This window comes from Delphinus delphis, chromosome 1, assembly GCF_949987515.2.
Source record: "Delphinus delphis chromosome 1, mDelDel1.2, whole genome shotgun sequence".
Classification (NCBI taxonomy): domain Eukaryota; kingdom Metazoa; phylum Chordata; class Mammalia; order Artiodactyla; family Delphinidae; genus Delphinus; species Delphinus delphis.
In genome coordinates, this window is record NC_082683.1 from 161,286,217 (window position 1) to 161,357,041 (window position 70,825).

General features: G+C 48.3%; 1 protein-coding gene across 1 annotated transcript; it reads left to right on the plus strand.

Annotated features, from left to right (window-relative positions):
• The first annotated feature begins 11,417 nt into the window (after positions 1-11,417).
• On the plus strand, positions 11,418-53,842 carry PARP1 (poly(ADP-ribose) polymerase 1). The gene is made up of 23 exons (XM_059997405.1): positions 11,418-11,714; positions 16,108-16,273; positions 24,024-24,139; positions 25,438-25,652; positions 27,240-27,339; positions 29,221-29,337; positions 29,963-30,139; positions 32,571-32,715; positions 34,355-34,495; positions 35,417-35,659; positions 35,963-36,031; positions 36,143-36,275; positions 38,118-38,313; positions 42,277-42,405; positions 45,439-45,522; positions 47,000-47,122; positions 47,673-47,801; positions 49,275-49,373; positions 49,881-50,033; positions 50,998-51,125; positions 51,909-51,970; positions 52,552-52,666; positions 52,960-53,842. The coding sequence occupies exons 1-23, from the start codon at positions 11,595-11,597 to the stop codon at positions 53,039-53,041; spliced, it is 3,042 nt and encodes a 1,013-aa protein (XP_059853388.1). The 5' UTR covers positions 11,418-11,594; the 3' UTR covers positions 53,042-53,842.
• Positions 53,843-70,825: the final 16,983 nt, after the last annotated feature.

Below are 70,825 nucleotides of genomic sequence, written 5' to 3' on the forward strand. Positions count from 1 at the left end.
CCTCCCTGGTAACATAAGTTTGTTTTCTACTTCTGTGACTCTATTTCTGTTTTGTAAATAAATTCATTTGTATCATTTTTAGATTCCACATATAAGCAATATCATATATTTGTCTTTCTCTGTCTGACTTACTTTACTTGGTGTGGTAATCTCTAGGTCCATCCATGTTGCTGCAAATGGCATTTTTCATTCTTTTTTATGGCTGAGTAATATTCCACTGTTATATATACCCCATCTTCTTTATCCATTCATCTGTTGATGGATATTTATTATCACTTCTTAAATATGGACATTAGCTCACTCGTTTTGAGGCTTTCTTCTTTTCTAATATAAGTATTTAAGACTATAAATTGCCCTTAGAAGGTCAATCTTGCTGGATTCCACAACTTTGAAACAAAATGTTTTCACTATCATTCAGTTCTGAGCATTTTAATTTTTTATTTAGTCTTTTTTTTTTTAAAGAATAACCATTTTTTAAAAAATCAAGGTAGGGACTTCCCTGGTGGTGCAGTGGTTAAGACTCTGGGCTCCCAATGCAGAGGGCCCAGGTTCAATCCCTGGTCCGGGAACTAGATCCCACATGCATGCCACAGCTAAGAGTTCCCATGCCACAACTAAGAAGCCATCTGCCACAACTAAGGCCCAATGAGACCAAATTAATTAATTAATTAATTTTGAAAATCAAGGTATAATTTACACACAATAAACTACACAGATCTTAAGTGTTCAGTTTGGTGAGTTTCAGCAGCTGTAAACCCCCAAGTTATTAAAACCCCAAACAAGATGCAAAACATTTCCATCACCCCAGAAAGATGTCACATGCCCCTTCCAGTCAATACCTGCCCACCCACTCCTGCTGCAATTACTGTTCTGATTTCTATCACCAGAATCATATAGTATTAATACTTTGTAGCTGGCTTCTTTTGCTCAATATGATGTTTTTAATATTTGTCTTTACTGTTATCAGTAGTTTATTCCTTTTTACTGCTGAGGCATAGTCCTTTGTAAGAATATAGTATAATTTGTTACCTATTAACCTATTAAAGGGTGTTGGGTGGTTTCTAGTGTTTGGCTGTAAATAAAGTTGATATGATTCTTTCAGTCTTTTTAAGGAGCATGTTTTCATTATTCTTGAGAATATAGGAATGGAATTCCTGGATCATGGCATAGATGTACATATATAATTTATAAGAAACTATCAAAGAGTTCTCCAAAGTAGTTGTTCCCTTTATAATCCCACCAGCAATGTAGAGGAGCTCCACTTCCTCTACATCCTCACCAACACTTGGAATTGTCAGCCTTTTTTTTTTTTTTTTTTTTTTTTTTGCTGTACGCGGGCCTCTCATTGTTGTGGCCTCTCCTGTTGTGGAGCACAGGCTCCGGACGCACAGGCTCGTTGGCCATGGCTCACGGGCCCAGCCGCCCCGCGGCATGTGGGATCTTCCCGGACCGGGGCACGAACCCGTGTCCCCTGCATCGGCAGGCGGACTCTCAACCACTGCGCCACTAGGGAAGCCCTGTCAGCCTTTTTAATAGTAGCTGTTCCGTTGGTATGAAATAGTATCTCATTATGATTTTAATTTGCACTTCCTGCTGACTCATGCTCCTGAGCTCCTCACATGTGCTTATAAGACATCCACACATTTTTTCTTTTTTTTAATTAATTAATTAAGTTTATTTATTTATTTATTTAGGCTGCATTGGGTCTTCGTTGCTGCATGCAGGCTTCCTCTAGTTACAGCGAGCGGGGGCTACTCTTTGTTACGGTGCGTGAGCTTCTCATTTCAGTGGCTTCTCTTGTTGCGCAGCACGGGCTCTAGGCGCGTGGCCTTCTATAGTTGTGGCTCACCGGCTCTAGAGCGCAGGCTCAGTAGTTGTGGCGCACGGGCTTATTTGCTCCGCAGCAGGTGGAGTTTTCCCGGACAAGGTCTCGAACCTGTGTCCCCTGCATTGGCAGTCAGATTCTTAACCACTGCACCACCAGGGAAGTCCCATCCATACATTTGCTTTCCTGAGATGTCTATTCAAGTCTTTTGCTCATCTGTATTAGGTTGCTTGCTTGTTTAATATTAACATATAGAAGCTTTTTATTGATATATAGTCTGGATTCAAATTCTTTGTCAGATACACCTGTTGCAAATATATTCTATAACTTGTTTCTTTGGCATCTTAATAGTATCATTTGAAAAGCACAAGTTTTAAATTTTGATGAAGTACAACTTATCAGTGTTTTCTTTTACGGAAGCTCTCTTGATCATATAGACTGATACTTTTAAAACATAACTCAAGTTCTTTCTCTATGTCCTCATACCTTTGTGTTCAGACCCTCCCCAAGCTCTACCTCAGATGTTTCTCCAAGTTGAAGCACTCTAAATCATGGGTGGCTCCTTCAAATTCGTGTTTTTTTCACTAGCATGTGGGTTTTTGAGTATAACAGTATTATCACAAGAGGGTTCCTCTGCCAGGCCCATCAGGATGTGCAGTTTCCACTTCCACTGACACCTCAACTCTGTGTTCTTGCCTTCTTTTTCTGTGTGATCAAAATGTGGAAAGCCCTCTGAGGCCTTGCCTGTTTTCTCCCTATTTTGTCTCTTTTTCCTCATAAGGTCTGACTAACGTCTACAGTTTATGGTGAATGTGTTAATTTGCTAGTTAATCTTGATGTCCGTATCTTCTCCTATGAAAGATATCCTTCCCTCTGAAGTCTCTCTCTGATCAATACTACACCATTTTGCTGTTGGAAAATCTGATGGCAAATTGATTCTTGTTTCTTTGTGTGATCTTCTCTTTCTTTACAAAGGTTTTTACAATTTTCTCTTTATTTTTGGTATTCTTACACTTCTGTATGAGTCTATGGGTGGGTTTTTCCTTTTCTTTTCTCTCTGGAATTCTGTGCATCTTAATGTCTTTCATGTTTGTTTCCTTTTTTTTTTTAATTTTGAGGAATTACCTTCATTATGTCTTTTTTCCTTTTTATAATTTTATTTTTTTATTGAAGTAGAGTTGATTTACAATGCTGTGCCAATCTCTGTTGTACAGCAGAGTGACTCAATTATACACATACAGACATTCTTTTTTTTAAAATATTCTTTTCTATTATGGTTTATCACAGGATATTGAATATAGTATAGTTCCCTGTGCTATACAGTAGGATCTTGTTGCATTATTTCTTGAAATATTTCCTTCTCTCCATTTCCATTCTTCTCTTTCTGGGATTCCTATTATTCAGATATTAGCATTTCTATTTCTGTCTTTAATTTGGTAGGTGGCAATGCCAATACCCAAAACAATGCATTCTGGAGAAGGATCAGGGTTGTGGAAAAACAGGAAGAGTTTACTGTCTTTATTTTAAAAGTCATGTATTACTTGTTTAATTTAAAGCAACTCTATTTGCAATTAAAGTATTTATGGAAAATAAGAGCATAAACTTTTTCAAAAACAAACAAAAGCACAATATACATACAAAATCTGAAAAATACAGCAAAAACATAACTCAGGATAAAGTATATAGCCTTAAATACACATTGGAAAAAAGATAAAAATAAGTGACAACTCAGGGAGGGAAGGAGGTTTGATGATGAAGCAGAACTTTCATCTTTTGTTCTGTACATGTTTGTATTCTCTAAATCAACCCTGCCCAAAAGAAATATAATGCAAGACACGTATGTAATTTTTAATTTTCTACTAGCCACGTTTTATTGTTTTATTGAAATATAGTTGATTTAAAATGTTGTGTTAATTTCTGCTGTACAGCAAAGTGATTCAGCTATACATACACTGTGTACATTTTTTAAAATTTCTTTTCCACTATGGTTTATCACAGAACACTGACTATAGTTCCCTGTGACTACTAGCCACACTTTAGAAAAAGAAACATAAAATTAATTTTAATAATATATTTTATTTAACCCAATATTCCAAAATAGTATCATTTCAACACGTAATCAATATAAACAATTACTAATGAGATATTTTACTTTATTTTTTTCATACTAAGTCTCCAAAATCCAATGTGCATTTACACGTACAACACATCTCAAGTCCAACGCACTGCATTTCAGGTGCTCGGTAGTCACGTGCGGCTAGTGGCTGCTGTACTGAACACAGGTCTAAATATTTTACAAAAAGGATGTGTTTGTATACCATGTGTGAAATATGAAAACTCCGTATAGATAAAATAAATATAAATAACATTGTCATCTCTCCAAACAGACCAACAAAAGTATGGTTCATCTATATTATAAATTTGCCTGCAGCCATTGAAAGAAATGATATCTCTGGGATATTAAAAAAATGTAGATTATAATATGTACATAATACGATCTCATGTGTGTGCGTGTGCGTGTGCGTGTGTGTGCGTGTGTATGTATACAGAAAGAATATGGCAGGATATAGGAGGAACTGTAAACAGTGATGACCTCCAAAGTGTGGGAACAGGAACAGGGAGGGATTGATTAAAAGCTTTTACTCTTTATTCTATTTATGCCTGTATTAGTTAATTTGCTGTTTGTTTTTGTTTAGTTTTATCAAAGGAAAGCCACAGTAAATCCCTTAAGCTCAGTCTCTCACACACACACCCTTCCCCCACAAGACAACAATATGCGGCCTCAGGGGCTCCTCAGGCATCTCTGGAGGTCCTGAGAGGTGGTGAGCAGGTGGGGACACATCTCCTTACTCCGACTCTGTTGCCCATCCCCCCACATACCAGGAACTGGGGTTCATTTGGAGCTGGCTAGACAACTAAGAGAAAATTGAGGGTGCTTGAAAAACAGGGATCTGATTAAATAAACATCTTCTGAGGGCTGCTAAATGTCAGGCATCAAGTTGGCATAGAGAAAAAAAGTTGGGCAAAACAGAGTCTCTGCTAAGGAAGAGCTGAAACCTAGCGAGGGGCCAGCTCTGGCCACAGCTGGCTGCAGTAGGAGGAAGGGCCTAAGACAACAGAGCTTTCAGCACAGAGACGAGGATGGAGGAGACAGCAGCTTACCCTGTAAGCTGAGAGGGAAAAGGCAGAGGTTCAGTTATCTTCCTGGCTTGAATACGAGGTGACCTTAAGCACATCCATTCATCTCTCTGTGTCCTCGTTTTCTTACCTGAAAATGAAAGCATGTAACTTAAAAAGCGAACCCAGAGCACTGAGCACAGGATTGAGTCTGCCCTGAGAGGGGAGGGCAGCTGCTATGCTGCGAGGGAGCCCAGGCCACGTGGAGGTGTTTGAGCTGAGAGCCCCAGCTGACAGCTCAGCCAGGAGCCAGCTGCAGCCACCGAAGGAAGCCTCTGAGCAGACTTCCGCCTCATCCCCCTCTGACTGCGACCACCTGAGACCCTGGGTGAGCCCCACCTGGCTGAACCCCAGAAACATGACAGGTAATGATCATAAATGACTTTTATTGTTTTTCACCTCTTAGTTTTGAGTGGTTGATTATGCAGCAATAGATAACTACAACAGGGAAGCAGCAAGAGGTCACAGGACAGCAACAATTGAATACCCCATTTAAATTTATTTATTTATTTTTTGCCCTACGCAGGCCTCTCACTGCTGGGGCCCCTCCCGTTCCGGAGCACAGGCTCCGGATGCGCAGGCTCAGCGGCCATGGCTCACGGGCCCAGCCGCTCCGCGGCATGTGGGATCTTCCCAGACCGGGGCACGAACCTGTGTCCCCTGCATCGGCAGGTGGACTCTCAACCACTGCGCCACCAGGGAAGCCCTGAATACCCCCATTTACATGAGCAACCTCCATTCAGCTCCAGCCAATTGTAGCCACGTGAGAATGTAAGGGCCCAGTGATCTCACATTTCAACATTTTCAAGGAATATGTTGAAATCCAGGCTTTTATGAGAAATATCCAGGTTTTGAAATGTTGACAGATAGTTCAAAACAATGTTAAGCCTATTCAAGACAATGTCGTACGCCAAATGTGGCCTTCGGGCCACCAGCTGTCTGGGTCTGGTTCGGCAAAGTGGAGTGACTATTGTCTGCCTAGCCCCTTCTTTCTCTGGGGACATCCCTCACCCCATCCAGATGGCTGTAGGGAAGCCCCCATCTTCTTACATGACTGTACCTCTGGGTCCCTGTTGATTGGTCCAGGGGTGGGCATCTGACCCACAATGGTTTCATCAGAATTCTCAACCGGAATATCTTATGCAAAACAGAGGAAAAAAGACCCTCCTCCTGGTGGTAGGAGCCATAAAAAAGAGAGGTCAAGAGACATCGGTGGCCTTGATCTCTGCCGTATGTGGCAGAAGCCGGTCTCCTATAAGAAAGATGCTCTGGAGAAGCAGAGACAAGAAGCAGACAGAGTCCCAGAGGCATCTCAGTCCCTAGATCCCACCATCTCTGCTGTCCATCTGCATTTAGTCCTTCCCATGGTCTGGTTAATTCTTCCTTCTGTTCTGTAGATACCCCAGTGCCCCCTCCCCCAATTCCCCTTTTGGCCTATCTTTTTTCAAGCCGGATTTCTGTCACGTATAATCAGAAAGTTTTAATACAGGGATTCAACAGAGAGGTTTGAGCAGGATAGACGTCATGACCAAACTTGTTTTTAAAAAAGCAATGGACATGTTGAAAGAGGGTGAGAAGGATAATGCTGCGGGGCGAGGTGGTGAAGACAATAGCAGAGGGAGGGAGAGAAAAGAACAGGAGAGGCAGCAGACAAGGCTTAAATGACCAAGGGATGAGCAAGCCTCCAGACCTGTTGGGTTCATGTTCTTACATGAAAACTGGTATTAAAAATACCTACAGACACTGCCGAGGCAAGTGAGAGCAAGGGGGCACTGAGCAACTCTGTGCCTCCCTGAGGAAAAATAACTAAACACGGGCAGAGGAGGTCCTACAAAGCCTGAGGCCAAATGGCATCAGAGGCACTCTGGGTAAACTTGCTGGAAGGAGCTCAGGAAAAACCATCCAGATGCTTCGGTCAACTTCTCAAGATGTTCTTTCAAATGCTCGGAAAAGTGGAAAGCCTTGTCTGCCAAAGAGAAAGGAAATTGGAGAAATGTCAAGAGTGGACAAGGACCCTTATAAAACAGAAATGAAAACTTTTATTCCTCCCAAAATGGAAATAAAAAGAAGTTCAGGGATTTCAACCACCCAAAAAGCCTCCTATGGCCTCTTTCTCATCTTCTGAGTACCACCCCCAAACCACAGGAGATCCTGGTCTGTCTATTGGCAATGAAGCAAAGAAACTGGGAGAGATGTGAGTGACAGTGCTGTGGATGGCAGGCAGCCTGAAAAGAAGTCTGTTCAGAGGAAGGAAAAGTACCGAAAGGATCTTGCTGCATCCTGAGGCAAAGGAAAGCTGATGTGGCAAAAAAAAAAAAGAGGCTGTCAAGGCTGATCCAGACAAGAAGAAAAAGGTAGAGGAGGGGCTTCCCTGGTGGCGCAGTGGTTGAGAGTCCGCCTGCCGATGCAGGGGACGCGGGTTCGTGCCCCGGTCCGGGAAGATCCCACATGCCACGGAGAGGCTGGGCCCGTGAGCCATGGCCGCTGAGCCTGCGTGTCCAGAGCCTGTGCTCTGCAGCGGGAGAGGCCACAACAGTGAGAGGCCCATGTACCGCAAAAAAAAAAAAAAAGGTAGAGGAGAAATAGAAAGAAGGAGAGAAAGATGAGGAAGAGGAAGATAAAGACAACAAAGTTGAAGATGATGATGACGAATGAAGTGGTTCTAGGGCAGCATTTTTTTTCTTGTCTATTAAGTATTTAACCTCCCTGGACACAATTCATTTTTTTTTCATTCCTTTTAAATTAAAAAAAAATTGAAATGTAAAGCTGGGTAAGATTTTCTTTTAAACTGCCCCTTTTTGGAATGGGGGGTTATTGTTAACAAGAATTCCCAAATAATTTTTTATACAACCCTGTCCTGGTGATATTTTCCAAGGCCACTAACCTTACCTGGTGTATACGGGTTGTGACCCAGCATGGGAATTCAAAGCAGGTTCTTGTAGATGCAAAAGACAAATTAATTATATAGGGGCACTGTCGTTTTTTCAGTTGTCTCTCATGCAGCTTATATGAAATAATTGTTCTGTTACTGAACTCTACTCTGTAATTAGGGGTCGGGGGAGTTGTAACAGTTTTGTGACAGCTTGAATGCTTCTAAGTAAATATAATAGTTTATTAGTTTTTTGAAAAAAGAAAATTATTTTATGGCATTATAATGAGAAGTAAACAAAATAATGTTTGGGAAGGCCCATTGTAAAACACAAAAATCTATATAAGTGTGAAGGAACCTTATTATTAAACAGGTGGGCTGTGCAGAGGAAGTGCCAAATGTGGATTCATTCATTCATTCAACAAAATATTCTGAGTGCTTGGCACTGTTCCAGGCACTGAGAATATTACTACAGGCAAAATTGATAAAAACCCCTGCCCTGGTGGAGCTTACATTTTGGTGAAAGAGACAGACAATAAACATATACATGTGTATGAAATATGCTTAGGAGTAATAAGTGCAAAGAAGAACACAGCAGGGCAAGAAGTTGAAGATGGCGTGCAGATGAAGCATCTTAGCTGGGGTCATCACAGTGATGTGTGAGCAGAAGCTGAACGAAGAGAGGGAGTGAGCCCTGCACCCACCGGTAAAGACTGTTCCGGGAAACGTAAATGCAAATCTCCAAATCTCCAAGGTGGGAGTGAATTTGTGGCGTTTGAGGAACAGGCAGGAAGCTGGTGTGGCTGGGGCAGCTGGAGCCCCCAGGAGACGGAGGCCATGAAGTCAGGGTAGCAGACAGGGCTCAGATTCAGCCACAGGAAGAATTCTGGCTTTTATTCCAAGTGTGATGAGAAGGCTTTGGAAGGTTTTGAATGTCGAAGTAACACAGGTTGAGATCTAAAGTGACCTCACATGCTTTCATGGGGAGAAAAGACTGCGGGAAGGCCAGCAGGGAAGGGGACTGTCTCGGAACCACAAAAGATGATGGCGGTCCAGACAGTGGTGCTGTGTTGATGGGAAGGTGGTGAGAAACTATTGAGGTCATGGAAGTCAGGGTTCAGTGACGGATTGGATGTGGAACAAAAGAGAAAAGGAGTCAAGTTGACTCCAAGGCGTTTGGCTTAAGCAACGTGGAGAACCATGGACCATTTCCTGAGGTGGAAAGTACTAGGGGAGGTTTTGGACATCACTGGATATATATATGACATCCAAACAGAAATATCGAGTAGGCAGTAGAATATACCTGGCTCTCCTCAGTGTTCTATGGCAGGAATTCTTTTCTTTCTTAATTGAAGTATAGTTGATTTACAATGTTGCGTTATTTCTGCTGTACAGCAAAGTGATTCAGTTATACATATTATATATATATATATTCTTCTTCATATTCTTTTCCATTACGGTCTATTACAGGAAATTGAATATAGTTCCCTGTGGCATATAATAGGACCTTGTTGTTTATCCATTCTATTTATAATAGTTTGCATCTGCTCGTCCCAAACTCCCAATCCAATCCTCCTCTTTGGCAACCACAAGTCTGTTCTCTATGTCTGTGAGTCTGTTTCTGTTTCGTAGACAAGGTCATCTGTGTCATAATTTAGATTCCACATACAAGTGATATCATATGGTATTTCTCTTTCTGACTTACTTCACTTAGTATGATAATCTCTGGGTCCATCTACGTGGCTGCAAATGGCATTGTTTCATTCATTTTTATGGCTGAGTAATATTCCATTGTGTGTGTGTGTGTGTGTGTGTGTGTGTGTGTATATATATATATATATAAAACACATTTTCTTTATCCATTCATCTGTTGATGGACATTTAGGTTGTTTCCATATCTTGACTATTGTAAATAGTGCTGCTACGAACATAGGGATGTATGTATCTTTTTGAATTATAGTTTTGTCTGGATATACGTAGGGCAGGAATTCTTAACCTTTGTGTGTGCACCCAGGACCCATTTGTCGATCCAATGAAGTCTGTGGACCTCAAATGCAATGGTAGCTTCTAGATACACTATCAGGCAAGTTATCTAAGTCACAAAACAGAAAGCCCCACAGACCGAATTAAGATGCTTGAATTGTGAGGCTTATTAAATCCATCTGAAACACCTGATTGAAACTTCCTGCAGCAGGGAACAACATGGGATGCATGCCATACCCAGGACAGGCTAGAGGTGAGGTGGACCACACCATCTAAACCTGGGGTCATGCAATGTTCATTTTCTGTCTCTCTTTCTCTCTGCTTCATCATCCAACCCCACTGATAGTGGGGTTATGAAGACCAGAGCTGAGGATGCTCGAGGCTACTCAACAGAGAGTATCTGGAGCCAACTCACAGTCACGTATCAGAAAGACACAGGGGCAACTATGCCTGGCCACAACCGTAGCTTGCCAATCAGCCGCTGAACAGACGTGGGTTTTATCTGCAATTCTTGGGCAGAGCGTAGGGGAGCCAGAATGGGACCATAGCGTTATCACCAGTGAGTGGCCATTAGGGAGGACATAGTTGTCAACCCAGACGTCGAATGATGATGCCTTTCGGTTTCTCTCCAAGCAAAATTCTTTTATTTGTTCCATCATATATTCCACTTAACTCTATTTATCTTCAACATATCTAACAGGTCACTACTTAAGCTTCTTGCCTATGTCCCACAACCTTCTTGCTTACTCAGCATCCATGTCTCAAAAGCTACTAGCTTTCTTCTCCTCTCTAACAAGTTTTGTTTCATTCATCCCATTTATTTTTCTTGTCCTCTATAGAACTGAAGAGTCTCAAAGACAGCACACTCTGTTACAGGGTTTTAAACGAATAAAATTAAATGCATAGAATTTTAAAAGAAACCAGTTATATAAAAACACAGTTCTACATTAAAAAACAAGATCTAGTAGCAGGTCTCTTAACTACCGCAATTTAAGTAGTGATGAGCTTAATACTGAGTTCTCTCCAGCAATCGCAAAGTGATAGGAAAGCACCTGTGCTAACTATTGCTGACAAAGTCACAGGTATTGCTAAGACTCCCAGAATCTGTATCCATGCATTACAATTCATAATGAAGGCGATGCTAGATTTCAGTTAGTATTGGGTCCCAACGGTCTGCGGACTGCAGTTAGAACGTCCGCCGAGGGCCAGCCCAGGTTGACCTCTCTTTGGCAGATCAACCACATTCCCGAGCCAGCCCAGCGCCTTCCAGACCTGTCCGCCCTCAGGGGAGAGAGTATACACGTATTAAAAAGAGAAGAGGCTGGAATTAGTTGTGAGAGCACGTAAGCCTTCCTGGGGACAAATGGTTAAAGGTGTGGCGGCGCTTCGTCCTTCAAAGAGCTACAGGCGCCGGGTAAGCCCGGCCTAGGCCCGCAGCCAGGGTCGAGCTCCCGCAGCCTCAGGCGCCGGGGAAACACCACCCCACTGCCGGCAGGGGGCGCGCGTGCCGGCGGCCCCGCCACGTGAGCGCGGACGCCGGAGCGTGCCCGCCGCCAGGCATCAGTAATCTATCCAGAGCGGCGGGTGGCCTACGCGGCTTGCTCGGAGGCGGCGGCGGCTGCGTCTCTAGACGCTCGTGCGCCAGCGGGGAGCGGACCGGCGGGCGAGGCGTTGGTAGCAGCAGCGGGTCTCCAGGTAGCGGCGTCGGGCTCCCGGAGCTGCAGCAGCTCGAAGAGGAGGATGGCGGAGTCATCGGACAAGCTCTACCGGGTCGAGTACGCCAAGAGCGGGCGCGCCTCTTGCAAGAAATGCAGTGAGAGCATCCCCAAGGACTCGCTCCGGATGGCCATCATGGTGCAGGTACGGGCGGAGAGGCCGCTTTGTGCGAGGCTGGGGCTTCCGCGCGTCCGGGGAGGGTGGGGGGAGGGCTGGTCGGGAGCTGCAGGCCGGGCCGGCCCTTTCGAGCCCGCGCGGGGCCTGCGGGCGCAGCTGCTTCCTCTCGTCCCCTGTATGGCCCGCCGGGTGGACCCTTCTGGAAGGTTTTGCTGATCTTGCAGCAAAAGCCCGGGAAATACGGTCAGGAGCTGGTGGTGCCTTTTACTTTGTAAAAATAAGCAGCCGCTTCTGTCCTTATTTCTGGGTTTGTTTTATAGCCATTCGCCTTGGGAAGAAAACGTACGCGTGGCCTTTTGAAGCTAGTCTGGGTTTGACCTAACCTTATTCTGGAAGATTTTTGTCCTACATTGATGGTGGCGACTGGCAAGTGAGGGTTGTTTTTTTTTTAATCTATTTTTGGCTATCATTTCAACACCCACTCTCATTTTTTTAAATTATGCAAAACTATGCAAGTTGGTGTCATTTCAGTGCAGTGCATTCACTTTTGGCTTAATTTATGGTTTAACATTTTCCTCAAACTTTACAAGTTCACAGACACGTCCTCCTGATGCCTTTGCAGCTCTCTGGTTTGAGTAAGAGTGGCTCCTGGGGTTTCTCACCTGGGCTTCTTGACAGATTTGGGATTTCCCTCCGGTGGTCCCTGAGGCTTGCCCGATGGCGGGAGGGGTGTTGGAGTGGGGTAGTGTGTCTGGAGGTTCCTGCCTCCTTCAGCTCCTGTCTGCCTGCCTAATCAGGGTTCCCACCTGCCCTGTCTTCCCCCACTCCCAACAGAAAGCCTTTATCCAAGCTTAGTGCTCATGGTCAAGGTACCTTGATTTTCCTTCCAGGCGGTGAGGCAGTATGTGTTTTATGAATGACGGGATGGTACTGATGGATTTGCAGTAGTTACTGGCTGGAGGGGAGTGGGTACCATAGTGTACTTAGACTGTCTCATTTCATACTATGGCAGGGACTGAGGTGGTCATCTTGGAATCAGCCTCAGGGCCACCTAGCTCAGTACCTGGCACACAGTACTTACTCGTTCAGTCAACACTCGCTGAGCAGCTGCTAGGTTCCGGGCACTGTGTTAGGTACTAGGGGCACAAGGAGAGACTCCACGCCTGGGAGCTTCCAGTTTGGTTAAAGGGGTGATGACTGGTAAACATTGCTCTACAGGGGTGGGTGCCACCTGATGGAGCTGTTCCCTAGGCATGATGTGTCCAAGATGGGAGCTCACCACAGAAGTGGCAGGAAGTTGAGGATGCAGAAGTGGGCAAGGCCTACCATTTGAGGTGCTGTATCTCCTGCAGAGCATCTTTTCACCCTAATGTTTGGGCCGCCGATCCTATGAAGTTGCTGTTAGTGCAGGGGCTCTTAACCTGGAGTCTGTGGGATGGCAGATAGAACTCAAGAGGTCCATGAGTTTCCGTGAGAAAAAACATGCATCTCTATTTTCACTAGACTTACATTGACACGTTTCCTACAATTATGAATGTAACCTGCAAAGCAAAGGCGCATTAGCAGTACCTGTGATTTTTGTCATCAGTAGTAGTTACTGTTATTTTCACATCGCTTTACAGTTGTTGGGGATTTCTTAAAATAACCATTTACACTCATCGCTACAAGATCACAGTAGTTATTAAAGTGGGTACTATGTTTCGTTATTTAATACTTTAAAGCTTGTAGATTACTGTATCCCAGTAAACATTTTAAATGTTTTGATAATTATTTCAATATAATTGATTTCGTTTGTGAGCGTATGTATTTTATCGTGCATTTTAAAATGTTAGTCTGAGAAAGGGACATCCGTAGCCTTCACCGGACAGCCAAAGATGACCCTGTTCTATTGGGAAAGACAGAAAACCTCAGTCCAGCCAGTGTGTGGAGACAAGGACACTGGTGAGGAATGAAGAGGTGGGTTGGCTCTCTCTATCGGAGTCCAGGCGGTAAGAAAGTCTAACATTCTGGATCCTTCTTGATAGTGAAGGAAATTATTATTAAAATTAAGTGTGGTTTTCTCTAACTGTAACTGGGGGTGGGGTTTTAACTCAGAATGTAACATTGGTCTTGTAGGCTGAGCTGGTGAAGGCCAGAAAGAAAGAAGCCATTCTTGCCCGCCCGCCCCCGCCCCACTTCCCTGGGATTTAAATACCTTCTTTTACATTTTGTATGGGAGGATTGTTCTCTGAGTATCAAATACCTGATACTTTAGCTGGCATGCTCTGGGGCAGCCTCGAGGGGATGAACTGGGCCTTCCAGCCTTTTGACTTGTTGGTGTTCTTGGAAGGACCTGCAGCAAACTGCGTGGTGACTTTCTTCGTGCTAGTGGTCATTCCACTCTCTGCAGGGTAGTGGGCCGTGGTATGGCCTCCTTTCATGGCCCGTTTCTCTGGAAACAGACTTGAGTGGCTGGGTAAGGACCCTGGTACGTGGTAGGCGCTCATGTTTGCTGAGTATAGAGCGAAGGATCCGGCTGCTTCCGGAGCCAGTAGTCTTGTGCCCTTGGTCCAGTTCCCTTCCGGCTGTATCATTCTCAGTCCTAAGTTCTAAAGTAAAGCCTTGCCTTGGTTAAGGGGTCTTTCGTCTTTTGGGGGAGGATGGGAGCCCTAACAGTCCCCCAAGCCTGTGCCGTGAATACACCCTTGTGCAGGCCTCCTCTCTGGTGTCTGGCAGTGCGCCAGTGGTTGGGGGCATGGCACCCAGACCGAAGTTTAAGGGGTAAGTGTCAGGCCCCAGCAGAGCCAGGAAGAAATGCCACGGCCATGAGTTCCAGCCGGGGGCAAAGCCCCTGAGCCACATGCCCCCCTTTGCTCTTAGAGCAGGCTTAGACGGGGGTCCCAGGGCAGGAAGACCCAGGTCGAGGCCACCACAGACGTTGTAACAAGACGTCCAGATGCTTAACGAGGTGTCGGCTGCCTTGGTGAAAGTTTGAGAGCCAGGGCACAAGTCTACTCTCTGAAATGCCGTTTGTCGTCTGGTTGGGGGTGGGGAGGGCTGTCTCAGGTTTGGAGGGAGCATCTTTTCCACGGCAGGAGTTCCCTCATCCCACTTTTCTTCCCCCTTCCTTCCAGACTTGGGGCATTCCGCAGACACTGTGTGCCCGCCGTGAGCTGGCGTTGCCAGTTGCTAGCAAGGCAGGCATCGTGCCTCTCTGGGAGCTTCTAACCCGACGCAGGACACAGATGTTGATCAAATAATAACCCAAATGGCTCTTGACTCTCGGGGGGGCATGGGAAGGGGTGTCGTGGGACCTGAGGAAGTGCTGTTCGCCGCAGGTAGGGCTGGGGCACGTTCTGGGCCCAGGGAACAGCCGATGCTGCTGTAAGCCCAAGCTGCTTGGTGCTGAAGAGTCCTTGTGCCCCAGCCTTATTAACCCTACACTTTATTTAATACCGTATATTAAATCCAGAGAGAGGCCGCTCACCTAGTAGGAGAGGGCCAGTTGGAGATCTTGTCACTGCTTTTTCAGAGTCCTTCCTCTGTCCGCACAACTCCATCCTGAAAGTTCTGCATGGTATTTATTTTTAATGCTGTTTTATGCCATCTGCTTGACATTTAGACTTATGTTCTATCAAAGCAGATGTTTGGGGCCCCTCTTGCTCCAGTCGGACCGTTTGCATATTTTTAAGTACCTCTTCCTGCCGAGCAGCGTAGTGGAAAGAACCGTGGTCACTGTTTCAAGTTGAGGCCGAGTCACTTGCTGCCTGTCTGACCCCCACCCCCATGCAACTGTGAAATAACGGTGCTGGTTCCCCAGAGACAACTGCAGGGTGTCCCCTGGTGGCTGGTGAGGGGCAGGAGGGACCTCCCAGCTGCTGGGGGTGAGGTGACACCCCCCCCCCATCCCTCTCCCTCTCCCTCGTAGAAGTCCTTCATCCCACGCACATCTGCGTGGCTCGCTGCCGGCGTGACGCTTCTCTGACACGTTTGCTTGGCCTGGCGCCTGAGCTTGGACTTGTTCCGCATTGTTCTAAGTGCACAGAGCCCTTTGGGCCTGGCGGTGGCGCCTCTCCACGTGTGGGCGTGCGGGACGCAGGACTTGCGTCTCCTGTGCCCTCACCGAGCTCTGGGCTGAGCCTGTGACTGAAGCACGGCGGCGACTTTGGTAACAGTACGCTGAACTCTTAGCCAGAAAGGCGGTCAGTCCCGAGGGATGTCCTGGTCCCTGTCCCCAGGGCGGGCTCGGCAGGCAGCTTTCATAGCTGAGGGGTGGGTGCTGATTGCCCATGTTGGCAGCTTTTCCTCTGCGGCGTCGGGGAGTGGAGAGGAGGCTGCCCTTGGTTTACAGGTAAGCGAACGGGGGGGCTAGGATGCCAGGTGCTGAGGGCCGGACCTGAGGCTCACTGCGCTTTCTCCTCCTCTGGTTGCACCCTTCTAGTCGCCCATGTTCGACGGAAAAGTCCCGCACTGGTACCACTTCTCCTGCTTCTGGAAGGTCGGCCACTCCATACGGCACCCTGACGTCGAGGTGGATGGGTTCTCCGAGCTCCGCTGGGATGACCAGCAGAAGGTCAAGAAGACGGCTGAGGCTGGAGGAGTGACGGGTGCGTGCACACCGGGGAGGTGCGGGGGTCGCCCCAACCCCTAAAGTTTCCTGGGTTCTGGGGGGAGGGGGAGCTTTTCTGTGGCAGCAAAGAAAAGGTCCTTCACTTACCCCTCTGTTATTTCAGCAGCGCCTCAGGGACCCAGTGTTCTGTTTGGTGCAGGATATTTCTCCAGATGCTTGAAATGTAGCCTTTACATTTGTTGCGGTTGTTATCTTCAATAGACCTTGTTTTTAGAGTAGTTTTAGGTTCACAGCAAAATTAAGCAGAAAGTACAGAGAGTTCCCGTGTACCCACAGAGGCATGACCTCCGCCACTATCAACATCCCCCAGCAGATGGTCCATTTGTTACAGTCACTGAACCTACACTGATACATCATCACCCAAAGTCCATAGTTTATATTAGTCATCACTCGTGGTGATGTACATCTTACATGGGTTTGGGCAAATGTATAATGACATATATCAATCATTATAACATGGTACAGAGTATTTCCACTCCCTTATAAAATTCCTCTGTGTTCCACCGGTTAATCCCTCCCTCTGCCAACCACTGACATTTTTCCTATCTCCATAGTTTCATCTTTTCTAGAATGTCACATAGTTAGAATCAAACAGTGTGCAACCTTTTCAGATTGGCTTATTTCATTTAGTAATAATGCATTTAAGGTTCCTGCATATCTTTTCACGGCTCAATAACTTACTTCTTTTGGGCACTGAATAATATTCCATTGTTGGGAGGTACCACAGTTTATCCGTTCACCTATTTAAGGACACCGTGGGTGCTTCCAAGTTTTAGCACTTACGAATAAAACTACTATAAACATCCATGTGCAGGGTTTTGGGTGGACCTAAGTTTTCAACTCACGTGGGTAAATACCAAGGCACACAATTGCTGGATTGTATGGTAAGAGTCTGTTTAGACTGCAAGCTGTCTTCTAAAGTGGCCAAACCATTTACATTACCACCAGCAATGAATGAGAGTTCCTGTTCCTCCACGTTCTTACCAGCATTTTTAACCAATGTTTTGGATTTTGGCAATCTAAAATGTTCGTAGTGGTATCTCATTTTAATTTGCGGTTCCTTAGTACCATATGATGTTGAGCATCTTCTCACATGTCTGTCTGCCATCTGTATATGTTCTTTGGTAAAGGGTCTGTTCAGATATTCTCCCGATTTTAATCAGGTTCGTTTTATTGAGTTCCTCATATAGTTTGTAGAACAGTCCTTGATCAGATGTGTCTTTTGCAAGTATTTTCTCCCAGTCTGTGGCTTGTCTTTTTTATTCTCTTGGCACTGTCTTTCACAAAGTAGACATTTTTGATTTTAATAAAGGCCAGCTTCTCAAATTATTTCTTTCATGTACTAGGTCTGGTATTGTATCTAAAAAGTCATCACCATACCCAAGGTCATCTAGATTTTCTCCTGTGTTATCTTCTAGGAGTTTTATCGTTTTGTGTTCTATCAATACATTTAAGTCTGTGATCCATTTTTTTTTTCTCCCAAAGACTGGGTGTGGGAGTACTATTTAGACAAATCAGTGATACACAGTATTATTCTGAAAACAATGTTTGTTTGTTTTTACATGAAAGCTTCTTTATTTGTGTTGGGTCTTCCTTTCTGTGCGAGGGCTTTCTCTAGTTGCAGCGAGCAGGGGCCACTCTTGATCGCGGTGCGTGGGCCTCTCACTGTCATGGCCTGTCGTTGCGGAGCACAAGCTCCAGACGCGCAGGCTCAGCAATTGTGGCTCACGGGCCTAAGTTGCTCCGCGGCATTTGGGATCTTCCCAGACCAGGGCTCGAACCCGCGTCCCCTGCATTGGCAGGCAGATTCTCAACCACTGCGCCACCAGGGAAGCCCCTGTGATCCATTTTGAGTTAATATTTGCGACAGGTTTAATCTGTCGTCTAGATTAAATTTTTTTGCATGCGGATGCCCAGTTGTCCCCGCACCACTTGATGAAAAGGCTGTTCTCCACTGTGTGGCCTTTGCTCCTCAAACATCAGTTGATTGTATCTGTGTGGGTGTACTCCTGGGCTGTATTCTGGCATGTTTATCAATTTGTGTATTTCACCAGTACCACACTGTCTTGATTATATAGCTTTATAGCAAGTCTGGAAGTCAGGCAGTGTCAGTCCCCTGACTTCGTTCCTCTTCAATATTGTATTGGCTGTTCTGGGTCCTCTGCCTCTCCATATAAGCCTTGGTCAGTTTGTCAGCATCCGCAGACTTGCTGAGATGCCTTTAAATTTTAAACAGTTTTTTTTTTGTCCCCTTTTGAAGATCTCCTGAGACTGAATTCTCATTTCTCTGCCTTGCTGTGAACTGACCCAGTTGAACCTGTTGTTGTGACTCCAGGCTGTTGATGAGAATAAAAAGTTAAATCGTCCCAGATCCTGTAATTCAGAAAGAACTACCATTAATGTTGCGGGTGTCTTATTAGAAAATTATTTTCTATTCAAATTTTTTTTCTTTTTTTTTTTTTTTTTTTTTTTTTTTTTTGCGGTACGCGGGCCTCTCACTGCTGTGGCCTCTCCCGCTGCGGAGCACAGGCTCCAGACGCGCAGGCTCAGCGGCCATGGCTCACGGGCCCAGCCGCTCCGCGGCATGTGGGATCTTCCCGGACCGGGGCACGAACCCGCGTCCCCTGCATCGGCAGGCGGACTCTCAACCACTGCGCCACCAGGGAAGCCCTCTATTCAAATATTGATGCGTGTGTGTTTTCATTCCTGCAGAAGTGGGATTCTACCTTAGGTATTAACTTTTTTTAATGTTCAGTCACCTTTTCTTCTGATAAAGTATACATAACACAATATTTACCATCTTAACCATTTTTAAGTGTACGTTTCAGTGGTGTTAAGTGCATTCACATTGTTATGCAGTCATCACCACCATTCATCTCCAAAACTTTGCCATCTTCCCAAACTAATACTCCATACCCATTAAGCACTAATTCCTCATTTACCTCCCCCCAGTCTCTGACAACCACTCTTATTTCTGTCTCTATGAATTTGACTACTTCTAAGTACCTCATATGGGTGGAATCATACAGTATTTGTCCTTTTGTGTTTGGCTTATACTATATTTGTCCATTTGTGCCTGACTTATTTCACTCCGCCTAATGTCTTCAGGATTCATTCATGTGGCGTGTGTCAGAATTTCCTTCCTTTTTAAGGCTGAATAATATTGTTACATGGCTATACTAGATTTTGTTTATCCATTCATTCATTGATGGACACGTGCGTTGTTTCTGCCGATTGGTGATTGGTGAACATTGGTATACAGATATCTGTTCCAGACCCTGCTTTCCGTCCTCTTATGTATGTACCCAGAAGTGGAATTGCTGGATCCTATAGTTATTCTATATGCAATTTTTTGTGTAAACTGCAGTACTGTTTGCCACAGCAGCTGCGGGATTATACATCCCCACCAGCAATACATGGGGTTCTGATTTCTCCACATCCGTATCAACACTTTTATTTTCTGGATTTTGGCGGGAGGGGAGGGGAGGTTGGTTTTTCAGGATTTTTTCTTTTTAGTAATACTCTTCCTAATGATTTGAAGTGGTATTTCATGGTGATCTTGATTTGTACTTCCCCATACCTACCTATTGCATTATACAGCTTAATATTTACTCTTCATGTTAAGTTACAGATTTCCGTCGTTATTGTTAAAGGTACGTAGTACTCACTTCTTGAGGTCTTGCTCAGTTTTGCGCATCATTCACGTATTTGACGTATATTAATTTCATTGAATCCTTGCCCCAGCCCTTTACCAGTTTTTCCAGTTGAGGGGCTGAGACACCTAGAGGTTAGGTAAGTGGCCCAAGGTCATGCTGGTGGTAAATGTTCGAGCTGAGATTCAAGTCTAGACTCTCTTGCTTTTGAAACTAGACTTTAAACCATTTGGCTCTATTACACATAGAGCTGCCGCAGATTTCTGGTATATCCTGGGCACCTGTCCAGTTTTTTCTTTAATTCCAAGGGGGGGAAATACTGCTGAAAGAGAAAGTATTTGAAGGCCTTCTGTGTGTGTGCCAGCTTGCCTTTCAGAAAGGTTGTATCAGTTCCACTTGTACCAACAGTATGAGATGTACCCATTTCTCCACTTCCACACCATCCCTAAGTATTTTCATTCCTTTTCATTTTGCTCCTAGTGACATGGAACATTTTGTCATGTGTTGATCAGTCATTTGTGTTACTTTAATAGTTGTGTGTGTCTTTTCCTCATTTTTCTCTTGGGGTATTTTTCTTTTCCTTAGTGAAGTACAAAAGATACTAATTCTTGGTCTCATGTTTTGCAAATATTTTTCCTGGTTTGACATTTTTCTTTTAGATAGGTTATTTTCTGTTTCATCATATTGAAGCTTCATCTTTGACTAAATGTTCTTGTCATATCTGTTTTCTCACTTGAAGTACCTGGTTTTTTTTTGTTTTTTTTGTTTTTTTTTGCGGTACGCGGGCCTCTCACTGTTGTGGCCTCTCTCGTTGCGGAGCACAGGCTCCGGACACGCAGGCTCAGCGGCCATGGCTCATGGGCCCAGCCGCTCCGCGGCATGTGGGATCTTCCTGGACCGGGGCACGAACCCGCGTCCCCTGCATTGGCAGGCGGACTCTCAACCACTGCGCCACCAGGGAAGCCCAGAAGTACCTGTTTTGAGTATTTTGAATAAAGTATCTGTTTTTGGTATTTTGAAATCTTTCATCCGGAATTTTAAAAATAACGTACATACAGTTACATGCACAAACTTGCGTGTACAGTTCAGTGAGTTTTGACAAATGCATACACACATCTAATATTCACCCCATCAAATTTCTGTACCCGCCACCCCCAGAAAGGTCCCTTATGCCCTTTCCGAGTCATCTTCCGCCTCAGCAAGGTAACCACTGTTCTGATTTCTATCCCTTTGGATTAATTTTGTGTGATTTAGAGTTTCAGGGAGAAAGGAATAGTATCTTTTTCTCTCGTAAGCTGCTTTCGCTCAGCATAATGTCTGTGAGACTTATCCAGGTTGTCTCATGTGTCGTCAGTTCTTTTCTTTATTACTGAGGAGTAGTCTCTTGAGTATATCACACTTGGTTTATCCATTCTCCAGTTGGTAACTTTTAAGTTGTTGACAGATTGGGACCATTACAAATACAGCTGCTACGAACACTTGTGTACAAGCTCTGTACGGACATGTGCTCTCGTTTCTCTTGGGTATATAGCTGGGAATGGAGTGGTAGATCATACATTAGATGTACGTTCAGCTTTCTAAAGAAGGTGCCAAACTGGTTTCCAAAGCGGTTGGGCCATTTTACATTGCCACCAGCACTGTTTGAGAGTTCCTCCACATCCTTGTCAGCACTTGGTATGGTCACTCTTTTTGATATCAGCCATTACAATAAGTGTGTAGTGATATCACGGTTTTAATTTGCATGTCTTTATTATTGAGTTGTAAGAGTTCTTAGAATATTCTAGGTGCGTGTCCTCTATTAGATATAAATAATGCAAATACCTTCTCCCATTCAGAGGTTTGTCTTTTCGTTTATTTACTGACTTTTTAAAAAATTTATTTATTTTATTTATTTATTTTTGGCTGCATTGGGTCTTTGTTGCTGCACGGGCTTTCTGTAGTTGCGGCCAGCGGGGGCTACTCTTCATTGCGGTGCGCAGGCTTCTCATTGCAGTGGCTTCTCTTGTTGCGTAGCCCGGGCTCTGGGTGCGCGGGCTTCAGTAGTTGAGGCTCTTGGGCTCTAGAGCGCAGGCTCAGTAGTTGTGGCGCATGGGCTTAGTTGCTCTGTGGCATGTGGGATCTTCGCAGACCGGGGCTCGAACCCGTGTCCCCTGCATTGGCAGGCGGATTCTTAACCACTACGCCACCAGGAAAGCCCTACTGACATTTTTTGAAGAGACTAGTTTTTCGTTTTGATGAAGTCCAATTTGTTGTTTTTTTGTGGGTTTTTTTCTCCTTTTTGGGGTAGTAATTTCTGTCTCCTAAGAAATCTTTGCTTACTGTTTAAGGTCATTGAAGGATATGCTCCAGAACTTCTGGGAGTTTTGTAGCTTTAGCTTATCTTAAATTATTTAATTTTATTTATCTTAAATTAACTTTTGTGTTAGGCGTGAGGCACACATTTTTTGTTTTTTTTTCCCCATGTGGCTATTATTTTGTTCCAGCACCATTTGTTGAAAAGACTTTGGCTTCCTTATCAAAATCAGCTGATGATAGGTCTGTATATGGTCTCGATATTTGGTTCCACTGATTTATGCTACTCCACTGTCTTAATGATTGTAACCTTAGAGTAAGTCATGAAGTCTTGTAGTGTAATTCCTCTAAATTTGTTCTTTTTCAATAGTATTTTGACCTTTCTAGGTCCTTTGTCATCTCCTTACAAATTTTGTGGTAAACTTGTCAATTTCTCCCTCGAAAAGCTTGCTAGGATTCTGACTGGCATTGCATCAGATCTGTAGATCAAACTGGGGATTATTGACATCATAGTAAATTGAGTCTTTCGGTCCATAAACATGATATTCATTTCTTCTTTAATTTCAGCAAAATCTTGTAGATTCAGTGTAGAGAGAGATCTTGTATGTCTTATTAAATTTATCTCTAAGTATTCTGTGTATTTTAATGCTATTTAAATAGTAGTGTGCTTTAATTTCTTTTTCCAGTATGTTTATTGCTAATATATAGAAATGTTTTATATTGACCTTGTGCTCTGCAACTTTGCTAAATTCACTTAATAGTACTAGTAGCTTTTTTGTAGATTCTTAAGACTAATCCCAGTTACAATCATGTCATCTACAAATAGAGATGGCTTTACTTGTTCTTTTCTACACTTACACATTTTGTTTCTTTTTCTTGCCTACTGCACATATTAGAGCCTCCAGTACAGTGTTGTCTGTGGTAGGAGAAGACAGCCTTGCTTTATTCCTGATCTTAGGAGAGAAACATTCAGTCTTGGAGTTTATTTTTATATAAGAAAAGAATCTAGTTTTTGTCCCAAATGGTTGGCCATTTTTCCCCAAGATTCTTTATTGAATGATTCAATCTTTCCCCGCTAATTAGGAATGCCACCGTACCACATATTTAATTTTCTTTTTCTCTTGATTATGGAGGTTTTTTTGTTTTTTTTGTTGTTGTTTGTCAGCTCTCTTGTTTTTGTTTTTTTATTGAAGTATAGTTGATGTACAATAGTATATAAATTACAGGGGTACAATAGAGTGACTCGTGTAATATATTACATTTATATTTATAAAATATTGGTTATATTCCCCGTGTTGTACAATATATCCTTGTAGCTCCACATGTTTAATTATTACATACACTTTTATCTGTTCCTATATCAAGATACTCCTTTTAACTCAACACTCAACTCTGATAAGTGAAGGTGTAATGGAAATTAGAAGGCAGTGTTGGAATTTAGTATGTTACAGGGTTTTCATAGTAAGCACTTACATTCTTTCCAAAGTGAAGAAGGGGGCTACAGAGGAAATGGAGAGAGGGGGACAGCGAGACCACCACCAGCTAACACTGCTGTTTCCAGGAGGCTGTCTGAGAAATTTTTTTATTTTATTGCCAGAAAAGAAGCTCTGTTAACCAACCACAATGGTAAGAAACAAGTGTAGATGAGATGGACCAGCTGTGGTCACCCAGAACACAAGGTGTCCTGGTAGAGGAATCCCAAGAGGTAGAGGAGGAAGACAGGGGCTCCTTGGAGCTGCGCGGAGGCTGCTAAAATGAGCGTGGCTGTGTTTCATGCTTCAGGCAAAGGCCAAGATGGAGTTGGCAGCAAGACGGAGAAGACACTGGGCGACTTTGCGGCAGAGTACGCCAAGTCCAACAGAAGCACATGCAAGGGCTGCATGGAGAAGATAGAAAAGGTGAGTGAGAGCTTTGGACTTCACCTGTCTGACTTTCTGGATTTCTTGCATTGGATGTCATCGGATATCTCAAAAGAAAAGAAAAAATAGGGGCTTTAGGTGCTGGGTCAACACCAGTGGTTAAAAATAAAGTGAAGATCTTAGTAGAGACAGGAGATGACAGTGACTTTTCTTCCAGGCAGGTCTGGCCCTGATTATTCATGGTCCAGCCCATGTACGTCGCTGCACCTGCTTTTAGGAGACCTGGCAGAGTTTGAAAAACATTTACACAAGGGCTCTCTCCTGGGCTGTGCAGTGGCTGGGGGAAAGCTGTATTTTATGGTAGGATTAAGTTTAAGGAGTGTGTTTCTTCCCTGGTATGAGCCTCCAGGTTTCTTCCTCTTAATCAGGAACTTCATTAACCACCCTTCCCCACCAGCTCTGGTCCCTGAAGAATGACAGCTTGTCTGGCAGAATGACGGCTACCTGAGTAGCAGGGACACAGGTGGAGGGGTCGGCCTGTGCCCTTTCGCCTTATCACCCAAGATGCTCTGATCTTAGGTAAACATGCTGGTTGATTAATTCAAGGCATCGATTAAAGGTTTCTACCTCCTTGGTATTATACAGGAAATTGAGGTGAGTCAGTGGGTGTTTAGAAAGGAAAACCATGAAATTGCTAGATCTTTTCCAGCTACCTTCAACCACAAGAATTTGAGGCAAAAGTTAAGGGAATGCCCGAGGCTGTGTGCTGCTGAGTGTTGCTTGGCCTGAAGTGGAGTAGTGTCCGGTGCTCCTTGTTACAAGGTTTCCAATCTGGGCTCAGGAATGTCAGGCCTGGGAATTGTAAACCTGGGGAGGATGGCAGGGCTAGATTCTAGCATAAGATAGTTTATTACTGCATCTTAGGGGGTCTTCATATGTGTAAAGAGACTGAAGAGTCTGGGTGGGGAGATTGCAGAAAGTCCCTGCTAGAATTGGGGCCTGCACTGGCTCCTTCTGAGCCTGCGATATAGCAGCCCAGGTGTTGTTCTTATGTCTGCACCAGGTCAGCAGAACATCCTCAGGGTAATGCTGTTACTTCCTCACTTGCCCAGGCAGCTAGGTAGGTGGGTAGCTGGTTGGTAGCTGGTTGGACTTAACCCCTTCTTAAATGGGGTGCTGAGGCTTGAGGGAAACACAATCCTTGGTGGCATAAAAGAGCCAAAACCTCCCAGCAGCCCGCCCATTGCCTTCGGTGTGGACCTGGTCGCCCCTGGCCCCCTGATGTTTGACCATCCTTCCTTGTCTGTCTTTGGTAACACATGTGGATTCTCCTACAGGGCCAGGTGCGCCTGTCCAAGAAGATGCTGGACCCCGAGAAGCCCCAGCTAGGCATGATCGACCGCTGGTACCACCCGAACTGCTTTGTTGAGAACAGAGAGGAGCTGGGCTTCCGGCCTGAGTACAGCGCGAGCCAGCTCAAGGGCTTCAGCCTCCTCGCCGCAGAGGACAAGGAAGCCCTGAAGAGGCAGCTCCCGGCCATCAAGAGTGAAGGGTGGGTGCCGGGGCCGGCAGGGTGGAGGCTTCACACAGGCCCAGAGTCCATATCACTCCTGTGTTCCCCTTGCTGCCCGTCAGAAAGCTGGGGGTGCAGGCGCTGTGAGGCAGCAGAGCTCCGCCCCTTCCCCAGCTGAGGCAGTGGGGGACAGAGCAGGGAAGGCCTGGGCAAGCTGCAGTGCGTGTTCCTGCCGCTGCTGGTGGTCTGTTCCCTGTCCCGCATCTGACCTCCGTGGACAGGCAGAGAGCAAATCCCACTTCCCCCTGCTCCGTCTGAGCGTTCCCCTGGCTGGAGTCCACCACCGCCACCTTTCCTCTGACCCCTGCGTGACCAACTTTCACGTCCCCCTGATGTCCTCGTGTGTGGATGTGTCCCTGTGTGTCTGGGTCTCTCTTGAGAACGGCGCTGGGAGAATCTTGACTCTTTTTAAGTAGCGGGGGTGGGCGGTCGATAAGTTATCTGGTTGAGTTCAGAATGGCTTTCATACGGTGCTAACATTTAGGTCTGTGTTGATCCTGTGGTACTTCTTTCCTGTGTTCCCTCTGCCAGTCCCTTGGCCCCAGTCTAGTTCTTGGTGACGAGCCCACCGAGGGGGGCGTGGCAGGGCGGTGGTGTACACTGTGCTCCTTGGACAGTGTAGGGTCGGGGTGACCCCACCTCCCCATCTTCAAGCGGCCTTCACGCAGTATTTCAGTTCAAAACGCACAAGTTTATTGCACCGCACACGTGGCTCTGGAATGGGAAAGAAAACTGGAAAGTCGGACCCACAGATTTAAAAAGCCTCAGAGTGCTTTGATGTGGGGTGTAGGTGTAGGAGTGAACAAGCTCACATTGATGCTGTAACAACCAGCATTGGTTGAGCACTTGTGGCGTGCCATGCTAAGCCTTTTACAGAGGATATTTCATTTAACCGTCACCACGATCCTACAGAGTAGACGGTATTCTTTCCCTTGTTTTTACGGATGAGGGAAAATGCAAGGGTTTGATCTCAGGCCTGTGTGATGGCTGAAAGTGAGTATTAACCTCCGTGGCTGACCTGCCCTGATTCTAGGGCCTACCGATGACCCTCCGTGCCCCCTCTTAGGTCAGGAGTGATGCCGCTGGACTTGGTCGGCAGCGTTTGCTGAGGCAGACTGGTGGGCAGCGCCTAGACCACCGCTTCTTGTTGGGCTGGAAGTGGCAGCACAGCCTCCCCGGTCTGAGAACAGCCTCTTGGCCTCAGGAGCAGCCCTGTGTCTTAGATTGAAAGGCTCAGCGCCTGGCACTGATGCAGTCCCGGCCCTCGGCTACGGTCTTACCTCTGGCGTAGTCCCTGCCAGAACCTTCCAGGCCATCTCTCTCATCTGTGCTGCGCCGGGTTGTTCCGAGGCCCTGGAGGGACCGCGGGCCCCTCCTGGCAGCTGTGCTTCCTGCAGTGGATGACGTCAGCCCCAGACACTGCCTGAACAGAGGGCGAGCTGCTCAGCGGGCAGGGCCCGGCTGAGCCGCATGAGAATGGCCTTAGGATGGTGTGTCGCCAGAGCTGTTGGCTTTCAGGGCTTTAATGGCTCTGGTTCTTTCCCTTACATCCTTTGTCTCTTTCAGAAAGCGAAAAGGCGATGAGGTGGATGGAATGGAGGAAGTGGCCAAGAAGAAATCTAGAAAAGAAAAAGACAAGGAGAGTAAGCTTGAAAAGGCCCTCAAGGTGAGTCCCGAGCTGGGCGTCTCCTCTCTCCATTCAGTCTCAACTCTGTTCCTCATTCTGGGAAGAAAGTTCAAGGAGGTGCGTGTGTCCTGCTTAATGAGAGCTGTAAAAATTCCCAACTTGATAGCTGTTGTTAAATAGCCTGGCTTTTCCCCCAGGTTTGCCTCCCTCCTCCCAAAGCAGTAGTTCTTTTAGAAGTTCTTTTAGTTCTAATAGAGCACCCACAGTGGGCTCCAGGCGCCAGAGCAGCAGGAGCTGGGCTCGGCAGGAGCTGAGCTGTTGCTTCCCGCTCGGCAGCCTCACGCTGGGACGGGCACGTCGTGCTTCAGCCACACTGTGCATCACTGTGCCTCCCGGACCTGTAGCATGTTGGAAACTGCGTATCAAATTCAAGGATGCCGCAGGTTCTTGGCACAGGCAATGGCTGGAAGAGATGAAGTTCCATGTTTTTTAATGAAAATCTCTTGTTAAAAAAAATAATAATAAAAGGCATGTATTAAGAGGAGCAAACTGCCCGTTAGGTCAGCGGTCACTGACCAGAGAAATTCATCGCCGTGTTGGTTACGTGTGTGTCGAAACGAAGTAAAAATTGTTAACCAGGAAAAGGTGAGTGTTGGGGAAACTAGGGGAGAGCAGTCAGTCGCTTCTTGGGGACGTGATTTCCATGAGCCCTCTGCTGCACTCTTCCGTGACTATTCCGGTTTTTGCTGGTGGTGTAAAAAATTAGAAGCAAGTTCTGGTGTGGTTCCAGCTGCTTGATAAGAATCACAGATTCGGTGTTGTTGTCCTTCAATGAAAACTGTGTCAGTTTGGTGCCAACCCCAGCTGCAGTGGAGCTGGGGTGCTCTTCTGCATTTGCCCTTCATGCCCATCTTCCCCGTCTCCAGTGTTGTCAGAGGTAAAACGAAAATCAGAAGCTGGGAACACTGCGCATGGTTCCCACCCTGGCACACCCATTTATGCTGGCCTCCCATCCTTGGTCACGCAGATGACAAAGTTCTGCTTCTCTGATCTAACCTTATACCCTTAGACTTTTGCCTCGTGCTCCCTCATCTCCGTCACCAGTGGCCCAGCACGTGGCGCTGCAGGCAAGGATGTTACCGAGGGAGGCCCTTACAGAGGCTGGGAAAGGGCGCGCGCGCGCGTGCGTGTGTGCGTGTGCGTGAGAAGCGAGTTAAACAACTCCTCACTCGGTGCAGAGAGGGCTGGCATTTTCCTGTTTTGCAGAGGTGGTGGGGTCTGAGGCTGAGACGTGAGTAACTCGCCCACCACCCTCAAACGGGAGGACGCTCTTCCCTGCCCCGCCTCTGATGTCGGGAGACTACTGCCTTGCTGGCCAAGGTGGTCGTGAGAGTGCGTGCGATGGCGTGAAAAGTGTCCCACGCAGAGTAGGCGCTGCATGAGTATTACCACCGAGGTTTAAAGTTCTATCTTCAGAAGAGCTTAAGTCTGTTCCTCCGTGCCACTGAGTATTGAGGAGGTGGGAGGTGTTTGGGGATCGCCCCTGCTGCTTGCTTTCAGGCTGTTGAGGAGCCACCCCTTCCTCCCTTAGGGGCCGGGTGTTGGGGCAGATGAAGCTGGTGCTTCGGGTGTGTTCCTGTGTGTCCTGGTACTTGTCCCTGAGGGGCTGGTTCCGGGGACCCCGGCGCCTGGGCCGCAGCCTCCCCACCTGCCTTGGCCCTCCCTGAGCACCCGCGCCCCAGGCGGACACCGCGGCCGCGAGCTGGGAGCACAGTCCTGGGGATGCGGCAGCCCCGGGGCAGCTCAGCTGAGCGCGGGGCTGTGACTAGAGGCAGAAGCAAGCCAGGGTGGAGTCTTCCTCCAGTTGGGTTTCTTTCTTTGAGAGGAGCTGGTCTCTCAGCTGCTGGCTCTCGTGCACAGGCCCAGAACAACCTGATCTGGAACATCAAGGACGAGCTAAAGAAAGCATGTTCGACGAATGACCTGAAAGAGCTGCTCATATTCAACAAGCAACAAGTGCCCTCCGGGGAGTCTGCGGTGAGCTGCCTTTGTGTTACGGGCGCCACGAGCCGAGCGGCCAGGCCATGCGGGGTGCACGGTGACTGCCCCGGTGGAGTGTGGGAGGCCCTCCGGGTGAACACCTGCTGGTATTAATTGGGAGTGAAATTCCATAGTCGTGTTGCATGATCATCGCCATCGAGGTCGCCGCTTGCGGGGGCAGGAAGGGGCAGGCGCTCAAGGACCGAGGTGGGCTGCACATCTGCCTCGTGTGTTCACACCACAAACTTTGGCCCGAGGAGCCCTCTCTGCTGCCTTCTTCTCACAGACTCCCCGAGGGCTGCGAGGGCTGTCTCCCCTGCAGGCCCTGCCCTGCCGTCCCTCTGGTGCAGAAACAGTGGATGTTCTGGGTTCTGCCTTTATTTCTAAGTCACTGAGAGAAAGGGGAGCTGCAGGAACCCCTCATGCGTGGAAGTAAGGTCTCATAAAGCACAAAAATGCAAGCTCCAACTGTAAACCACCTTCTCCGGGGAATGTTAGGAACCTCAGGGCAGTCCCTCCCTTCTTTTTTAGCGAGTGGAGTCCGTGCAGATTCTTGGTAAATGTCCTCTCCTGTAGCTGCTTCTTTCCTCCTTGACTTGCTTCTCTTCTTCACTGGCTTCAGATCTTGGACCGAGTGGCCGATGGCATGGTGTTCGGTGCCCTCCTTCCCTGCGAGGAATGCTCAGGCCAGCTGGTCTTCAAGAGCGATGCCTATTACTGTACCGGGGATGTCACTGCCTGGACCAAGTGTATGGTCAAGACACAGACGCCCAACCGGAAGGAGTGGGTGACCCCAAAGGTAAGTGGGGGTGTGGATCCTGGGATATATTTGCAGAAAAACCTGGTCCCATCTTCTGGGCTTGTCCACACTCCAGGTCACCACAACTGCAGAGCAGTTTCTCAGACCTCTTTACATCGGGGCCATCCTCATAATCAGATTAGAGAACTATGCCCTTGGTTCTGTACGTTTGCACACTACACAGATGTAGTACCAAAGCACTTCCAGCTGGAGCACAGGTTTGTCCAACTGGTGTAAAATCTTCCTGCTTGCAAAGACTGTGAGTGTTATTTCTGTTTATCAACTGCCTACCCTCTGCCAGGCACTGTCCTGGGCACAAGGGACATGGTGGTGAACAAATGGTAATTCCTGCCTATGTGATGGGAGAGTGTTTCTCAGAGCAAGACATTTCCTTGCCTTGGTGCTAGACGGGGAGTTGTGTCCAGAGTTCAAGTCTCCTGTTGATCTCTCTCTCTCTCCCTTGAATTCTCAGAATGTAAAAAACCTCAGTTGGGGGACCTTGTTCGGAGCCGCGCTGTTGGGGGAGCCAGCAGTGTCTTGGGGGGCTGGCTGCTGGGTGGACTCCCCCGTGCCCTCGGACTCGGTGCGAGCTGGCGCCCCACCACCTGGGGCTGTCGTGGGCTCCCCGGGCTTGGGATTTGATGTCCGTCAAGTTCCCTCACCGCCCGTGCCTCCTCCCCAGTGGCACATAGTAAGCGCTCCAGGAGTGTTGCCTGTGGGCCCTGGGGGCTCCAGCACCTCGGCATCCAGAGCTGAATTCCCCTTCCCCGCTTGCCTCTTCCGCTCGTTCTTTTCCTGCCTTCTCTGTTCACTGCCATCATTACTGTATACGTGTCTCTGTACTTGGCGCTTCCTCGGTTGCTCTACAAGTCTGACCTTGTCCTTTCCCCACCCTTAAAACCTTACAGTGATTCCCCATTTCTTCTAGAAATATTTTCCCAGTGTTGCTGAGAATGCCACTGTTACAGGCCCGTTTGTGGTGTTTGTATCCCTTTTAATATCTTAGGTTAGGAAAAAAGATCGTGATGTGAACTATTTAGGATTTTATATGTCAGTTGCACTGCATCTGTGTATATTTTTAAAGGGTTATTTTAAAACGGTACCTACAGGTGCAAGACATTTTGTCTGGTGGACACTGCTTGCTGCTCATGCATGTTCATGGATTTACAGACCGTGGGTAGGGAGCGTGCTGCCCCCAGGGGCTTGGATCACAGAATCACAGTCATCTCCTTAGCCTGAACTCCCCTCCCCCAAAGCCCTCCATGATCTGGCTCCAGCTACCTTCTGCAGCCCCTCTTTCTGCCACCTTTGTTCTCCTCACATTACACTCACACCACCCCTACACGCACACACACTCTCTCTCTCTCTCCCCCTCCCTCCCTCCCTCTCTCCCTTTCTCCCTCTCTCCCTCTCTCCCTCCCTCCCTCCCTCCCTCCCTCCCTCCCCCTCTCCCCCCCCCCTCCCCCTCTCCCCCTCTCCCCCTCTCCCCCTCTCCCCCTCTCCCTGCCCCTGACTTGGCAGGTCACTGCCTCCAGGGAGCCCTCCCAGCATTCCCAGTATTGCATCACTTCAGCACGCCTCTGGTTTAGAAGCTAGCTCCTATGTAGAAGTTGCCTTTGTATATCTGACTGTCGGTCAAGGCTGAGCTTCTTTCTCAAAGGCAGAAACTCATTCTAAACTCACTGTGTTGTGTGGCACTGTGTTAGATGCCCAGCATACATTTTATCCACCAGGCAGTCGTTGACCATGGATCTAGCAGGGATCTAGCTGTTTCTTGATGGGAAGAAGGCTTAGGAGGGTAGGAACCTGATCCCTGAGCCTGGTGTATGTGATGTTTATTGAGTGACCACTTAGAGCACAGCCCATTGTGAATCGCCCGGAATGCCGGTGGACCGTGCTGGTGGCAGAGTTAATACTGAACACTGACTGTTGATGGGCTCCCTGTATTCACGGTCCCTTCTTCTGGGAAGGGAAGGGAATTGCCCTGATTTCCTTTCGGGTAATAATCTCTCTCCCATGCTCTGGGGAGTCGGGGGGGGCTTTTGGTTGTGGAATGGACTTACGACCCCAGGAAGAGGCCTCTTCATTCTTGAGGGGAACAACTCCAGAATGAGGCCTGGGGGTTGTAATCAGGTTCCAGCAGTGGTTCCCTGACCAGATTATCAACTGGGTTTTTTTGTTGGTTTGGTTTTTGTTTTTTTAAGGAAAATAGTTTTTCTCTTCAAGCGTCACAGTACCAGCTGTATTATAAATGTAGAAGTACTGCAGATAAGCACCATAGCAGCAGTAATACTGTATTTCATACTAAAAGCCTCAAATTTTCCTATTTTGTGTTATTCTTTATCGTAAGAAGAAAAAGATTCTTAAGTTCTTTATCAGGTGGTTATTTCAAGGGAGAACTGGTTTCTTAACTAAAACTTACACTCTTTAGGAATTCCGAGAAATCTCTTACCTCAAGAAATTGAAGATCCGAAAGCAGGACCGTATATTCCCCCCAGAGACCAGCGCCCCGCTGGCGGCAGCACCCCTGCCCTCTGCAGCCTCAGCGCCCGCCACTGTGAACTCCGCTCCCCCAGGTGCAGCTCCGGACCAGCCTTGGGGGAGGGTGGGGGGACTGGGGCCCTGAGCTTAGGGTGGAGAGGGTGTCCGTCTGGGTTCTTCGCTGGCTGATCCTGGGGAGAAGCTCTGCCCTTGTTCTCCCCATCCCACCCCCAGCAGGAGGAGGTAGGTTGGGGAGGGGGGCTTCTGAGAAAGGCCAGGGAGACAGTTACCTGCAAGGGGCATTCAGGCTCTCCTGCCTGACTGCACTGCGCCACAGAGCAGCATTCCCGGGCTCAGCCTTGTGCTTCCGGGCAGCCCTGCCCCCACCATTCATCCTGAGCCTGATGTGCTGCTAGGTCTCTTGTCACCTGCAGAGACTTGCCGTACTTGTTGTGATCAGTGTCAGCGAGAAGTACTCCACACCAACAAAGGCAGTGAGATGAGTTTGTGTTTTTGTGGCAGAAGGTACTGCTGTCTGTTTACTCAGGGACACGTGTGGCGTAGTCTAATGGTCATGGCCACTGTGTGCTGGGTGGAGGATGAGGATTCTTCTGTGAACGCGAGCCCAGCAGTGACCTCCCTCCATCCTCTGGGGAGGGGGCGTGTGGGTGGTCATCCTGAGTTCAACCTGCTGCTTGCAGCCTGGGTCCAAGAGCAGGTGTGGTGGGCCAGGCGGGGTCGACGTCCGGGCCCTGCCCTGAGGGTCCCTTCTGCTTTCCCCTTACTTGCAGTTCACAGCTAAGTGATTCCGTTCCCTGCAGAGACCTCGGCCAACTTTCAGTTAAACCCTACGGGTATCCCTAGTTGTTCTCCCTCACAGGGACAGCTTAAAGGACTCCTCCCCACAGCATCTCTTGTGGAAATGTGTAACCAGCTCTGTATGTTCCCGTTTGCAACAAACAGAAGGCACACCCCTGACCCAGGTCTTTCTGGCGGGATCAGCGCCAAATACCTAAAATGCCAGCGTTCTTGGTGCCTGAGTCAGTTCTCTCCGCTCAGTGTGGCCATGCTGACCAAAGCTCTCAGTGACTGCCGTGGACAAGGCTACTTTTCTAATTTTTTTTGGCCACGCCGCACGGCATGCAGAGTCTTAGCTCTCCAACCAGGGATCGAACCCATGCTCCCTGCAGTGGAAGCGTGGAGCCCTAACCACTGGACTGCCAGGGAATTCCCCAAGGCTTGTTTTTTTAATGGGGTTGATTAATAAGCATCCTGTGAGAACTGTAGTTTGCTTTTAGGCATGGGGTGGGAACAGAATAACAGAAGGAAATCGGGAGTTCACGTGACCCCGGCGTCCCACCCTCTGGCCGGCCTCCTGGTCTTCCTCGTCTGTCTGTGGAGCAGACCCAGGGCGCCCCCGGCCACCTCTGCTCGAGGCCTGCTGTGGAGCAGTGTCAGTGCACGGCTTCTCCCTGGCCGGTCCTTTCTGTGCTGAGGACTGCGTACAGGTTGCTATCCTGTCCTCTGCTTTCCTGCTACTCTTACTCTTTTCTTCTGTTTATGTAGACTTCTCCTCAAGGAGATCCCTTTCTCCCTGATCAGAGAGGGTGCTGAGGCCGTTCGGGGGCCTTGCAGCCGGTCTGGCTTTCCCCTGGGAGCTGCTGCCTGATCTCCTGCTCCCACCCTCCACCCCGGGCAGCAGCCCTGCCTAGTGATCCTTTTCTCCCATCCCAGACAAGCCGTTATCCAACATGAAGATCCTGACTCTTGGGAAACTCTCCCGGAACAAGGATGAAGTGAAGGCCACAATCGAGAAACTCGGGGGGAAGTTGACAGGGACCGTCAACAAGGCCTCCCTGTGCATCAGTAGCAAAAGTGAGTTCAGTCTGCCTGTGAACCAGAGGGATCTCTGTCTCTCATGGTGGTGTTGAGAATTAAACGAGGTGAAGTGCCGAGCGCAGGGTCCGACACACAGAGGGACCCCAAAACTGTGTCTCTTATCATCGCTGGCATTGTTCAGGTCCTCTGGAAAGGGGTGTGGGCACTTGTACTTGGCACTGCTGCTCCATGCTGTGGTCTATATTCACGCACCGAAAACTCCCAAGTAAAGACTGTAACAGCCCACTCTTCTCACCGTGTTCACAAGATGTTGGTAGGTTTGCCTCCAGGCAAAAAGTTCACAGCTTAAGCAAGTTTGGAAAATGCAGAGTTAAACGAAGGTGAACAGGCTTCTTTGCAGGCTTAATATGCCGACGACCATTGTGAGTTTCCAAGACCAGAAAACAGTGCACCGCTCTTCCCATAGGAATCTGACCTCCTTTCTGTATGTAATACCTATTAACATCTCGTTCTGTAGAAGGGTTTGGAGAAAGCAGCTCTCACTCATCGCACCTTAGAAAAAGGGGGATGTTGCTGGTGAGAGACGATTGTTGAAATGAACCAAGGCCCCAAGCACTAGATTTTTTTTTTTTTTTTTTTTTTTTTTTGAGGTACGCGGGCCTCTCACTGCTGTGGCCTCTCGCGTTGCGGAGCACAGGCTCCGGACGCACAGGCTCAGCGGCCGTGGCTCACGGGCCCAGCCGCTCCGCGGCATGTGGGATCTTCCCGGACGGGGCACGAACCCGTGTCCCCTGCATCGGCAGGCGGACTCCCAACCACTGTGCCACCAGGGAAGCCCCAAGCACTAGATTTTGAAGGAGAGGAGAGCTGTGGGTGACGAGGGTTGGGAAGTACCCAGCAAGTAATAACTGTGTAGTGATTTGAGATTTCAAAGTTCTTTCCCTCCGATTTGAACAGAGGAGGTCGACAAGATGAATAAAAAGATGGAGGAAGTAAAAGAAGCTAACGTCCGCGTCGTGTCTGAGGATTTCCTCCAGGACATCTCCACCTCGACCAAGAGCCTTCAGGAGTTGCTCTCAACCCACCTCTTGTCCCCCTGGGGGGCTGAGGTGAAGGCAGAGCCTGTTGAAGCTGTGGCCCCAAAGGGGAAGTCGGGGGCTGTGCTCTCCAAGAAGAGCAAGGGCCCCGTCAAGGAGGAAGGTGAGGCCCCGAGCTGCCCCGCCCTGCCGTGGCCCCATCCTGCCGGGGGCTGTGGCCTCTGCCAGGCTGGCCAGGTCCGCCTGTGCACAGCCTCTCCCTTTGCGCCCAAATGGTCTTTTGAACGCTGCCCACACCAGTTTTCTCATTCGTTTTCCCTGGGCGCAGGATGGTGCGAGGCAGCACACAGATGCCATGTTGACATCTGACACAGGTGAAGGTGACCCACTCGCCCTGCCTGCTACCTTCCCCTTCCTTTTTATTTATTTTTAATTTAATGTTTGCACTTCTCTATCCCCTTCCAAGGTACCAACAAATCTGAAAAGAGAATGAAATTAACTCTTAAAGGAGGAGCAGCTGTCGACCCTGATTCTGGTAAGGGAACGGGAGTGAGCAGAGTGAGCTGTGGGCACCCCGTTGATGAGGGAAACCATGTGGGACAGGGCTGCGCCTCGCCCTCTGGCCTCAAGGCTCTGTCCGTGACAGGTCTGGAACACAGCGCACACGTCCTGGAGAAAGGCGGGAAGGTCTTCAGCGCCACCCTCGGCCTGGTGGACATCGTTAAGGGAACCAACTCCTATTACAAGCTGCAGCTCCTGGAGGATGACAAAGAGAGCAGGTGTGCCGAGGGCGGGAGTGTCCAGCAGAGCTGTGCTCCTGAGAGGCTCTCAGTGCTCCTGGGAAGCCAGCTGCCTCATGAAGAGCATGGGTGTGTCGTGAGGCCTGCAGTGAGGGAGGGAAGAGGCCCTCGCCCCCAGACAGCCTTTCTGTCCTCACTCATCAGTGTTACCTCGGGCTCCCCAGTTACTAAAGGCGTTTGGGTTTGCATCTGTTTTATTTTGAGCATAGTGGAGGCAGGTAAGAGCCAGTTCTGGGGTGCTGAGGGACTGGGCTGGCTTGGCCACGCACACTTCACTAGTACGGGCAGTTCTCTGCCAAGTCAATGGGCCCTCATTGCAGCCAGCACAGAACAGGAGCTGCATGTAAGTGGGGAAGGTGGGGGGAGCACTTTCGTATATTAAACTGACCTTTCCTTTTTAGCAAATGAAAACAGTTTACACATTGGAACTCCAGGAGATCCAAAAAGCTTTCCTTGTTGAAAGGCAAAACCCCTGTGAGAGTGGCAGCCCCCAGGAGATACAGTCAGCGCCCGGTGCATCTTGGCCAGCCGCAGGTTGTAGGCACTGGCAGGCTCAGGCTCTTCACATCTCACCAAACCTTTCATTGAAAATGTGGATGTCAGAAGTGACCCTTAAAAGAGCACACAATATCTGTGTGGCTACTTAAAATTTCTGAAGAAATAAAAGCCTGCGTCATTTACTTTACTACCTACTCTTGCTGGAGATTAGAAGGTCGAAGTAGGGTATCTTGCTTGTAAAACATACCTTCCAAAAGCTAGATGTGTACTGGAGTGCAGGAGAAGGGATAGGGTTTTTGTGGAAATGTGCTGAGTGCCAGAGTGTGTTAAACAACAAGCAAATGAGAACAGAATTGTCCACCTCCAGCAAGCAAATTCTAATGGTGATTTTGGACATGGGCGTTATTCTGGTGGCCTAGATTTATTGGTTTTTAGAGGGAAAGGACAGTGTGGGCTGTTAGAAGGTTTTTTTCAGGATAGGTCAGCGTGGTGTCTTCCAAACATTTCCAGAGGGAAATAACCCAGCAGAGAATGAATTTGTATTTCTCTGGGCAGTAGCCCAGAAAGCCAGCAGGAAGCCCCAAATCTTCTTTGAAATCTCTGGTTTTATTTTTAAAATGCATCCACATCTTTCTGGATTTCCAATATATCTGTGTTTATTGTGATGTAAAATTTAACTTATGCATGATTTCCACTAAAAAAAATGAACTCGCCCAAAGCTAGGCGGCACAGCCCACAGGGTACCCAAGACTTGGCCCTAGATTGAGATAGAAACTGAAGACGCTAGCCTGGGTCTGTAGGTGGCTGACCCTGCAGGCCAGTGGCCCGCCCCCTCCCATTTCATCACATCTCAGCCTCTGATCTGAGCCAAAGGTTCTTCATTATTTTTAACACACGTCGTTGATGGTTGCATCACCTTGGACGCATGACTTCCAAGTGTTGCTTGCTGTGTTTCTTTGGGGAGAAGAATTGGATACTCTTATGTAAAGTTCTGTAGGCCTCAGGATTTACTCCTCAAGTTTGGCTGCCAGATACAAGGTTAACACCTGTTCTTTGGTACTTTTTATAGCCCATTTGCCAATATGATTTGGAAGGGCATTTTTAAATTACTCTAAACTTACAACACTCAGTTTAATCAAAGTAAAATTAAGGTCCTTCATTGTAATACCAGTTGCTTTTGTTCCTCTTTGTCAGTCACCATCATTTTGGGGTGTTTGCAGTTGTTTCTCCCTCAAGGGGAATGGCAGGGAAGGGAAACTCATCCTGAAGTACAACAGGCTGACCCTTGAATTTGTATCTGGTGTTCCTCCTCTCCTCCCACAGGTATTGGATATTCAGGTCCTGGGGCCGCGTGGGCACGGTAATTGGTAGTAACAAACTGGAGCAGATGCCATCCAAGGAGGAGGCCATTGAGCATTTTACGAAATTATATGAAGAGAAAACCGGGAATGCCTGGCACTCCAAAAACTTCACAAAACACCCCAAAAAGTTCTACCCTCTGGAGATTGACTATGGCCAGGTAATCACTTAATGCTCTTACACCTTCTAGTTCTGATAAAAGGAAGGGACACTATTCTTTTAAAAACATGCCATGGAACAGATGGCATCATTGGTGAATCTTATCAAATGGTTAAAGAATTAATACTGGTCCTTCATAAACTTTTCCAAGAGAGAGAAGAGGAGGAAACACTCTTCAACTCATTATGTGAGACCAGTATTATCCTGATACCAAAGACGAACAAAGACATCCCGAGAAAACTCCAGTCCAATATCCTTATAAATATAGATGCAAAATCCTCAACAAAATACTAACAAACCGAGTCTAGCAGCACTTGAGGATTTATGCACCATGACTGAGTGGGATTTATCCCAGGAATGCAAGGTTGGTTCAAGATGGAAGTCAAGTCCATGTAATGTAACGTGAATAGAATAAAGGACAGAAGCCACATAGTCATCCTGATAAACATAGAAAAAGCATTTCATAAAATCCAGCACCCTTTCATGAATAGAATCTACCCCGTGAAATAGGAGATGGCGCTTAGATGAGAACAAGCAGTGTAAGCATTTTTAAGACTGTCAAGGAGGAACGGTCTTTGAAGTTGCTCCCTAAACACGACAGGGAGTAATTCACAGATTCCAGGTGAGGTTTCTTATCTGAAGCTATGTTGAATCATAGATCACGCGACTTGCTTTACCATCAAGATAGAATTATAGTGACTTGACATGCTCCAGTAGGTCCCAGTTTTTAGTCCCAAATTATTTCCTAATAATTTCCCATTATTTATATTTGTTGCTACTTTGGTGGCCATTGGTTTTCACAAAATGCTTACCTTGTTTTTATTTTATTTTATTTTTATTTTTGGCTGTGTTGGGTCTACGTTGCTGCATGTGGGCTTTCTCTAGCTGCAGCGAGCAGGGGCTACTCTTTGTTGTGGTGGGCGGGCTTCAGTAGTTGCAGCACGTGGGCTTCGGTAGTTGTGGCTCGCGGGCTCTAGAGCGCAGGCTCCATGGTTGTGGTCCACGGGCTTAGTTGGTCCACAGCCCGTGGGATCTTCCCGGACCAGGGATCAAACCCGTGTCCCCTGCATTGGCAGACAGATTCTTAACCACTGTGCCACCAGGGAAGTCCCACCTTGTTTTTATATGAAAACTTACTGCTTTTATAATGGGGAGTGGTGCACGCTTATATTGTAGAAAGAAAGAGATTTGTAGATGGTACAGATTTAATTCCAAATTTTTGAGGCCTAACATGTCTTAAAGGGAGAATTCTCTAGTTTATAGAGAGTGTTATGAGCTCTACCATTAAAAATAGAAATTAGCTCTTGTATAATGTTGAGGTGGAGAACTTGGGAGTTTAGAGTTGCACAGACTTGGTCTAACTCAGCAGTGCCCCCTAGTGAGTTTATTTTTCCCATTTCAAAAATATATACAGTTGAGCAACACAGGTTTGAACTGCATGGGTCCACTTACATGTGGAATTTTTTTCATTAGTAAATACTACAGTTCCACACAATCTGTGGTTGGTTGAATCCACGGATGCAGCACTGAGGATAGGGAGAAACCAGGAATATGGAGGACCAACTCTGTTATTCTTGGATTTTCGACTGCACAGAAGGTTAATGCCCTTAGTTCCTGAGTTGCTCAAGGGTCAACTGTATTTGTTTTAGAAAATTTTGAGAACGACAGAGGCACAAAGAATTAAAATCATGGTGTATGTCTTTATATACTTCTTTTACTTCACAGCTACTTTTCCCCAATGTAACACTGGAGTCTTTCCCTACGTACTGTATTTTCACCACCAGCTTTTGGCCTTACTGTTCTAGGAGCATTTCCCCATGTCTTCTAGAGCAATGCTGTCCAACAGAGAGAGATAGGCAGCCACTTAGGCAATTTTAAATATTCTAGTAGCTACATTTTAAAAAGCAAATTGAAACAGTGAAATTAATACTAGTTATGTGTTTAACCCAGAATATCCAAAATATTATCATTTTGATATGTTAATATCATTGAGATATTTTTACCTTTTTTTTTAACTGAATATTTGAGAGCTGGTGTATTTTTAGCTCTTACAACACCGCTCAATTCAGAGTGGCCACATGTCAAAACCAGTGACTACTGTATTAAACTGCACTGAACTAGAGCATCATTCTTAAGTCTGTATAGAATTCCATCCTGTGGGTGGCCATTATTTGTGATTTACCAAACAACGCCCTCCCATGCCCCAATTAGATACTTAGATTATTCCCAGGTATTTGCTATAATGATGCTGATATACTTACCTCTGTGCTTGTTATCATTAGAGATCGAGTTACCGGGTCACAGAGTATACGTGTTTAGATAAGGCTTTTTAACATACTAATAGTTTGCCTTCAGTGAAGTTACAGCTACAGCAGGGGTCCCCAATCCCTGGGCCATGGACCAGTACCTACTAGGAACCAGGCCGCACAGCAGGATGTGAGGGGCAGGGGAGCGAGCCAAGCTTCATCTGTATTTACAGCCGCTCCCTATGGCTTGTGTTACCTCCTGAGCTCCGCCCCTGTCAGATCAGCAGCCGCGTTAGATTCTCATAGGAGTGCGAACCCTACTGTGAACTGCGTGCGCAAGGGATCCAGGTTGCGTGCTCCTTATGAGAATCTAATGCCCGATGATCCGAGGTGGAGCTGAGGCGGTGATGCCAGCGCTGGGGAGTGGCTGCAAATACAGATCATCATTAGCAGACAGGTTTGACTGCACAGAGACCATAATAAATCAGTTGCTTGCAGACTCGTATCAAAACCCTATCAGTGAGTGGCAAGTGAAATCAAGCTCGGGGCTCCCACTGATTCTGCATTATGGTGAGTTGTATAATTATTTCATTATATATTACAGTGTACTAATAATAGAAATAAAGTGCACAATAAACGTAATGCACCTGAATCATCCCGAAACCATTCCCCCACCCCCAGTCCGTGGAAAAAGTGTCTTCCACAAAACCGGTCCCTGGTGCCAAAAAGACTGGGGACCGCTGAGCTAGAGGATAAGAATGCATCTAAGACTTGTGTTTCCGCATCAAGAGTAGATGTATTGTGCCCCTGACAGCAGCAGCCCTGAACACTAGCACACAGGTTCCTCTGCAGCTTTGTTAAGCCAGGCAGAGTCCAGGCTCAAGGCCCAATGCCAGTTACCTTCATTCAAAACAAATACCAAACACCGTTAGTTGTTAGGGGACACCGTGATGGTCATAGTCCCTGCCCTTGTGGGTTCAAACGTGAGAAGGGTTAAGGCGTTTTCAGCATAGCCGGGTCTTGGCTCAGCCTGGATTCCCCGGATGGCAGGGGTGAAGTCCTGTGCTAGTAGAATATTGGGAAGAGCAGTCCCAGGGAACTGGGGTGAGGGGTGCAGACTTGGGAGGGTTGATGCTGGGATGCGCTTTAGCTGCCTGGCGGGAAGTCGGACTGTTAGCGTGGTCCTCTGGCACTATAGAGAATGCTGTGTGGATTCAGTCTTTGGGGAGGCAGGGCAAGAGAAGAAAGGAGACAAGATTTGTCCATCGGTCCAGTGTCCCCTGGGTCCAAGGATCACCCTCATAGCTGCCCAGCACTTCCAGGTTGGGCAGGAATGGGCCCCGGGCAGGTTCCCAGGCACAGGGCACCAGCACCCCCGGCATGGGAGGCAGTGAGGGAGGAGGTGAGGACGTGAGGACGTGAGGGGAGTGTGGGTGCCTGCGGGTCTGCCTGTACAGAGCTGGATGCTTCAGTGGCGTCTGGAGTGAGAATCTGGAGCAGCCAGGAGGACCTGGAGGGGTGCACAGCAAGTATCTGGTCCTGTACACACGCATACATGCTTCTCCTGGCAACTAACGCCAAGCCTTTTTGATTAACACTCAGCTTTTTTTTTTTTGGCTGGTGACGCTCCATCCTGTGTCCTTTCTCTGCCAAACACCACCACCACTTTGCTTAGGTTGTTTAATTGTGTCCCTTCCTGATTTTCTTTTTCCCTAAAGGATGAAGAGGCAGTAAAGAAGCTGACGGTAAACCCTGGCACCAAGTCCAAGCTCCCCAAGCCAGTGCAGGACCTCATTAAGATGATCTTTGATGTGGAAAGTATGAAGAAAGCCATGGTGGAGTATGAGGTTACTGCACTTTCTGTTTTATTTGTGAGCGTTTGCTGGGGTTGATGATTTGAGTGCCGAGTTGGCAACGAGTTTGGTGGCTGGTCTTCAGCCTGAGACATGCAGGAGCTCTGAGGCCTGGGGTGCGTGCTCTTTTGCAGGGGATCGTTGGCCTGCTGTGAAATAGATGGTGTGTTGTCCCCTGGGTCCCTAGACCCACTTGCGCTTTTCCCCTCGTTGCCATGATGGAGTGTGGGCATGGTCTTTCGTGACCCAACCAAACGGGCCACCTGGGGCTGTCATGGGAAGTCCAAGACATAGCCCACTTACGGTAAAAGAACTCCTGTAACCAGCATTGACAGAAATGCAGAGCGCTTCTGACACTTGCTTCATCAGATAAAATTCATACCAGCTGTTTTTAAGGAGAAATTGGGCTGGGTGGGATGGGGGTGATGGCATTTGTTTTTGTCCAGGGAAAGTGGCGGGGTGCTGGCCAAGGCCAGGCGCGTTTTCAGTTTGTTTCCCTGGGAAATGAGTGCAGAAGGGCCCCTTCTTCTTGCTGCCTCTGGCATCAGAGGTCTTGAGTGCTCACCCAAGGGGCATTCCCACAGAGGTCGTCCAGGCGCTGCTGGTATCTGGCTGGCAAACAGACTCTCCCCTCTTCTCCAGCCACCGAGCCCAGAAGCTTCAGGCTGCTCTGAAAAACAAGCAGGGACCAGCCGAGAGAGCAAGAATTGCAGATCGGCCTTGGCCATTACGCCCCTTCGCCGGCTGGCTCCCTCCCTGCCTCTTCCCAGGGCCTTCCTAGAGGCTCCCGGCAGCCTTGGAGGGGGGCGGAAAGAATCTGAGTGGTATAAACCACTGGCAGCCTCTCTTCCTCAGCCCCGCATCTCCGTGTCTGGAGCTCAGCCTGGCAGGACTGCTCAGGCTCCACTGTTGTTAGAAAACTGAGTGTTGGGTCACCTCCTAGGAAACCCCTAATGGGTTTGAAGATAGCCAGGGCTTGTGCGGATGTCTTGTTCAAACAGATAAACAACCCGACTTCTGTCTGGGAGGTCTGACTAGTTTGAACAGCTTGTGGGTGGGCTCCCCAGGAATGCTGGCAGCGAGATGTGCGGAGGCGGGGAGGAGGGCAGGAGGCAACTTCATTTCATTAACGTTTCAAAAGAAATGTCCCACGTATCATTTCCGGCTTCCTGTGCTCTGGCTTATCTGTGATTCATAGAATTTCTCAACTGTGATCAGACCCAGTCTCTTTCTGTGAAAATGACTTTTTTTTTTTTTTTTTTTTAGCTTGTTTTACACTCAAGGCAGGGAACTAGTTGATAAGAGGAGGCAGAGGGCCAGGGGCCTGCTGCTGGAAGGCAGCCTGTGTTGAGAATGTGGAGAGGGGGGCGCCCGCTCCCAGCCTGATGGGCTCCACGTGGGACTGGGTGGCCAGGTAGATGAGTAAACATGGTGCCCAGGGGAACTGAGCGCTCCCTGTAAGGCGGGTGCGTCCTGAGCCCAGAGCAGAGTCCCAGCTGAGGTCGGGAGGGTGTGTGCTGTATCCAGAGTCCTGTCTACAGCTCTCGAAGCCTCCCTCTGGCTGCAGCTGTGGCTCTCAGTGCCCTGACCCCAAGGCATCTCCCCCACTTTTCACTTTCTCCCTAAACGCAGCTGCTGTGGAGCCCCTGCCCCCAGCCCACAGTCGGGAGGGGAGGCAGCTTGTGTTGGTTGAGCCCTGTTCCTGTTCTTGTGGCCTTTGTGTGTGTGTGTGTGTTGAGGGTGTCGGTTAGAGACACCAGGTCTTTTTTTAAATAAACACCGAAATGAGACAGCTCAGGGAAGCCGCTCCCCTCAGAGCATGTGCTCTCACTCTGGTCACACCGCCCTTGGTCAGAGCATCTTCCGGAGTTCCTTCTTTAGAATTGCTTTAGAGCCAACTCAGTCCATGCTAAGGTCACTCTGTTCTTTTATTTTACTGTGGTCTTGGCTCAGAATACATTACCCACCTCCTTCCCCGGACTGAGCACCAACTATTTAACTCTTCCCAGAAACCGGCTCTCCCCTGGGGATGGACAGTACTGAGGGTACAGAGACGCTGACGTGCCATAGCTTGTCATCATTAGACGCTGTCACCACTGGCCCCTGATCGGTTCCTCATGGGCTGTGAGCACTTTCACATCCTGTTTCAGTTAATCGGTGTGGTGGTCTCATCTCTCAAGTGCTTATCCAGCCCAGTCTTTGTTCCAGGCCCTGCAGGTGCTGGAGATGTCAAGACGGGCAAGGTGCAGTGCTGGGGCCGGGAGCTCAGAGGGTCCACTGGGAACAGCCCTGGAGACAGTGGCTCCGGTTTCAGGGTGAGGGGCCCCGTGCGGCACTGAGGCGGGAGAGGGGCCGAGGCAGCTTTCGGGCAGGTCGCTCCCACGGGGAGCGGGTGCCTCGCCCACTAGCTGGCGACCAGGCCTCGGCCCCCAGAGTTCACGCTTCTGCCGCTGCAGCCAGCTTGCCACCTCCCTGGATGCTGGTTCCCAAGGTATTGTGAGCAGCACTGTCGTAGGGACGGATGTTTAACCTTTGGGGTGACTGATTTGAAGGGCACACTGTTGATTTGGTGTAAGCATGTATGTTCAGGGGTGTGTCCTCTGAAAAATAATTTTCACCGCTTTATGGTTCTTATTTTCCGGGTGGGAATGGCCTTGGCTCTGAGACCCCAGGGAGGGTGCACCTTCGTCCTCACTTTGGAATTAGATGGGAGTCCTGCTGTGTCACCTTCTTCCAGAAGCGTGGGGCTGTTTCAGACTGAGTGCAGGGGTGGGCGAGCCCTGCTTGGCTTTTCCCTGCCGCAAATGGCAGTGAGCCAGAATCTTCCCTCCCAGACTCCTGTCCCCTGCAGTGGGGGCGAGGCTGCAAAGCCCATGGAGCTGGGTCACCGGGTGTCCCCGGGAGGACCAGAAAGACTTGTGACTGCTTCTGTAAGGGCCCAGGAGGCCTGGGGTGCCGCTTGGTCCAGCTCTCCCATCATCTCCCTGCACAGTGCTTTCAAAGGGAAAAATACCCCTGTCTCCTCAGATTGACCTTCAGAAGATGCCCTTGGGGAAGCTGAGCAAAAGGCAGATCCAGGCTGCGTACTCCATCCTTAGTGAGGTCCAGCAGGTAAGCGAGGGACCGACCTCTCCTCCAGCTGCCCAGGGGGTCTCCTGGCTGCCCTGTCACGGCAGGGGGGCAGTGGAGAGCACACAGCAGTACATTTACTCAAGGTTACATGAAACAGGCATACTGATTCATGATGATTTAGATGTTTTCAGTTCAACAAGTATGACAAGTGCCTGCCACTTGCGAAAAGATGGTCCCAGTACTGATGATTTAGCGGTGTTTTCAGTTATCAGCTATGCAGTAAACTCCCTATACGCCTAATGAGGAATTTCGTTTTCCTGCCTCATAGAAATGTTCTGATTTTTATTTTGTGTGTCCTTAAGAGAAGCTGAGTTTATTTTGCAGTTACTAGGAAATCATCAAATAGAAAGTTAAATATTGTCTTTCTCTCATTTATGTTCATTCAACATCAATTTGCTGAGCATCTCCAACGTCCCCCAGTCCCCGGAGCCTGATTTAAGCCTCTGCCCTGAAGGGGCTGGAGGGCTCCACTTGTATTTGGGAGTGGCGTGTGAAAGAAGAAAAGCAAACAGGAAACTCAAGTGGGACCAGGGAGGTGGACTCCGGCTGGTGCTGGAGAGGAGGCCCTGAAATGTAGCCATTAAATCTGGTTACAGCCAGTCCTGAGCAGTGACCCCTTTCCTTGTTACCCACTGCCTGAGACCTGGAAGGCTTTCCTCAGCCCAGGCTCTTTCCTGTTCCAGAATGTTCAGGCGGAGGGGCTGGGGTGGTGTCCTTTGCCCATAGCACAGAGCAAACTGCAGCACAGGCAGAGGTTTAGGGTGTGGACAAGACCGTGTCACGGTGAGAAGCAGACTTGGAGCTTCGTGCCTGCAGGGTGCCGAGTCATTGCCCCCCTGCCATCCTGTAGGCCCCGAGGGTGTCTGCCAAGTTTGCAGTGACTAGTCCAGCTCCTCCATTTCTTTGTGCGTTTACTGAGCACCTTCTGCATAGAGCGCTAATTGGCATTGTAGCATAGGGAGGGGCTCGCCTTTCTGTGCCTGGCCCTGGCCCTCTGGGGGCACCAAGGACAAATTCCCCACCTTAAAGATGAAGGTCAGTGGCCAAAGGGGCCTGACTGAATTTGGTAGCAGTGGGGGTTTTTCTCCCTTTCAACATTTTATTATGAAATGTTTACAAACATACAAAAAGTTGAAAGCTACGAGCCCACCACCTAGATGCCGCAGGTGACGTTTTGCGGAGTGGTGGAGGTTTATGTGTCTGTGACTACACAGCTCTCTGTACAAGTGAAGTTGTGTACGAGAAGCCCCGTGTGTGCCAAGCCACACAGTTTGAGGATGAGATCCTGCCACCGCCCAGCTGAGTGGCACCCCAGGAAGGAGGTTTCCTGGCCCGCGTGCACCGCAGGCTGCCTCAGGACTCGGCTGCGGCACCCAGCGTCCAGAGGAGAAAGCCCGGCCAGGTGCTGGGGACTCAGTGCTGCTTCAGTCTGTTCCCTCTGTCCCCTCTCCTAAAGGTACTGTCCCAGGGCAGCAGCGACTCCCAGATCCTGGACCTCTCAAATCGCTTCTACACCCTGATCCCCCACGACTTCGGGATGAAGAAGCCTCCGCTCCTGAGCAACTCAGACAGCGTGCAGGTAGCACCGAGGTCCAGCAGGGAGCCCCGGGTCCCGGGCTTTGCAGGGCTGGGTGTCGCTCCCGTGCCACTGCCCCTCCATGTCACGATCCCTGGGGGCAGCGGCCAGTGCTGGAGGCCCACGACTGGGCCCTCGTTTTGAAGTGGGGTTTCTACCCCTATTAGGAGCCTGCCCAAGGGTAGAACGGTTGGTTTTTCCTGCCCTTCCTGGACCACATCAGTCTGGGGAAAAGGAGCCTTAAGAGAGAGGGAGCGTCTTCCTCCCTGCTTTCCCTCCCTGCTTCATAAGGGAGCCAGTGATCAGTCCCCACCTGTCAACCAGTGCGTGCAAGAGGAAAGACCGTTCTTACCATCACCGTGTGGCTTCTGCCTCTTCTCCCAGCCTCCTTAGCATTCCAGAAATCCTTAGGAGTGTTCATCTGCGAACAGATGGAGGGCTGTCCCTGAGCAGCTAGGAGGCACCTCGTCACTCTCTGTGTTGGACGTTACCTGGGTGAGTCTTTCTCCCTCACCTTGGTCCTTAGCTCAGGGTTTTTCTTGTGTTCCTCCAGGCCAAGGTGGAAATGCTCGACAACCTGCTGGACATCGAGGTGGCCTACAGTCTGCTCAGGGGTGGTTCTGATGACAGCAGCAAGGACCCCATCGATGTCAACTATGAGAAGCTCAGAACTGACATTATGGTAACAGGGCCTGCCCTTTCTGAAGCATCCAAACCCTTCATCCCAAGAGCAGTGGTCCCCAAACCTGAATGTGCGTCAGCATCTCCTGGAGAGCTTGTTAGGACAGATTGCTGGGGTCCGAAGATTGACCGTCCTAACAGGTTCCCAGGTGTTGCTGCTTGTGATACTCTGAGAACCTCAGAGCGTTTCACCGGTAAAGAAGCACCTTGTTTGTGAGGCAGACTTCCAGTTCGCGGCCTCAACTGAGTGTAAAGACCTGTTTTTGTGGGGCCTTAAAGTTTTGTTTTTCCCCTTCATCTAGAGAGGGTCTCTGTTTTTGGAGGTTGTTGAGGTGTGAACTCTGCAGGATCTGTTACTGGTATCCTACTTGAGACGTAGAGGTGCCTGACGGCAGCTGTAATAAAACTGTGGTGCCTGGGTTCATGTCCTCTGGAGTCGAAGTGGCTCTTCGACTGGTGCACATAGTCGTTGAACTTGGGTGTGCTGGAGGCTTGGGCAGCAATCACCCTGCCTAAGCCACCCGGAGGAGAAGTTTTTGCCTCAGCTCCGAGCTTGCCCTGGCCTTGAGCCCAGTCTCACATCTCTCTTCCTCAGCCCCCGTGTCCTTCCCTGCAGTGTTAGGAGGTTCAAGTGCACCAGGATCTGTTGAGCCTGGTGTCGTGTGTTTACGTCACTGAAAGAGTCTTTGCTCCGTGCTTAGGACAAAGTACAGGTCTGTGGGTGTATGCAGGGTAGGACACCAAACGGCCTGGTTCTTCGTGAAGGGGTTGTTATTCTCTCCATCTATGATTCTGAAGCCCTTTAATTAAGAGGCAACGAGGAAGACCAGAATTCCTGAATTCTCTTAACTTTGGATAAGAGTATGAAAATGTAAGAGAACACACGTCGTATTTCCCATAACACACCCATTTATTTAGGCAGAGATTCCGTTACTTGATGGTTATTTGGTGGGTGTTTGCTCTGAGCCGTGATGTGCACGGCCCTGAGGATCCAGAGATGGAGCATTCATCCCCATTGTCAAAACCCCTGTAGTCCGTGGGCTCCCTGCTGCTTTTCATTGCAAGTCTTGGCTGCAGGGTGTCTCCTGGCCCCGGTGTTTTAACTCTTGGTGAGCTGGAGTGTTACCTGAGAGCCAGCTCCTTGTTCTAGAGGCTCCCTCTTCCCAGACAGTGAGCCCCGTGTTTCTAGCTTTCCTGATATCCCAAAGCACAGGGTTTTAGGGCAGAAGGCACACTGGGCTCATCCAGATAGGTGATGAAGAAGCCGATGCCTGGGGAGGTGGGGGCACTGGCCTGGCACCTGCCCCGGAGCGAGCGTGATAGGGCTCGGAACACAGGCTGGCTCTGTCCCGCCCGGGCTCCACGTGGGCCGTTTATTACCTGTGCATCAGCTGAGCCTGTGATTGTTCTTCCTGCCTCTGTGCGGCTCTCTTGGGGTCTCCCTTGCTCTAATTTCCAGGCGCCTTCCTTCTAGGTGGTGGACAAAGATTCTGAAGAGGCTGAGATCATTAGGAAGTATGTTAAGAACACTCACGCGACCACACACAACGCATATGACTTGGAAGTCGTGGATGTAAGGCTCTCTCCTCCCTCTGCCCCCTTTGTGTCCTGCCAGCTCTTCCCTGCTCATTCCTCCGACCTGGGCCTGGGTAGAAAGGAGCAGCTAACTTTGCTTTAAATCACCAGAGGAAGTGACTCGGTTGTTTGTGGAACACACAAGTTCATAGTCCTATGGTTTGGGGTTGGCTTTTTATTCTGTTTTTTTAAAAGACATTTCCTACCCCGAAACCTAGTTTTGCAATCAGAACTGTTATCAGAGATCCAAAATAAAGTGCCTCAAGTGTGCACCTACACGTAGCATTAATTTTAATAGCTAGTCTCTGCTAAATGGGACCTTGAGTAGCAGCGTTGCTCCGTCCCAGCCTGATTGAAACACCTTGCATACTGCAGAAGGCCTTAAAGTGTTCCAGCTCTGGGGACAGACAGCTGGTCGGTTCTCCTGTGTCTAGTCAGATCTCCAGTTAACCAGAGTGACAAGTGGTTCCTCCTGCCTCTCTCCTTTATTCAATGCTCCGACCAGATCTTTAAGATAGAGCGTGAAGGAGAGAGCCAGCGTTACAAGCCGTTCAAGCAGCTGCATAACCGAAGGTTGCTGTGGCACGGGTCCAGGACCACCAACTTCGCCGGGATCCTGTCCCAGGGCCTCCGGATAGCCCCACCTGAAGCACCTGTGGTACGTGCCTGGCCCGGGAACTGTGGGGGGGGGGGGGCAGTGCCTGTTTCTGCTGCTGTCTCCACCAGAGCTTTGTGGGTACTTGCGTGAGAAGTGCACATGCCCCGGTGAATAAGGGGCCTTGTTTAAAGATGTAGGTGTAGCCATGGTTGATAAGGTGAATGTTGCCAGATGTCCCTCTCCTGACCCTCACTATTGAGAGCGTAGCTGCACACATATCAAGCAGAGTTTCTGGAACAAAGGAAGTGAGTGTCCAGGCCCTGCTTTGAATGCTAATTGGGTGTGTTGACTGACAGAGAGCAGACTTTGGCCGCAGGCCAGGCTGAGTTCAGACCTGCCTCTCCCACCTCCCAGCGGGGGACCTCCTTGAGCTTCAGCACATGCCTCGGTGGAATGTGCCGATAAATGAGTAGAGCCTGACCCAGACCTGAGCGATTGCTGTGTCACCTGCTGGGTTATAGACGTGACCCACCAGGCAGGGACTTAGGAATAGTCTTCCAAGCCCCTCGTCTTCCAAGCCCCTCGTTTTGTACTTGTAAAAAGAGGGGAGCAAAGAGGCTTAATGACCAGACTCATGAGTGCTGCGTGGTAGCAAACACCCTAATCTCTCTGAACCTCGTTTTCACTTACCAAAAGGAATAAATATAATAGCCATGTTTACTGGGTGTTCACACATGCCAGGCCCTGGTCTAAGAAGCTGTTATTAACTCATTTAATTTTCACAGCAGCCCCCTGGGGTGCTTTCCCCCAGTTCGGAGAAGGAAGTGGGGTCCAGAGAGATTAGGTAACTTCTCCCAGCCCCTGGGTACCCGGCAGAGCTGGGATCTGAACAGCCTGCTCCGGAGCATGGGCCTCTACCGCCTGCCGGGGGCGCTGTGGGAAGTGGGGACACGCAGTCAGTAGTAGGTGGTGCTGCTAACTTGCCGTGAGAAGGTCTTCAGCTGTCCCTTTTCCATCCCTCCAGACGGGCTACATGTTTGGTAAGGGGATCTATTTCGCCGACATGGTCTCTAAGAGTGCCAACTACTGCCACACATCCCAGGGAGACCCAATAGGCTTAATCCTGTTGGGAGAAGTTGCCCTTGGAAACATGTGAGTAACCCTGGCTTTGGGGCTGGTGGCAGTTGATGGGGGTGGGTGGGGTGAGCTGTAGGAAGGAGAGCTTCCCTTGGCTGGGGGTTGATCCTGAGAATTCCCCACCGTGATTAAGAGGACCCACCAGTTAGGCAGTGGGTATCAGACGCCAGCGCATGTTAAGCAAACAAGATACAGGAACGCCTTACGAGACCAAGGACAGGAATACAGCCAGGCCTCGGGAACTGGCAGTGTCCATTCTTTCTGTGGGCTGCGAAACAGAGAGGTTGACTTGCACAAAGGATGGTCACCTCATGGCCCCTGTCCCCCTGCTGATGTGTACATTTTCTGTCTGAGACCAACTCAGATTGAACTGGAATCTCAATCCCAGTTCCAGATTCCCTGCAGAGGAAGTCTGATTGGCCCAGCTTGGATTGATTGTCCACCTTGGTCCTATCAACCGTAACCCAAAGAGAGCAGGGTTATGTAACAGACCAGGAGGGGTCCCAGGTTCGTGAGCTGGACAGAAACCTCCAGAATGCCCAGCCACCCCACAGCTCTAAACGGGCCCTTTCCTGAAAGCGGCCCCGTGGCAGTGATCATGGGCATAAACTGTTCGAAAGGGGCTGCGCCGTCAGTTTCTAGAACCAGAGAAGGAGGGAGTTCCTAGCATGGAAGGTGGACTGGGTTCTCTGAGTGTTTATCTCAGCAGCTCCCGTGGCCTTGCTCTGCTAGTCATACTGTTGGTTTGAGAGCCCAGTGACCTTGGAGGCCCTTCTGAACCTGTCTTCTCTTAAATAGGTATGAACTGAAGCATGCTTCGCATATCAGCAAGTTACCCAAGGGCAAGCACAGTGTCAAAGGTAATGTGTTTCAGAAACTTGCTGCTGCAGCCCCAGGCACCCTGGATGGCGCAGGGAGGGGGCTTTCTTTCCCCCAAAGCCGCAGTTCCTATGGCTAGCTATTACAGGTTCATTTTAAAAAAAAAAAAAAAAAAAAAAAAGATTCTCTATGCCTGCCACTAGTATCGCAAATGCCATAGGAGAGTCCTGATTGGAGCTCCAGTAACCAGGCGCACCGGCTCTGGGTCTTAACCTGACTCTTAGCTTCAGCATTGAGGGACCTCTGGTGGCACCTGGAGCTTCTTGAATTGATGCAGTTTGTAGCCCGTGATGATTAGGACCTCCTACTGACTAGTTGAAGCGAGGGCTTTGGAATTCTGCTCAACAGAAAGAGGGCCAGGGCCACTACTATGCTTATGAAAATCATTTAAGGCTGATACCCTGGAACTTGATAATATACCTACAGCTTTATGTCTGGAAGAAGGATGCAGTATGGGATGGGATTTGTGTGTCTTTTAAATGAACACATAGATCTCATCTCTCTGGAGCATTTTCAACACCTGTTGCCACAAATCATATCACTTCTGCCTTCTGTTTTGCAGGTTTAGGCAAAACTACCCCTGACCCTTCAGCTAGTATTACTATGGATGGTGTAGAGGTTCCTCTTGGGACCGGGATTTCATCTGGTGTTAACGACACCTGTCTACTGTATAACGAGTATCCTTTTACGAGTGTGCTGTGTGAGCCCAAAGGAATGTTCTGGGGCTGTGGAGTCACTGATACGCAGCCAGTTAACCTGGGGTGGGCTGGCTAGAGACTATCCTGTTGTGTGTCGTTCCCCGCAGTGGTCTCCCTGGTCGGGGTGAGAGACCTGAACGCCCCCCGCCCTTCCCCCACCCCCCCCCACCCCCCGCAGTGAGGGTTTGCAGGGTGTGGCCAGCAGGCTGGCTTAGCCGCAGCAAGTGCACTCCGCGTGGAACCGTTTGTACCTTGACATGCTTCCCCTCCAGGTACATTGTCTATGATATTGCTCAGGTCAGTCTGAAGTATCTGCTGAAGCTGAAGTTCAACTTCAAGACCTCCCTGTGGTGAGCTGTGAGGCGTGGCAGCCCAGTGACTGCGGTGTGAATTCGCCCGCCTGACGTGCTTTGTACCGACTGACCAGGCAGAAACTTCAGCTGAGTTGCCGAGGGATAGCACCTTCACTAAACCTCCTTAGAAGGGATTTTATATGAACGCTAGGTCACATGTTAAATGATTCTCCCAACTTTTCAAATCCCTTGTTTGTGTTGCTGGGGCGGGGCGGGGGTGGGGCCGGGGGTTGCTTTGGGTTTTTCTCCTTCCAGCCATAACCCTGGTAGGTACACCTAACAATAGAGGAAAAGTTGGGGAGGGTATTTCTGTGTGTCTAGACTAGTCCAATGAAAGAACCTTGCAAGCCACGTTAGAACGTCTGCCTCACTGGTTTCCCCAGGGAAGGAAAAAATTATCTTCCGCCCTTATTTCTAAGTGTTCATCTTTAGTTTTGGAAAAATGTTAAGCATTTATTTTGAGGTTAAAATAAAAACTAATTTCATACTATTTAAATTTCCTTTTTTATTTTGCATTTGTTGTCATCCTTTTAGCTTTTTGTTGGTGGTGTTTGGTGAGGAGTGTGGGGAGACCAAAGGGAGGAACATGAACAATTTCTCATACTTAGAAACGAAAAGTGCTTTCCTTTTCTAGAGACACTGGAATGTGGCAGCTCGCAGAATATGTAGTGTAGTAATTTTAAGTTGCATTGGAAATTCTCAACTTTCCTCTCAACAATTTTGTCTTCTAACTTAGAACTATATCACCAGAATACCAAAGGGCTAATAGTGATTCTGAATTAAAATTGAAATGGCTTCTGTACTTGTGTGTTGTGTGTCTGGTCTCATTCTGAGTGCAGATCTTTTCATCTTCACAGTGCAAGGTCCACAAAGACTGTAGGGGGATTGTTTGTACCCGTATCCATGAAACCACAGAATGTGCCAGGCAACAAACGGCAGTGCCCAGTAGGAGTGCCGTGTCTGAGTGACAGAAAACCAAACACAGGAGGGCATTCTTCTTTTTCTTCCGTCTGTCAGATACTTAGTGGTGGTGAGACACGTGTCAGCATGTCGTTCTAGTCTATGGAGTACCATTTTACATATACTATATCGCCTCATACTACCACTGTATATTTGAGTGCGGTGCTTATCAAATATTTACATTTAAGTTCCCTGAGAGCCAGGATGATATCTGATGACACTTTTGACCTTTTACAGAGGAGGACAGGAAGTGTGGGCTAGAAGGTAGAGTCACAGGCAAGAGAAGGCAGCAGAGTGAGCTGTTGTCTCAGACCCAAAGTTGCACCGGAATCTTTGGTCAGGGAAACAAAGGACAGACATCATTCCAGACAGAAAAGAAGAAAAACATCTTCTCTGGGCTGAGCTACATTTTAGTGATTACGGTGGTAGGTGCAGTTTATGAGCTGTGGCTGTGTCCCGTCATAGGCACGTTCATGACTTTCTGCAGTCAGCAAACTTTGAGGGCCACACAAACCCAAGTTAGGGTGTCGGATTTCAGATACGGGCAAATCAACTTGATAACAGAGTCTTTGTGTTTTTTTCAGTGTCTTTAAATTTTGATGAAAATCCTTAGCACCATTGACCTGAGGGCCCCTGATCAGCCAGCCATTCAGTAATTCTCTCGGGCTCCACAGATCCTGAATATTCTGTATTCTTTGCCTTTTTTATCAGCACAGAGAAAGGCAATCACCCCCACCTGATTAGACAGTATTTTTAGATTGGAGTGATTGCTTAATAGGTTCTCTGTAATCAAAACTGATCTCTTTCTTAAAGAGAGATTCACATCTCTGATTCCGCATTTTTCTTGTAAAAGAGGGAACCTGCCATGTTAGGATTCAGTATTCATATTTTGGTTTTCTTTCTTCACTTTATAAAAATTCCAGGTAGCAGCGAAAATGTGCGCACTTAGTTTAAAATTTAAATCCTACAGAAGCACAGGGTGCTCGGGGAGACGTGGTACTGCCCTCGGCCTCTCCTGGGAGCTGCCAGCCCTCCTGCCTTTGCCTGGAAATGCCCTTGCGTGACAGCCGCGTCTGCCCGAGGCAGCACTTGGCTCCCGTTTCAGTCCACACCGTTCCACGCAGTGTAGTCCACGCCCGAGGTTGAAACTTTCTGAGCAGAAGCACCCCCCCATTGATCTGATGTGTTAACCAATGGGTTTGGCGTTGGCTCTTCTCTCTTGCCGCTGTCTCGTGGAGAACAGCTCCTCCGACAGCCCAGAGGACTCCTGTGAAGCTGCTGTACTGACTGACATGACTGGAACTTCACGCTGGGGTGGACCCCGAAGCACTGTGCTTTTAGGGAGTCCCCTGAGTGAAGCCCGTGGCGTGTGCAGAGTGTGTGCTCCGTGTGTGTAGTGTTCACGCTGAAAGCTCTTCCACCTCGTGTGAGGTGCTGCAGACACCGTGTCTTCTCTCCACGGAGATCTGAATATCAGGAGCGGTTATCTCCAACCTGTGCGGCTCCTTGTCACCCGGCTACTTCAAGGAGTTCACATTTCCAAAGGGACCTCACTTCCTTCCCCTTCAATTCTGTGTTTCAACTCCCCAAAGATCGGGAGCTTTTTTGTTTTTTGCGGTACACAGGCCTGTCACTGTTGTGGCCTCTCCGGTTGCGGAGCACAGGCTCCGGACGCACAGGCTCAGCGGCCATGGCTCACGGGCCCAGCTGCTCCGTGGCATGTGGGATCTTCCCGGACCGGGGCACGAACCCGCGTCCCCTGCATTGGCAGGCGGACTCTCAACCACTGCGCCACCAGGGGAGCCCGGGAGTTGTTTTTTTAAGGAATAGTGTTTCTACCACTTCAAACAAGGCCTTTTATATTGTGACTTACTGGGGGTTAATAGCCAGTTTTGAACCTCTGCCTGGAAGATGGGACAGCAGCCTCAGTTTGCCCATTTCTCTGGCTTAAGAGAGCAGAGCCAAGCCAGGATCTAGGTTATAAGCAGGTAGATTTGGGGAGACTTGTTTTGAAAAGTAAAAAGCAAATAGGGCCTGCAAACTTTTTCCTCAGGTAAGAGGTTGCCGACTGGTGGACGGTGCTGATGATGGGGACACCCGGACGTTAGCCCCGCTCCACCCCCGTGCTGTCTGCGCAGCCTTGCTTCTGGGCGAGGGGCTCATCTCAGCACAGGTGGCGTGTGCAGCGGTGGGCTCGTGCCCGTGAGTCCACGGGTTTTGCCACAGTCGCCATCCCTCGGAAGTGGCCTGACTGAAGGCGGAATGGCTTCTGACGGTTCAGCTGTGAGGCAGCACCCTGAGGGGATGGGGCTCGAGCTTCTAGGCCCCAGAATAGGCTTTTTTTCTTCTTTATAACTTTTATTGGGGTAGAGTTGATCTACAAAGCTCTATTAGTTTCACGTGTACAGCTCAGTGACTCTGTTATACATATATCCACTCTTTTTAGATTCTTTTCCCATATAGGCCATTACAGAATATTGAGTAGAGTTCCCTGCGCTATACAGTAGGTCCTTAGTTACCTATTTTCTATATAGTAGTGTGTATGTGTCAATCCCAATCCCAGTATATGCTTAAGATCAGAGACCAGTCTATGGTCTGGGAAGCAAGGGGTAGAGTGGGAGTAGCTCCTGGTTCTTGGCACATAAGACTTCCCCTGGAGCTCTGCTGGTTTGGAAGTCCAAGGTGCTGAGGGAGACATGCTTCCCTAGGGGCCACAACAGTGGTTCCAATGAATTGGAAGATAAGGCTGCTACCTGGCTGTTTGGGGCTCCTGAAAGGCCACCGTCCCCACAAGCAGAGAAAGGGGTTCCTCTACTGGCTGGAGTGACTGATTATCAAGTGGGAAATTGGGGTGCTGGACCGCAGAGTCAGGAGGACGGTGTCTGCAGCCCAGTCGCTTCTCAGCATCACCGTGTCCACAGGGGGCGGTCAGTGGAAGTCAGCAGCTCATGACAGTGGCGGGACTTTTGAGGACTCAGACCCGCAGGAACGAAGGTTTGGGCACTTCACCAGGTCAAAAACTGATCAGCTACAGTTCTGGCTGAGGGCAGAAGAAATAGGCAATGGACAGTTGAAGAAGGAAGCTACAGGTAACAACTGTGGCTTTATGGCCAAGTATAGAAATGGTTGAAGCAACCAGATAGGGGGCTGGAGACAACTGGCCTAACTGACCTGAGTCTAGGATTTGAGATGTTGGGTTAGAATGGCTATAAATATAAAACTGAACTCTTGTTTATGAAGTAGCTATAAATGTCAGTATAGGTTACATTTGTACCCCCAAGCTCCCCACCCCGTACGTAGTTCAGTGGATCCTGAACTCTGAGGGTTACTGTTGCCCCCTCTAGAGAACCGATGATGGCCTCAGCTTGGGGGAAGAGCCCAAAGGAGAGAGCCCCTGTATTCCCAGGGTCTTCTCAGCCCTTTCAGCCAGGGCTCTTTCTCTTCACCGCAGAAAGATGAATCAAGCCATTCTGAATCCCTGAAATCTTTTGGTACCTACCTCTGAGTTGCTCTAAGAATGTGTGCTAATTCCTGTAAAGTACTTAGCGTGGTTCCTGCCCTTGATATGCCCTCAGTAAATCTTGGCCATTATTGCTGAAATTCTAGAGAATGTCGTTGCTGGGGTAGGAGTCAAAACAGGAAGCTCCCTGGTGGCGCAGTGGTTGAGAGTCCGCCTGCAGATGCAGGGGACACGGGTTCGTGCCCCGGTCCGGGAAGATCCCACATGCTGCAGAGAGGCTGGGCCCGTGAGCCATGGCCGCTGAGCCTGCGTGTCCGGAGCCTGTGCTCCGCAACGGGAGAGGCCACAACAGTGAGAGGCCTGCGTACCACAAAAAAAAAAAAACAAAACAGGAAGCTCCAGGTAAAAAATGAGAAACTAGGGACTAGGACAAAGAAAACAAATCCTGTGCTCATTGGGAGCCGTTGGACAGTCAGGAGGAAGAGCCCAAGACTATAAATGTGACCTTATGCCCACATTTTCAATCTCCTGTGAAACCTCGCAGTGACACTGGCCTCCCCTCAGTGTGACTTCATCTTCCCGTCCCTCCCCGTCACCCACCTTAACTGTAAAGGGACAGACTCTCCAACAGTGTTCCCCCCAGGCCCAGCCCCACTTCCAGCCAGGCCTGCTGGGGCTCAGAATAGCCCAGCTGCTGTCTCAGCAGATGGCCAGGCTAATTTTAGGCATGTGGTGCTCACCCAGAGACCAGGCTAGGCTTTTTAGATTTGAATAAGCTAGTGTGCAACTCTGGTTTGGAGCCAATAACAGAGCTTTGAGTTGTTGTGATCTGTGTGTCTGCCTAGCGCTTTACAGGCATTCCAGAAATGTAATTTCTAAAGGATTTTGTTTCTCTGAACCAACAAGACCCCAAACTGTAGAGCCAGCAGGCAGTCAGGCCTGCGAGGTGCTGGGGACAAGCCAGGAGGACGGTGAGAAGCAGGTGATGACACCAGCTCCTGCCCTGGGCACACTTAACCCCTGGTTGCTCTCTTGGTCAAAATGAAAGGAGAAAGCCTTAGCTTCCTGGTTCATCTCTGGAACCACTTCTGGTTGATGGGCTGCATTTTGATGCCGTGGAAGGACTGTGATCAGGAAGAAATTAACCACAGATGCAAACAAGAACCGACTTTGGCCATTTCACATACAGTCCCTTAAGACAAGGTAGCATGAAGTAGCAGACGTGGAAACAGTGTCAGAGAGGTGAGACTGTCCCAAGTTCCCAACAAAGGTTGGAATCGAGCAGGTTGAGAACCTGTATTTTCCGGCAGGATGTTTCTTATGCAGCATCCCCCATGTACGAAGACTGCCTTGCATACAAATTCCCTCAGAAAATTAAGAGACAGCCCAGTGTGGCTTGGAGATCTGTGATCCGGCCTGCCTTTGCCTCTCTGTGGGCTGATGCTTCGTCATCAGCCCACAGAGAGGAAGTTGAGGACCTGAGAAGACATCGCTAGAATGATGAGACCAGACTCTAGTTCATGGCTTCCTAAGCTGGGTCTGTGAATTCTTAGAAGTTGCTGGATGGTCATCAGGGACTCCACTGTGTCAACGGCTGCTTTCAGCGACAAGACAAGGAAAGCCCAAGTAACAGCTGCTCCAACTATAAGGACATATGTAATCTCTGTCAAGAAGTGGTCGGTGACAGGACTGGGTAATTCAGCTCTGTATTGCTCTTGGCTTTCCCTTCATGGTTGCAGGATGGCAGCTGGACTCCTAACATCAACATCCAAAGGAGAGGGTTGCCCCCTCATCCTTCTCTTTTTGCCAGAAAGACAGACTTTTCTCCATTGCTCCTAGTAGACCAGTCTCATTGGCAAGGGTTGGGACACAGCTATAAGGGAGGTTAGATACGGAATATCTGGTATTTTCAGCCTGTTTAGAGGGAAGTGGGCTCTACCAGCAAGGACCAAGGGGGTCAAGAATGGTGGCCGAGTGCATGTCAGTCCCTGGGAAGTATATGGGAAGGGAGCTGAGGCCCAGGCACACTTTTTTCTGGGCGGTGGGTCCATAGAACCCACCAGATCCTCAGCAGTCTGTGAATGCAAGGCTTTTCCAAAACTGCAGCTGTGGAGAGTCACTAAGGCTCACTCAGCTGCCCTAACATTCTGTGATTTTCGTGAAGAAAGATGCAGACCATCACGATAGAAATAGTTGCCCAGAATAGTTTAAATGGCAGTACTTAGTGTCCATCTCACAAAGTCAGGCTTCGGTGACACTGTGGAGGTCACGGTTAGAAACCCCTGGGGACCACCAAGTTTTTCTTTTCCTCCTTAGCTTTATTTTTTTTTTGCTGTGAACCCCAGTACCCTTGCCCAGAGGATGGTCCTGCCCTGCTTGTCTGGAGCTGAAATCCTTCATCTGAGCGGGTACTGGATTTCAATTGTACTAATGGTGATTCCATTCCTTCTTGGGGTGGGGCAGCCACTGGAAACAGCTCCAACTGGCTGTGACAATCTGAGGAGATCTCCCAGGGCAGGGTTAGTGACTCCCTAGGGACAAGGGCCTGTGGGTCACAGGCACCAAGAGCTGCATTGAACCTGGTGAACTGCAGCCTGGTCTCCTTGGTTAACCCCCAAATTATCCCCAGTGCAGGGACCTTCTCCTGGCAGGCCCTGGCTTGTGGCAACTACTGCAAAAACACACCTAACGCCCCTGTCAAACAAAACACACCTTATCTACGTTACGCTGAACAAGCACAGCTTGTGATCAGAACCATTTCTTTTTCTCCCACTGCCCTTTTAAAATTGTTCAGTGAAGGAAGCTTTCTGCTGCCACCAGAAGAAAATTCTGCAGGCAGGCCCTCTGACGCTTCCCTCTATGAAGACAGATGGTCTTTGACACCCCACGGTGACTCCAAGATTCAAACCGTTTCAACTCAGCAATTGGAATGCCGAGTCCAAGATAACTATCAAATCTCCGGACTCGGTTTAGCGTTACCATTTCTCCCTTCCTTGGCTCCGTTGGGCCTACTTCAGGCTGGAGGCCTGTGGCGGGAAAGGGACACAGTTGTTCTCTTATTTGTCGGCCTCTCCTCTTCCTGTCTGAGTTTCTGGCCAGTTTCAGCACCCCGGGGAGGTGACGGGGAGCAAAGGCTGAGGGCTGGGAAAGGTCTCCCCTACGCTGGTACCTGCTTAACCTGGCTCTGGCAGGTATGTGACCCTGGCTCTTTCTTAGGGTGCGTTCTTTGTCTTTGCAGGGGGTCCCCGGGTGCGTGTCTATTGTGGTCACCTGGGCGGGCTTAGCAATCAGACGCTCACCTCCAGCTTCCTGTTGCCAGGCTCCTCCCCGCACACAGGCAGCCCCACTGGACAGGCCCCCGGAGAGGACCCCCAGCTGCACTCCCCCTGGTCCCCCACCATCCCCTGCCCTGACCGTCTCTAGGAGCTTGGCCAATCCCACTGCAGTGGCACTCCCCAACCTCTCCTGCAAAGCCCTCAATCTGTCCTATCTTTACCTAGTGGGAGACGGACCCCAGTCCATCAAGCCCGCAGCAGAGGGATTCCAGATAAACCTTCCGAGGAGACAAGCCCCCCACTTCCCCTTCCTGGGGAGGTGGATGGGCTCTCAGCACAGCTTTCTTCTAAGATGGACTTCCCCTTCCACACGCTGATTTCCTTTATATCTCCGACCTGCCTGAAGGTTCTAAGAATCATAAAAGTCTTCTCAGACTGTTCCTTTGCACACTGTATTTTGGAATCTCCACCTGAACTTTAATCCTAACATCCTCTTGCACACTTTAATTTTATCCTCATACCAACCCTGTGAGGTAGATATTATCCATGGTCTACAGATGGGAAACAGGCAGAGTGAGGCTAAGTGACTTGTCCAAGGTCATACAGCTAGTAGATGACTATTCTACACATGCCTTTCATTGCCTGACCCCTACACAAATCCTGCTGAATGGGTGGACCAAGTGACAACCCCCTTCACCTAACCCAAGGCCAGCAACTGATGACCAATGTGTTGAGTAATTTGTACAAAGGAAAAAATGATTGCTCCTCCACGGAATCCTTTTCAGGTGATGGAAATGTTATGTATCTTGACTGCGGTGTCAAAGTCACTGAGTTGCACACTTTAAACAGATGTATCTTATTGTTACTAAGTTACACTTCAGTGAAGTTGACTTTGGAATAGTAGTCGATTAAATAATAATAATAACCTCTTGCCCCTCGGTGGTGAAAACTAGAGCTGAGATGTCATTATGCAGACATGGATCTGGGAACGATCTTGGACTCTGCATGAAGAGCTAGTAAGTCATGAAAGGGAAGGGAGGTGCCCAGCAGAGTTCCAGAGGAGTCACAGGGCCCACACCTAAAAGGGAAGAGAAGACCTCAGCTTCTGACTTTCTACTTCCCACTTCCTGTTTCCCACAGATCCAGATCCCCTCTGTTTCCTTCCTTTGGACTCCCAAGGCCTCTGTAACTTTATCGTAAGCCTTCCTCTTTTCTTGAGCCAGACAGGTGGATGACTGTTCCCCACTCCAGCATGTGCAGCAAGAGGACCCAGGTGCGGGCTCTTGGGCCCGAATTCCCTGCCTGTGTTCCCAACTGTCATGTTTCTGCTGGGCTGGCCCTCTCCTTCTGGGGCTTGCGTACTCATCCAGGTACCCTGTTATCTGACAAGCTCACCCTCACAACCCTACAGAGTGCCACCAGGGCCTCTCTGGGAAGAGGGCCAATGAACAGTGAAATGTATGATGACTGTTTGAGGCCAGACACAGTCTGCTCCCTGCTGGTGTGGCTCCTGCTTGGAGAAATGAGACAGAGAGAAGCCATACAGACTAATGAAGCAGGTTAGTCAAAGGGGGCATCTGAGCCTGCTCTCTGCATGAGGGGACAAGAGGGATGGAGCCACTGATGCCTGAGATGAAGCAAGCCCTGGATTTGCCCAAACGTAGGAGGTTACTGTGACTGTTCTGAACCCTCGTAGCTTGAAGGGCAGGGGGACTGGCGTGGTGAGCCCACAGCCAGTGGGAGGAGAGCACGCTCTCCAGCCACACTGCCTGGGCTTGAAGTGACCTCGGACAGGTTACTAAACCTCTCTGGGCTATTCCTCCTCTGTAGGTTGGGATCACAGTACCTACTCATGGACTTGTTCTCAGGGCTTGGGGTAATTTTTATCTCTTTAGTTTCCATGAGTTAGAGGTGTGGCATACTTACATCAGTGCCTGATATAGTTGTGACTTGTGTAGCCACAGCAGCAGGGACCACAAGGCTTCGGAAAGTTCCCTGAGAGTCAACACTGAGCACTTCCCATCCCCCCAGCCCCCAGCACTCCCTCCTCTCAGCCACCTCTGTCAATTTTAAACATTTCAACTTGCTTAAAGACATTTCACTTTAAAACAAACTTGCCTTTAAACATTTCACTTGCTTATCACACTATCTACATATATTCATCTCATTAAAATTGAAATTAGATTTAAAATTTAATTCACAAATTAAATTTTTAAAAGCTATATTCTACAACATGATGCAATTCTTTTTTTTTTTTTTAAGAAGTTGAATATTTTATTATTAAACTGTTTCTTATTTTCCTGCAAGGCTGTTGCTTCACTGTATAAAAATAGCACCAGCAAACACAGTATATTGCAAAATTAAGATAGTAATGTTCTTCACTGGACACTATACAACTAACAAACTTTTCTCCACTGTCATTTATTTCTATGGCAAGTTCATTGAGTATTTTGACCCAAATCCAGGGATGGCTGTAAGCAAGTTACAATATTATGTAAGGTTAAGATAACAATGTTATCCTTGAATTACATAATTTTTATAACTAGTTTTTACCACAGATAATTTCAGGAATTCTGAGTATTATAACTGGAGACTAGCCTAAAAATCACAGGCTGTTGTGAAAAAGATGCATAGTGTTTATGTGAAATCATTAGGAAGTTAAGGGGTATTTTCTTCAGGCAACATTGTTGAAAGTAGTTTCTTTTGCTAAAAGTTTTCACATTTTCCCACAATAAGCCTTTATAATCAGGTAATAAAAACAATAAATCTTTTTAATATAGTTAGGAAGTCAACCTTCCTGTCACACTCTCATTATCCCTGCTCTTTACCACAGATAAGCACTGGTCCTGGGTTCCCTATGTCTTTTCTACGTTTTCCCCTTGACAGACCCTGGGTGCCCTCAGCCCGAGACAGCAGGCACTGTGGCTGCACTGTGGCTAAGGTGTGTGGGCACCTGTGGGTGGCCTTCTGGTGCCTCCCCTCCAAGGCCAGCTCCTCAGGCACCTTAGCCAGGGCTGTTCACCTCCAAGATGCTCAGGCCTTCACTCCCAGAGCACAGGCCTACAGGACTGCGGCAGGCCTTTTTTGGTAAGAAAACGTTTTCCAGGCCTCACCCCCTGGGTGGGTTATAACTGCCTACTGGGGAGAGACAAAGGGGCACTCCTTTTTCTGCACTTTCCTGACTGGGAAGTTGCGTTTTACAGAGGAAATGGTCCACGTGGTCAAAGGTGGACTCCAAGGGGAGGGGATTGGTGAGGTCTGCTGGCTGATTAAGGATAAGGGAGAGGACTTCCCTGGTGGCGCAGTGGTTAAGAATCCGCCTGCCAATGCAGGGGACACTGGTTCGAGCCCTGGTCCGGGAAGATCCCATGTGCCGCGGAGCAACTAAGCCCGTGTGCCACAACTATTGAGCCTGCGCTCTAGAGCCCGTTAGCCACAGCTACTGAGCCCATGTGCCACAACTACTGAGCCCGTGTGCCACAACTACTGAAGCCCACGCATCTAGAGCCCATGATCCGCAACAAGAGAAGCCACCGCAATGAGAAGTCCACGCACCGCAATGAAGAGTAGCCCCAGCTCGCCGCAACTAGAGAAAACCCGCGCGCAGCAATGAAGACCCAACACAGCCAAAAATAAATAAATAAATTAAAAAAAAAAAAAAGATAAGGGAGAGAGGAACTGTGGAGCGGAGGTAAGCCCTTGGTAAGGTTCTGGAACCTCGGGAACTTCCCCACATCGGCCCTGACTGTTAGCAGTTGCCTGCTCCCATAATGATTAGCAGGAAAACTCTTGAAATGGAAACGGGTGTGCATGCTTGCCTTTGATAGCAGCAAGAAAGAGGGAAGCAGGGAGGTCTGGATGGCCCTCCTCAGCCCTCTAAGGGGTAGAAGGGGGCAGCCGGGTCAAGGCCTCCTGCAGAGGGGGGAAGACTTCCAGGTGGGGGGCAGATGGTCCTGACCCAGAGGACTCTGGGCCTGCGCAGCGGCAAGTCCAGAGTGGAGTCCCCAGAAAAATTCCCCTTCACATTATAAATCCCACGTCCTAAGTGAAGCTCAGGAAGGCTGGTTTAAAACCCAGACAGTAACTTGTTGAATTTTTAGAGGTCAAAGATACTTCTTCCTAGTACGTCATCTTTTAAGTTTGTCTATGTTGCCTTCATTGTTTACTCATTCATTTAACTAACACGATATAGTATGTTTTATTTGCCTGGTTCTATTCTAAGTGCTTCAAAGAAAAAATCAACACGTTGAAACAACAATATTTCATTTAAAAATAGAGGAAAAGAATTAATTTTTAAAAATCTCGCTCCATATTTTTTTTGTAATTTTTAAGAGAAAAAACTAAACATTTCTTTCTGATTGGATTTTATACAAAATTCAAGACCACAGGTACTTTCAACTAGGTTGACAGTGGCTCTTTGTAGTTGTCATTTCTTTACAGCATGCATGGAACACTGCCAACTTATCTATCAATCATCCTACAGATTTCAGGAAGTATACGAAACAATGGGGACCGCCCCCTTTACCATGCTGTGTGTCCGGTTAACCTGCCGGGCCCTGCAGGGCTTGGTGATGAATTGTGCCCGCAATTCAGTTGGGGAGCAGCGGGTGCCCCCGTGGTGAGGACACACAGAGGCTTAACTTCCCGTGTACAAGAGATCAACAGGTGGTATCTGGTGCCCAAGGAGTGGGCTCCTTGTCCATTTTCCATGGTGCCTTCATGCCACAAACGCTGTCCACTTCCATCCCAAGAGGGCCTGTGAAGGTGTTAGGGGAAACACTGACTGAAACTGCTCGCCCAGGCCAGGCAAAGACAGCAACAATTTGCATGAGTTATTTTACAACACGAGGTCCTGGTTAGGAACACGGAACTAACAAGCCACCGCCAACCAGAAAACTACGGGAAAGGTCAAAAGGAGAGAGGAGACACCTGTCCACATGTCTTACCAGCCTCCCAGAATCCTCCTCACTGGAATCCATCTTGGCTGAGCCGTTGTGCACACCACCAGAAAGGACCCTGAGTCAGAGAGATTGGCCAGAGACAACCCGAAACTAATCCCATCACCATGAAACCCAAGGCTGCGAGCCACGTGGCAGAGCACTTCTCCTGCGGTCCCTCACCCTGCTGCTCTCTTCCCCGGGCACCCCTTCCCAATAAACCCTCTCGCTTTGTCAGCACGAGTGTCTCCTCGGACAATTCATCTCCAAGCGTTAGACAAGAGCCCACTGTCGGGCCCTGGAAGGGGTCCCCTTCTTGCAACAAAGGGAGGCCCCCTCCCACAGACCTGATTTTGCCAGCACCTTCCATTAAAACTCAGATCTCTGAGGAAACCGCAGTGCCTGAGCCTGACTGTTCTGGTCACAGCCCCTGCTTGTTCCGAAGGTGATCAAAGGGGCAGCAAGAAGCAAAATCGGCAGCATTTCCAGGCCAGGAAAAACACCTGGACCCTGTTGTTAAAACCCCTTTGCTCCACTGATATTTTGCCCCAAGGGGCTCAGCTGAGGTATTTCAAGGGCAGGCAACCAAGTACATTAGAGTTTTCCCCCCTTTGATCTATCAAAGCACTGGGTTGAAAATGCCATTTTATATCCAGAAGCCTGTAAGCCTCTCTGTTCTGAAAACAGAAAATTGTTACCCAGAAATGATTTTGCAGAAAATCTTTTAAACATCTAGTAAATATATATATATATATTCTGTTCTTTCTTATTCGAAGGAATCTTTCTTATTCTCTTGGAACCACTCTCTTGGAAGTTGCTCGTATTTAAGGGAAAGCAAATAAATTAATGGACTGGAATTAAGGTGTCAGGAAATCCGTGAATGGACCTGAGTGTATCACTTAACCCGCAGTCCTTCATTTTCTCTGATAGACAATGAGAGCTACCTTTACTTGCAACATTAATAGTCCTACTTGTTTTATGTCTCATGGGAGGAAGGTCTTGAAATCCCAGCCAAGCTTTCTCTTGAAATGGAGTCTCAACTCTCCTATCTGTAAATGTCAGTGGCCCAGCACCTCTGCTCTGCTTTAGAATGAAATCGAGTGACAGTATATTTAGAATGAAATGCAATGTAACACAGTAAATTGTAAGGACTTTGGACTGAAAACCCAGAAGGAGGTAAGAAAAGGCATAATGTGAAAACAGGAGCTTGAACTGTAGCTGGGTGTAGAATACTGAGGGTTGTTTTGTTTTGTTGTTTTGCCAGTTTCACCTGTCCTTGCAGATTTCCTGATCACCGGTTGTTAGATTATATCTGTTGGAGTTGGAAGGAATCTGAGGGGTTTTTAACTTAGGGATTCCATGGAGGGGCTGCGGAATCTGTGAAACGTCAACTTCGACATGTAAAATTTTGTTGTATTTGGGTGTGTTGGTTTTAACATATGCCCACAAATTCTTTGATAATTCTCCCCTCAAACAGTGAAAGTTAACTACTCTCCCCTTCCCTGTGGGCTGTATCCAGAGACTTCCAGAAAAACAGTCGTAGAGGTGCTTCATACCGGCCCTCCTTGACATCTCTCTGTTCGCCTGGGGGAAGCCAGCTGCCATGTTGTGAGGACACCGCAGCCCTCACCAGCCACAAGAGCAAGCAACCTCAGAAGGGGCTCCTCGAAAGCCAGTCAGGCCTGTGGACCAGGGCTTCCCAGCTTCAACACTATTGACATTTGGGGATCATTTTTGTGTGGCGAGCTCTCTCGTGTGCTATGGGAGGTTTAACAACATCTCTGACCTCCACTCACTAGATGCCAACAGCACACACAACATACTCTTGATGATAATCAAAGATGTCTCCAGGCATTGCCAAATGTCCCCGGGGGGCAAAGTCACCCCCAGTTGAGAGCTACTGTGTTAGATGATTGCAGCTCTGGTCGACCTCTCGACTTCAACCTCATGAGCCAGAATCACCCAGCTAAGCTGCTTCTGAATCCCTGACCCACAGAAACTGTGAGATAATAAGCCACTAAGTTCTTGGGAGTGATTTATAGTGCAGCTGTACATAATCAGTTCAACGGACATGTGAATTTTCAGAGGAAAACAAAGGTCTTTACCTTTCTTCAGGTTCTCGGGGGCACCTGACCATAGAAGGTTTAAGAACCCCGGATCTAGCCCAGCCTCCTAACCTATGTAGAAATCCTTTCTACAACATCCTTGAGTGTTGGTCAAACCAACACTACTTGAATACCTCCAGTATTCCTACCTTATACACTCACGCAGTTCATTTTTTTAAACATTGACTTGTACTGAGTCAAAATCTGCTACCTGAGCTTCCGCCTATGTGGCTGGTGGCCTGCGTTTTTTCAGATTTCCTTCCCAGCTCCTCAGTCCCTATCAAAACTTGGCTTGTCTATGCCCTGCCTCTTTTCCTTTTTTTTTTTTAAGACCCCTGTTAACTAGTGAACTATTCCTTGCTGCGCTGAAAGTATCAGCTCCAGTGTATGTTACGTGTAGCACTTCTGGAAATAAGAATGCCAGGCAAATCAGTTCTATGAGTGGTCCCTGCTGGTGGAAGTCCCCGCTTGTGTTTAGGGCATTAGCAACTGTGAATTGCTGGTCCTTTCTCTCCAGATTCCCTGACATCATGGACTTTCTCCAACCATAGTTTCCTCCTGTCGGCCAATCGCCTTGGTCTGCAGCGATGTTTATGGTTTCCTTCATCAAGTCAGAGGACTCCCACCAATCCTTACCTGTTGATCCTCCTTTCCTGGACTGCTGCCTTGAAGGCCCCTTTAGTCCTTATTGAAACCCAATATGACACTTTTCCTTTGCTACTTTGAAACGGGTCCAGCCCTATTACTTCTAAAGCCAGCCATTGTGGGTCAGGATTACTTGCCAGAAACAAAATTGATGCAAAAAGAAAGGCCACAGAGGAATGACATCACCCTTTGCAGAACTCACCCAACCAAAGAGAATGCAGAGATACTCACTGCTGAGAGCTTGTGCTATAGGAGGCTCGTGCTCATAGGCTCAGGATGCACAGCACAGCCTGCTCTCATTGGCTAAAAATGCATGCACGGTACTCTCAGAACAGAGGAAAGTTACGTGAAGAATTGTGCTGGCTTTTTTCCTTTTTAAGAAAAATATTTCTAAAGACAAATAACCTCATAATGAATTACTGCCATGCAAGATGACCTTATATTAGGGTGTGCACCTAGAGTCACTCTCCTACTTAGAAAATAGACTAAATTAAAAGCATGTGTCTCCTGAAAAGCCATAAAAATGTAATCTAATGATAGAACTTTTAGAAGCCTTCTACCTTCTTTGGCCACCCCTTATAAACTTGATAAACTATCAAAAGCAGTTGGTATATTTACTTGTGTGTTTCGCTCTTCTAGTCTGAGGTCCTGGCACGTAGGTCCTAAGTCTGGTTTATCTTTGTCTTCTTCAGTCCTCCTTGTGCAGTTAATGGGGGGCTGAAATCCAGCCTGCTCTTCCTGAATCAAGCTCCATGCCTTGTGGGGTTGTATCTACCCAGAGGAGGTATACTTTTCCTATTTTATTTGATATATAACTTTCTCTCATTCCTCAACAGTGCCCTTTGATTTCTCATCTTCTGATCATTGTGGGAGCCCAATAAATGTTTGTTGAAAGAAGAAATAAATCAATGAAAGAATGAATGGACGTACTTTGTTTTCAAAGGAGGTGAATGGGCAAGGCAGACACTATTTCTTTGCCAGCCCAACAATCATTCCCCTCCTTCCTGGCCCATATTTTTTTTCTGATATCTACTTCTCCCCAACTCTCCCCACTTAGCTCAGGGTAAATCCTGAGGAGTCTAAGACAGTGGTCCTCAATCTTGGCTACATATTAGTACCACCTCGGAAGATGTTTAAAAATCCCTATGCCAAGGATAGAGCCCAGACCAATTAAAGTGGACGGTGAGGGGCTGGGCATCAGGGATCAGTGATTTTTAAAGCTCCCCACGGTATTCCACATACACATGGCACCTGGCTGATAACTGACACCGCTGGTCTAAGTCAACTATGGGGGTCCCATTCCCCTTGCTGACACATCAAGGAAGGAGCATGTGAGCCAATTCGGGCCAATGACGCATAAGAAGAAGTCTGCCAAGAGCTTTTGGAAAAGAGGTTAAGAAGTAGAAGAGGGGGGTCCTCCCCCTGGGCACTCTGATGTCTGGATGCCTAGACGTGATGTAATCATCAGTGCCCACGAGAAGAGCCCTCTCGAGTACAAGGTGATATGCTGAGGAAGACAGAGCAAGGAGAGAGAAGGGTCCCAGGCCCTGCTAACCTCCCCAAACTGGACACCCACCAGCCTGAGGCTGCCCCTCCTCCAGGAGTCTCACAGCCTGAGACAATACCATTTCTTTATTGTTTAAAGCCATTCGAGCGAGGCTGTTACAATGATCATAACTGATACAGTTAAGAATTCTCAATATACAAAGGACTCAATACATAAAGGACTTTAAAAAGATTTTCCTCATTGGAGGGAAAGCTCAGTGTGTGTGTGTGTGTGTGTGTGTGTGTGTGTGTGTGTGTCCCCTAAAGGAACAGCAACATCTAAGGAAACAACGAAACAGAACAGGAAGGCAGAGGAAGAAGGGAATAAAAGCCAAGAGCTAAATGTAGACAAAACCCATATACATCATTCGGGAGGAGATTATGCTTCGGAAGAGGAATTAGAATGATACAGGAAGAAATTAAGAGGAGGTGCTGAATAACTTTGAGAACTTAAAAATGCTGATGATTAACGGAGAGGTAATATGGTTTGCTGAACACAGAGGCCCAGGGGAAGGACTAAAATTAAAGAGCTAAGGTAGAAGGAGAAAGAACCTGTTCTAGGACAGGGGCTGGAGGCAGTGAATGCGAAAAGAGTTATTAAATACCCATTCCATGTTTGCTCATGGAGGTGACACAATAAATCCAAGAACACTTGCCACCAAAGTACAAGATTTGCTCTCAAACAAAACAATTGAGAGCACTCTATTGTGTGCTCATAAGATGCACACAATGACTACTGGCTGAATAAATTAGGGACTATATATGATCAAGAAACAAATTGTTGGGTAAGGGCTATTGTGTCTTTGAAGCACAGAGAAAGGAAAATTAGCAGAGTGGCTGGAATGATTCTGGAAGGGA

Bases quoted from the DNA above. Each gene is read 5' to 3' on its own strand.
- PARP1 (XM_059997405.1), top strand. From the start codon at position 11,595: ATGGCGGAGTCATCGGACAAGCTCTACCGGGTCGAGTACGCCAAGAGC. The intron at 29,338-29,962 runs GTGAGCTGCCTT...CACTGGCTTCAG, and splicing joins TGCCCTCCGGGGAGTCTGCG to ATCTTGGACCGAGTGGCCGA. The intron at 38,314-42,276 runs GTAATCACTTAA...TTTTCCCTAAAG, and splicing joins TGGAGATTGACTATGGCCAG to GATGAAGAGGCAGTAAAGAA.